This window comes from Rosa rugosa, chromosome 4 (assembly GCF_958449725.1).
Source record: "Rosa rugosa chromosome 4, drRosRugo1.1, whole genome shotgun sequence".
Taxonomy (NCBI): Eukaryota; Viridiplantae; Streptophyta; class Magnoliopsida; order Rosales; family Rosaceae; genus Rosa; species Rosa rugosa.
Genome location: NC_084823.1, coordinates 53,041,940 through 53,102,887, shown reverse-complemented (window position 1 = coordinate 53,102,887; position 60,948 = coordinate 53,041,940). Strand labels below are relative to the sequence as shown.

At 39.2% G+C, this 60,948-nt stretch overlaps 5 protein-coding genes across 5 annotated transcripts; 3 read left to right on the top strand and 2 right to left on the bottom strand.

The window, feature by feature from the left end:
• The first annotated feature begins 3,124 nt into the window (after positions 1-3,124).
• LOC133745439 (AMSH-like ubiquitin thioesterase 1) lies at positions 3,125-8,516 on the top strand. Its single transcript, XM_062173513.1, has 14 exons — positions 3,125-3,441; positions 4,112-4,176; positions 4,329-4,404; positions 4,491-4,658; positions 4,862-4,953; positions 5,503-5,608; positions 5,682-5,728; positions 5,958-6,279; positions 6,427-6,516; positions 6,604-6,666; positions 6,766-6,840; positions 7,584-7,646; positions 7,926-7,978; positions 8,109-8,516. Exons 1-14 carry the CDS (start codon positions 3,313-3,315, stop codon positions 8,281-8,283), a joined length of 1,524 nt encoding a protein of 507 aa, XP_062029497.1. The 5' UTR covers positions 3,125-3,312; the 3' UTR covers positions 8,284-8,516.
• Positions 8,517-17,860: 9,344 nt separating this feature from the next.
• On the top strand, positions 17,861-19,385 carry LOC133707492 (uncharacterized). Its single transcript, XM_062133067.1, has one exon. It carries the CDS (start codon positions 18,342-18,344, stop codon positions 19,125-19,127), a length of 786 nt encoding a protein of 261 aa, XP_061989051.1. The 5' UTR covers positions 17,861-18,341; the 3' UTR covers positions 19,128-19,385.
• A 1,174-nt stretch (positions 19,386-20,559) lies between these two features.
• LOC133707491 (zinc finger protein BRUTUS) lies at positions 20,560-28,842 on the bottom strand. Its single transcript, XM_062133066.1, has 14 exons — positions 28,382-28,842; positions 27,550-27,759; positions 27,122-27,316; positions 26,671-27,035; positions 25,976-26,201; positions 25,197-25,365; positions 23,884-25,095; positions 23,294-23,465; positions 22,929-23,150; positions 22,666-22,803; positions 21,575-21,809; positions 21,410-21,469; positions 21,254-21,325; positions 20,560-21,010 (listed from the first exon to the last, which is right to left on the bottom strand). The coding sequence occupies exons 1-14, from the start codon at positions 28,676-28,678 to the stop codon at positions 20,870-20,872; spliced, it is 3,714 nt and encodes a 1,237-aa protein (XP_061989050.1). The 5' UTR covers positions 28,679-28,842; the 3' UTR covers positions 20,560-20,869.
• Positions 28,843-53,069: 24,227 nt separating this feature from the next.
• Positions 53,070-56,364, top strand: LOC133743273 (AP-3 complex subunit delta). Its single transcript, XM_062171140.1, has one exon. It carries the CDS (start codon positions 53,299-53,301, stop codon positions 56,188-56,190), a length of 2,892 nt encoding a protein of 963 aa, XP_062027124.1. The 5' UTR covers positions 53,070-53,298; the 3' UTR covers positions 56,191-56,364.
• A 785-nt stretch (positions 56,365-57,149) lies between these two features.
• Positions 57,150-58,367, bottom strand: LOC133745016 (F-box/kelch-repeat protein At3g23880-like). Its single transcript, XM_062173021.1, has one exon. The coding sequence runs from the start codon at positions 58,365-58,367 to the stop codon at positions 57,150-57,152; it is 1,218 nt and encodes a 405-aa protein (XP_062029005.1).
• Between the last annotated feature and the right edge of the window lie 2,581 nt (positions 58,368-60,948).

Here is a 60,948-nt window from a genome sequence, read left to right as displayed (position 1 = left end):
CCCTTTGCTCCCAGCAGTTAACAGAAACTTCTTTCCACCATTGATCGTAATCTTCAGCGGTCCCATCCACGGGGACGATAGTATTAGCCCAGTTTGGGAGGTCGACCAATGCGAGCATACTTTGCTCTGGCGGAGCCCCATCAGAGGGACCAATTCGTCGCCAAGAGGTATAAAAATTCCAGGCATCATATAGGGGAAAAGGCACCAGCTGAATAAGACCAAACTGGCGGGCAAAATGGTTGGGGGCGTAGAGCTCATAACTGAGTTCATCAACAGCGAGCCTAATGTCTGAACAAGAGATCGCGCGGCGAAAAGCCAAGCGCGCGCGATCATTATAGTTGGGAGCCCCATGAAGAAATCCGTTTTGAAGAGGAGCAGGGTATCTCCTACTGAGTATTAAATCACAGTATGGCATTTCGTACAGGAGATACAAGTATGAGAAGCATTCAGAATAGGGGGGAGATGTGTACCTCGCATCGCGACAAAACCAATGACCAAGAAGGGCATTAGTCCGTGGTAGGAGTGGAATATCGTCGCGGCGGAAGAATGAAAAATAAGTTTGAATCCAGAAATCAAGGATCCAAAAAGGGCCAGAAATGCTGGTCTCAAAAGGATGCATAGTGGCCTGATATAGAGTACGGTAGAGGGCGCCCAACACTGGTTGTCCTAATCCCACGCGGCGGCCATTGTTGAGGGCTGTCGCTAGAAAAGTCCAAGCACCAGTGGGCTTACAGGAGGAAGTACAGAATATGAATTTACAGAGCCAATACTCCAGAAAAGCGATGCCGCCAGTAGCATTGCGCTCCTCGCGATAGAAAAGCAACCACCGCGGGTAAGAGCCGCTATGAACACTGCGACCAGTTTGGTTCATGGTTGATGCGAAGGTGTCAGAATCGAATTGGCCATGCAGATAGGGCTCGCCATCGATGGGCAGTCCAGTAATGGTGAGGATGTCGAACAAGGTTATACTCATTTGACCAAATCGGAAATCGAAAGTATTGGTAGCAGTATGCCAGAAGCAAAGGAAGGCAGCGAGTGGTGAGCGATTCCCACCGCGAGGAAGGCGAAAGCATAAATCGATAGTGTGGGTAATACCTGCTTCGTTCCAGCGAGCCAAATCTGGTGCTCTTACTTCATGATACCAGGAGATCTCCTCTTCGCTAATTTTGGATGGCCAGTGCCCTATTTTTGCTCTATGATTCTGCGCACCCCAACTGCTGAAATCCGCAGGGGTCCTCCGGAGGACTTGAGTGGGTCTACGAATGGGCAGGCTATAGAGAGGGAGAGCGTCAGCAGGAATAGAGTCTCGCGGTGTTGGACCCAGTCCGGCGTGATGATCTGAAAGCCTGAGAAGCAGAGGCCTCTGGACAGAGGTTTGGATACGACAACGGGCACCGATGTTGTCTCCCCAGGTGCGAGCGACATTCTCAGTGAGCTCTTCTTCCTGATCAATAATCACCTTCTTTGGGGGAGCCATTTCTGGGTTTCTGTAAAGCGGGTATGGAGCGAGAGATTTCTGGGTTTAGGAGACTGGAAGGGTTTCTGATGTGACAGGTCTCTATTCGGCTGCGGTATTTAAATAAAAGATTTTGTGAGGGAAACGATGCGACGAAAAGACGTTTTGCCAAGCGAATAGACGCTACCTTCATTAATGACATCGTTTCGATCACCAGGCATGTCGTTTTAACCCCCTTCTATCAGTTACATCTTAGTGGGCCTGATATCGGGGCTTGGGGGGCAATGTTTGAGCCCAAAAGTAATTTTGGCAAGATCCTTTAGTGGATTCAGTACAGCGGGCCGATACCTGCGGCCCAAAAATAAGCCTATTCGGGTTTGGGTTACAGCTTCACCCATTCCGTGATCCATAAGGAAAACGAAACCTTATTGGAGTCGGGTAGCGAGGATTGAATAGGAAACTTCAACCAATAATCCTTTTGTGGCAAGGAGCAGTCGAAACCCTAGGTATATATACCAGGTTTCAAGGACGAATAAAGGACCTCTCTCATATCAATCAATCCTAGCGATTACAAAGCCTCCCCGGAGCAAACCTTCAACCTCGTTGAAACCCGGTGACCGCCCGCCAGTCCTAGTCTCTCTAAGAGCCGACTGTCAGCATCACCAGATCAACCCGGCGACCGTACTTCCAGTCCCAGTCTCCCCAGGAGCCGACTGCAAGCGCAACCGCCACCGTTACTACCAGCGAAGCAAGGGTAACGCCCTCGCAACCCAGCGAAGCTAAAGTCACGCTTTAGCGCAACCCGTGCTTTCTCCAAACTTCCCAGTGATTGCTCTACTTAGTCTACAACACTAAGTATCGATTCGGTGACGCGAAGAGATCACACCCAAAGTCCTTATCCGTAAGGCAGAAAGTCATTTCCCGAAAGGCTAGAGAAGAACCTTGTGGCGAGGTTGGTGCTCTCCTCGTCCACAACGCTTGAAGAAGAAGTCAGGTCAAGGGACTACCCCGACGACTGCACCCCACGGTGCTGGCACGCCTGCGCACACGCTCAAAAGAGACAGTTTGCAAGCCAACTGGTTTTTGCGCCAAACAGTAACAACCAAAAAGTACACTTGATGTTTTCCAATCATTCATTTATGTTAATACAAACGGATGTCCGTACTCTAAATTCTTTCCTCATAGTTAGTAGTAGTTTGTTGTCATATTGAACAAATTAAGTGGGAGACAGCTATACATTTTATTGGGTTTGATAAAAAGTATGTTGACTTTATAATATAATTGTAGACGAAAATGGGTGACCACAACATACAATGTGAGATATTATTTTTACAGTTGTAATATTATACCAGAGAATATAATATTTTGATAGTTGATGGTAAAGCGATATACCGTTGGATCTATATAGTAAGGACTATGACCTTAAATTTCAAGCCACCAATAAATTGACGTCTTGTTTTGGCTATTTCAAAAAAAAAAAAAAAAAAAAAAAAAAAAAAAAAAACAATGGGTAAGCCCAGCCACAGATTTCTTTCGGTCCACATTTGGCTCAATGTGAACAGAGGCCCAGTTCTTCTCCCATGAGCTCACGAGCCCATGAGCCCGTTCTCTTCTGCCATCCAAGTCCAAGACATAATAATGAATATATCTATCAAAATTTTCTTTTCTTCCATTTTTTCCCACGTCAGATATCCAGAACTACCTCCTTGTTCTCACCGCACCATCCCCCACCCTCTTTTTCTCTGATCACAAGCCGCCGTTGAGGACCGACCTCACCTAAGCTAGGTCTCCGGCCGAGCGTACCTCAATTTCTCTCGATTCCGGAGAAGAATGGTGCTCGTCTAGAAACGACAAAGATGAGGTCGTCGTCGTCGTCGTCTTGCTCGGATAGAATAGACATTGCCGCCAACGCTCAGAGGCTCGATGTCGACCATCGGATTTCGCTGCGTATCTACTTTCGGATCGCTAACACTCTTCTGAAACAGGTTTCGCTTCACTCTCTCTAGTTTCTTAGGCAATTTTGTTTTGAGTAATTTCGCGGAATTTTTGATTGTTCTAAAGCTTTGTTGATCAGCTTGTTGCAATTCTGTTAAGTAAGTTTAGCGGAATTTGATTTGTTGTGGATTGCTTGATCATCTTGTTTTGGAATTTGATTGAGGGAAGTAACTGAAAAATGTGAGATATGAACACAGAGCACATTTGATCAGTTCTAGGGGATCTTGCTTCCGAACTAGAGCCGAGTAGTTTCTAGCTTTGTAGAGCTAAAACTTGACACTAGGAAATAAGTTCAGAAAGGAAAGTGATATTCAATGTTCTCGGAATTTTCCATATTTTACACACTACAATAATGAGGACCTGTATCAGTTGTTTACTGAATTATAGCTAAATTGCTGGTCATAAACTTCAGAACGATAGTTCCTAGTCGATTATCTACTGCGTGGTTTACAGTGGAAATGCTTGCCATCCCGTGGTGAAGCTAAAATGTAGACCAGAAATGATTTTTTTTTTGGTCTCTGAATGTTACAGCTTGTGCTTTGTTCTTTGATTGAGATATTGAGGTTTTGTTGTTTCTTAACATTCTTGCTGTGTTATATTTTCTTATCCTCCGCTTTTAGTTTGTTTTGCTGAACTCCTAAAAATGATGTTGCATTGTAGGCTGATATATTTCGACAAGAGAGGAATATTATAGACCTTTATGTCATGCTCCTAAGATTTTCGAGGTAAGGAACAAGAGCCAACCAATTAATTATACAAGGCTGTGAGGTTCTATTAATTAGGGAAAGAATATATAGCAAATGTGTGTCTACGTGTTTGGACATGTAAAAGTTAACTAAATATAACACTGAAATTATTTTGTGTTTTTCTGCTTCAGTTTGGCCTCCGAGACGATACCGTGTCATCGAGACTATAGAGCATCTGTTCAAAGAGAAAAGGATATTTTGAAAATGGTAATGTTGTCATCTCATATTCAATATATATTAGTTTTTATTTTTATGGTTACTGTTCACAGTATGATTTTTGTTTCATGCTCTAGAAATTGTTGAATGCTCTCTGTGAACTGGAGAAATTAAAGCCAGCAGTGAAACAGAAGAATGATGAGTTTAACAGGAGAAATGCATATCAAAACAACGGGTGGGGCCATAATCATCAAATTCAAGCTCCTCCGAAGAAGCAAAATTTGATTAGTTATGACATAAACAAGGTACTGTTGGTACTTCATCATATTGAATCTACTTATACAATGTTTATGTGCTTTATTGATTGCTTTTTGGAACTGCAACCTCAAAATTTTAGTCAAATTGTGCCACTCTGTTGTGAGCCAGTGTTATTTCCTCCTTATTTCTGTTTCCCGCTGCTGCAATATGTTTCTCACTGACACAATTACTGCTGTTCTAAATCTGATAGGCAGCAAATCCAGCTTCAAAAGCACAGTTCTATCAAAATCCAGGGACTCAGTTTTCATATGCCAGGCCCATGGAGGAGCAATTTCGCAAACTGTGAGTATTTACGTAGGTAGAAACGAGTATTCATTATATTTGTTCCACCAAAACCAAGAATCGTATATGCTTGACTCACAATTTCAGTTTAATTTCTTGAAAGGTTAAGTTGATAAACTTATTGATATGATAACGTAATATTTTTGTTTTCCATGCTGCAAAAACATTTTCATTTATGTGCTTGGTATGTGGTTAGAACTTTTATTGTGTTGTATATAAGTCTGAGGTGTACTGTTAGATAAGTCATCAGTATATGCCAAAGAATCTCCCTCAATATCTGAACTCTGATCGGTCTACTTTGTGCATATAATACTGCTTTCCTGAGTTTATGTATACAGAATGGATTTTAAATGGATATCCACCTGGGCAATTTGTGTGAACTCAAATATAGTTTGCGAGCCAACTTATCTGAAGTAAAGATATGCTGCATGTGATCTAATATGTCATGCATTTGGATATTTAATTTTACTGTTTTGTATTTGCCATCTTGTTCCATATTTACCTCGCATGGACCAGGTTTGACCATCCTGGCTTGTTGGCCTCTTACAGATCCATAAATCTTCAGCCTCCAAAGGAGGATACTCTTTCCAAACATTCAATTTTGGGCCCGAATGGGCTTTATGGGCAGTGGCAGCCACCTAAAATTGATATAGGGGTATGTTGGTTTCTGGCTATATTTGTTTTGGTTCAAGGAAGAAAAATATGTTAACTTTTCTCTTAAATTGTAGGTTCAATATCCAAGCATTGTAGACTTGACTCCTCTTGAAATCCCAAGGTCTGTCTCCTGCTTCACTTAGTAAAGCTTTTTCCCCATAGTTCAGTACCTTGGTTAGTTTGGGTCTGAGTAATGGGAGATTCATTCTTATGTGATTGTTAGTATTGAAATGGGTTTTCCAAAGTAAAACATTCCAGGCTATTTACTGTCCATGATATATAAATTTTATCTTTGTTTGGGAAGAGTTATAGCTATATTTATGCATCTGGTTGTTTTTCTGGGCAAACAGTCTGGAACAGTCCATAGAAGGCAAAAATGCGACTTTAAGCAATTCGGAACATGAAAGACCAAGTTTAGAACCGATTCCGACCCAGAGTAGTAACGATGGTCAGATACCTCATACTGAGGAACCTTCCCTTATTTCCTTCGAATCAATAGAACCTCCTGAACATACACAACTTATCAGACAGCCTTCTCCTCCACCTGTACTTGCTGAAGTGCAAGATTTGATCCCAGCAATTTCACCCCAAGTCTCTGCGGTAGAAAGTGAATTGGAGACTCTCTCATCAGATGAATTTCTTCGTGCTGAATCTCCCCTGCAATTGCACATTGTGAGATTCATGAGAATTGTTCTTTTATTGTTTGCTATTTGTTCTTTCTTCTTTTTTGGTATTTAGCTTTGTTTGTCAGAAATGGTGTATTGGAATATGTACGATTTCTCTGATGGTCCTTGCTGAATCATTTGTTGCTCTTTGCAGTCAACAACGATGATGGATCACTTCTTGAAGTTAGCAAAGTCAAATACTAAAAAGGACTTAGAAACTTGTGGGATTCTAGCTGGTTCACTTGTAAGTCTGCAGAACTTGGTCACTATTTTTTGTATTTAACTCCTGAGGTATCTAAATATCTAATGGTTTAATACTTTTATTCTCCAGAAAAACAGGAAGTTTTATGTTACAGCTCTCATCATACCAAAGCAAGAGTCAACGGCAAATTCTGTATGTCAGCTTTATTTAGTTATTTCTTTCCTGAATGATATATATATATATATATTGCTTCTACATGTGACTCATATTGAATGTACATTTTCTTGTCAGTGCCAAGCCACGCATGAAGAGGAGATATTTGAAGTTCAGGACAAACGATCTCTCTTCCCTCTTGGCTGGATACATGTGAGTATCTTGGGTTTCAATCAGTGAGCAATTCTTATTTGCTGCATTCACTATAAGTGTACAATTAGTATCAATTTTTTTTTTGGGCGGGATCTATTCTAAGGGGTGCACTTCTTTCGTTAATAAGATAGGAAGCGTATTGATAGAACATGACTGAGATATTATGATATCAATTTGGTAATATGCTGCTCATTAACTTTTCTAAAGCTTCTAGCTCTGACTGCCCCCAAGAAAAGAACCTTACTAGAGGCTATATATGCTTTTATTGCTGCATAATACAATCTCCAAGACCCAGAGGCTATATATGCTTTTATTGCTGCGTAATACAATCTCCAAGACCCTTGTGTGAAGTTCAGGCTTTGCTTTTAGGCAGAATATTTGTTGTTACAAGGGAAATGTTCGAGGAGATGTGGGTAAGTGCTTCAAAAGATAGTGTACTTAAGAACATGTCTACATGAACCAAGATTTAGTAGCAAACCAACATAAAATGGTCATGCCTTTTGGTAACGCAGTGGTTATAATATATACTTGATGGATGAGCTATATCTTCATGTGTTCCTACTAGAAATGTTTATGCAATAGCTACAAGAGTAACACGTCTTTATCTACTTGTTTCCTTTAAGATTTATAGCATGATGTAATTGCATCTGTTTTAGTGCCTAGTTTATATTATGCTTATTACTGACGCATTCTTTTATTTAAATTCATTATGCTGACCGTTCCATGTGTCGTGCAACTTTCAGACTCATCCTACACAGTCTTGTTTCATGTCGTCGATTGATGTTCACACGCATTATTCTTATCAGGTCTGTGCCTTTTATTGGTATCAAAAATATTTGTTCAGAGATAATTCATTCTACAATTGATCCTGTGTTCCAATGAGGTTTTGCCTTTTTCTTTTATTACAAATGTTAGTAAGAAATGAGGGTTGGTAAAAGAACATCTTTTGTTCATTCACTGTATGATTGAAATTCGTTTAAGTCTATTGGCAGTAGTTCTGCAATGTAGGACCTGAACCCAAATTGTCTTCACTCAATTCAAAACATTATTTCTACCTAGTGACACAATGCTCATGCCTTATTCAGATTATGTTGCCCGAAGCTGTTGCAATTGTCATGGCACCAAGAGATAGTGCAAGGTATAGATAACATTTCCATCAATTTATGTTATTGTCGCCAGTCACTGCCTTTGTAGCAGAATAGAAGAGTCTTTTTGCTTACCACATATTTATATTTGGTAGATCATCTTTTGTGTTTTCATGTTTACAGAACCCATGGCATTTTCCGATTGACAACCCCGGGTGGCATGTCAGTCATTAGAAAGTGCCCGCAGCGTGGTTTTCATTCACATGATCAGCCACCAGATGGTGGGCCAATTTACAACACCTGTACAGATGTTTATATGAGCCCTAATCTTAAATTTGACGTCATCGATCTTCGATAATGATACACATGATATTCAGATGGTTAAACATTCATTGATGCAATTGTTCATATACACACCAGTGCAATATTGGATTTATAATCAGACTTGGCCCTTCATATGTAGAAGTGTCTGTAAAGAATGAAATGTTTGCTAGTTGGCTGTACATTTGATTGCCTATGTACCAATCTGTAGCCATTCAGTTAAAACTAGAATGGCTTCAATGAGTGAAGAAGCGTTCTTGCATTACTGGATTTATTGTGATTGGAGGGCCTTTCAAGTATGTTCTCTTGGAGCTACAAATATCTGCTTGTAGTGGACAAGTTCATCTCAAAAATTAGTTTTCCCACCTAAACCTCTAAATTGTTGGTATAAAGATTTTTGTAGAATGTTTAGTGCTTAAGCCCCAAAGCGCGCGCTCATAGTGTGTTTGTGTTTATAAAAAAACGATTGAGATTTTTGAGTTCCCTGAGAATTTTTTTAAATTCATGTAGTAGGGTGAAAAAATTTTGGTGAGAAAATAATAACATTTGATTTTGACTACACTATAATGAAAGATTACAGAAATTGTAGTCTTGGAGAAGTTTTTTTTTTTTTTTTCGGGAGAAAATTCTGTGGTCAATTTCCATGGGGGTTGGGACAACTTTTCATTGGGTGAAGCCCATACACAAAGTTGAACCCAGTTAATGTGAAGCCCAGAAAACGTAAAGCCCAAAAGAAGACAGCTATGGTTGGGCACATTTACTACGGCAAGATGAAGCCCAGAAGCTGTTTCTACATTATCGATGTGGGATTGGGCCTCACGAAATTGGTTCTTAAGTGTGAAACCGGTGTTGATGGGGGTCAAGCATTTGAGCAGCTGACTCTCGCCAACTTTGTTGGAGGAATCACTGATGTTGGAGCTATGGCAATCTCTGCAATTTGAAGTTTCAAAAAAATGAAACTGATTGAAGTTCTGTTCGTGTCGAACCGTACCATTGCTGCTCTTGCTTTTTGCCCCAGAATGAAATTGTGTTGCCTGGAGTTGTAGAGCTATTTTAGCCTTGAACATCATCAGTTTTCTATGAATATATAACACTGAGTATTGTTGAAGAGGAATGATCTCTCCTTCTTGATTTTGTATGAAGTGGAACATCTTTTATGCCGGAATCAGCATTTTGTCTGAAGCTCTTGAAAGGGTTGGTCTTTGTTTAGTTTATGTATGATAGTTGATAAGAACTAGGGGAATGAGATGCCATTATTGACACTGTGTGCTGTTATGTGAAAATGGTGGTTGTGATGATATGCCTTGGGCCTGGCGGTCTGCATTCTAAAGTTTGGTCCACTTCCGACCATTATGAGAAACTGGTTTTCTGAGATTACTGGTATGATTTATTTTCAGTAATTAAAAGTGTTTGGTATGGTGTTTTGAGATTTGAGAGACTAGTCACTCTATACTATATCATGTCAAGAAACTACAAAGTTCTACCAAGTATTGAAGGACAGAAAAAAGAATCGAACTTATCTGAGTAGTAAGAACAAATGAACTAGGCAACTAGCAACTACATTTTACCTCTTCAAGTTCGACCAACATTAGCATGATCAATCCTAACTAACCAGAACAATGGAATTGAACCTATAATATCTTATCATTTACTGATCAGGTGATCAATGGACGACTTAGGTCCTCGGCTAGCTGCTTAACCCCATCAGACTTAATATCATTGGGCTGAACATCTGTCAATCATCATCATCTTCCATCGGCCACTGGCACCTCCATATGTTATAAATGACAATAGTAATGAATGAATTTATTCATGTCGAGAAAGTTGAAAGTTCTGCATCACCAACTAGAAAGCACAAATAAACAATCCAAGCGCACTTGAGGAACAACAAATGAACTATTATTAACATTTACATGTCACTTTTAAGTTTTAACTACGCAGTAAAATTTCTCTGAAGAGTGGAAATGGACAGTAGTGACTGTGTCTCAGCCATAATCATCATCGATCATCATCAGACTGAACATCGGTCTCATCATCAGTCACCGGCATCTCAAACTGGCAATTCGGACAATAGTGATTCAGTGTCAGCCACGCTGCTATGCACTGACTATGAAACGAATGGAAACATGGCATTCGAGTAACATACTCTCCGACTGTACGTAAACTTGTCCAAACACGTACACACCACAACAACCACCACCTCTTCCACTGCTTGTCCTTCTTCTTTCTCTTCGAGGACCCTCACGATCCTCCTCCTCCTCTACCATGTCACACTTGGCGGCCAGGGCGACAAAGAAAATGTCATTCTGAATTCTATTGTGCACATCAGTGCCTGGTACTATGAGGTTAGAGTCTAATGCAGCCGGCTTCCCAGAAAGAATCTCTTGTCCTTTTATCTCGTCAGTATACCCAATAATATTAATGTAGCTAGGTTCCAGGCAACAACGGAACCGATCAACCTCGCAAAATTCCATGGCAGCAGGTAGGAGAGACTAACTAGTAAAGAGAGAATTAGAGGAAATATGATCGAGTGCTTGGTTTAAGGCGCGCCTAAGAATGAAATACACACACACACATACTGGGAGTTTCCTAATTGCAGTGGAGTATGAGTCGGTGGAGTAATTCCACCTAATAATAGGAAAAGCAAACGAGCGTAGGGTTGTGATTTCCAAGTTTAAACCTGGAAACTTTCCTATATATAGGTGGACTCCTTTTCCTAATACAGCTAGGATACCTAGCTAGTGCTAACTGGTGAAATCATGTCCTATGACCATCACCATGACTATGGTGTCCGCTGAGACTAAGCACACCACATGACTTGGTATGCTATCCCAACTCCATAAGAACCAAGACACAAAATTTCTCCCAAAAAAAAAAAATTCCAAAAACCATGATTTCTACCAAAACTGTGGACTACTACACAACTTTTTAGCCAAATCACATGTTCTTATTTTCTCACCAAAACCTTCCAACCCCCAAATCATGATTTATAAGAAATCTAGATCCAATTTATTTTTATTTTTTTTTACGATTTTTCAAAATCAGAAACCAAAGAAAATCATTTTAAAATCATGTCAAGATTTTTGAGGTCTGTCAATTGGAGCAATTCCTGAAATTTGGTAAAATTATGGCATAAGAGAATTTCAAGAAAAAGAGGGTTGATATGTTTCGATATGCCATGAGTGCCCTCCTCATACAAAAAAAAAAAACAAAAACAAAAAAACACAAAGGGCACATTCTCTTTTTACGAATTATGATGGAACGAGTGATAACAAGTTTCATGCAAGGGAATAACTTCCCTTTTATTTTGTAATATGTAACATATATGCTACAGAATACAAAAGAGCCACAGACTACATGTTTTCTTTTTAACAGGGCCTGCGTTCCGGATCTATTTCAGCTTTTCATCAACCCCTATCTTGATGAAGCTTTTTTCATGCTTTGGCGGTTTAGCCATAGCCATAGAAACTTACAATGTACATCATTCTTTTCCAGCAGTCATCTTTGCCATAGAAAAGAGAGAACCCTCTCTCTTTCTCTTCCTCACGTCTTCCTCTTCTTTCTTTTTCATGAAGCAGCACGCAGCTCCCTTAAAAAGCATCGTAACTCTTAGACTGCATGGGTACCACCACCCATATGAATGTCGGTCCCGGCCCTTTGATAATTTCATGTACTTGAATGAAGACTTTGATAGCTAGTTAGGCTGAGATATAAGTGACTTTCGTAACAGTTGTGGTCCAGAACACACAAAACAAGCATGTACCAAAACACCATTTATTGATCACCAACACAAAGCAAAGGATCAATTGCTAGAGTCGTGACAACAGCACATCCCGCATGTATACCTACCTCACTGTACCCACTAGCATACGGAGTAGTATTATTTCTGAAATGCGAGAAAGTCTTTAGAGATGTGGTCGTGTCTCGTGGGAGGTCCGCCTCACCAATTTCAATACAGGAGTATATAGACTTATATCCAAAATACTTCAGATTTGTAAAGAAAAAGTCGAAAATACATCGATTTTTTTTTAAATTGTACACGCAACCGGAAATGTTTTTTTTTTTTTTTTTTTTGACTTTGTCAAGGGAAACCCAAAGGCTTCCTAGATCCAAGATAAACCCCTTTGGCGCATGTGAAATACTCCTACTATGCATTGCAACACAGTGCCTGGCCACTTTGACAACTTCGGGGTTCGAACCTAAGTTGTGGAGCACACCCAACTAGGCAAGAACCACTATGTCACTTGCAGTGGTTCCGTGGTTCGCAACGGGAAATGTTACCCCAACGCTATACAGAAGACTCTCTCTTGAAATGCTGATGCAAGAAGATACCCAATCTGTGTCTGTGTGGGTTCCATCACATACACAGTGAGTGGTTTCCATGTTCTGCCTAGGGCTAAAAGCAAAGCATTTGCAAGCTAGCTAAGCTAAGATAGAGCCTCGTGCCATTGGGAAAGGGGGGTCTCATCAGTCTCTTTGTATCTCAAAAATCATCCACAAAACAAAAAGATCGAGTCAGGTCACATGGCCAGTTGCCCAAAATGGAGTATGTGTCTCGTACAAAGGTAGGAAGAGTTGCAGTCTTTTGGGTCCATATGCTTTGCTTCCATGCCTCACTGTTGTCTGCCCATCATGTTGGTGATGAAGCTCGGCACACCTGCCTAATTCTAATCCTAATCCTAATCCGACAAGAACAAAACCTTCGTTCAGCTCCGGATTAGTTTTTAACCTTCAGACTGACGGGTTATTCCTTTTGTTTACACTTGAAGGTTTGATCTATATGTCAAGACAGTCTTCCATAGGGCGTGGAACTATTAACTTTATCAGATCGTTCAATCACAACTTGCCACTTATTTAAAATGAAGCGTATTTTTGAATGACATATAGAGATTGTTTTTTATATGAGGATTCCTCTTTGTTTAGTTTCATAAGTAGAGAGAATATGTCACATGACAAGACCATTTCACTAAAGACTTTCTCATATATAATTTGTTTTCACCATCGAGTTTAATCTACTTGTTCGAATTGTTAGTATGGTAGAAGAGCAGATGCTTACAGCCCTTAACATTAAATTTTGAACCACCAATACTTAAATTTTAGTTTGAACCTTCGCCGTGCAAAAGTCTAGTACTGTTTAAGGAAAAAAAAAAAAAACTCATAATGGATACTCATAATACTGATAATAGGGCCTACAATGTACAGTGATGGGTTTAAGACTTTAAAGCTTACCAGGCATTCCTATCCATAATACATTGCTCTTGGTTAACGACACCTTTCTGGAATATTTAAGTCCTTAATTAATTATCATTAATGGAGTCAAATGTCAACAATGCTGAACAAGTTACTATAAAAAACCTTAGAGAGGTTCAACAATCTGACTTTTTTTAAGGAGGACAAAAAGTGTTTTCTTGAATCTGGGTTTTTCTCAAATTTAACTCTTGCATCAATGAAATTTTATGAAAATGTCAAAACACATCCCCAGAAGCAAAGTTAAAGTTTCAATAATCTATATGTTCTTTTTGAGAAGATGAATTACATGTTTCTGCAAAGACAGACTGCATGAATATGTTTGCTGTAATACTATGCACCCAGTCAAGTGGATCAATATAATCTTGATTGATCTTTCATGATAATATGATATACTCATAGCATCACCATCTAATAATTCAAAGTATCTTTCCAAGTTTCAACTAACCCTACTCTTTATTCTCCATTTTTATTTATGTTTACTCAGTCATGTTTACCAAGTCTTCCTCTATACCACACACCCAAAATGATCATACCTGTCCTGTTCATAGACAATCACATATTCTTTATAAAAAGTATCTTATCTTTAGGGATAAAATGCTGCAGTTTTTAATTTATCATTCAGAGATTGAATGAAGTATATACTTAGATGAACTGATCGATGAGTATTATCACCAAAAATGCTTAAATATCAATTAAAATGATTGCTAAATTTGTTGTTTTAATATTGCCAAACCAGTTGGTACCGGTTGGAAGCATCTATTAAATTTTTTTTTTGGTCATAGATTAGATTTGGTTGGTTGGTCAGCCCTTCATTTGATGTAACCTGACATTGGATCAATCATTAAGCTTTTTATCACATGAAAGGATTTATATTTTGGAAATCTCTTGTCAGTACCACAGTGCTTAAATACCTTGGAGCAAATTTCATGTTGTTATATATATGACGCTACATTCCATCTTACAATAATTTCCCAATTGAAAAGCCATCCACTGATCTTGAATTCTTGATTAAGCAATGATCAGACTTGAGGGTAAGGACTACAGTTAATTAGTTGAGACTAATAATTGGTCTGAGGTTTGACAAAATATTGTAAATGGTAGAGGTCTGTGTCTTTGGTGGTAAGCAACTTTCTTAATGCGTAATTTGCATAATTTAAGATTCCCATCAAGGCAAAAGAAAAATACATATTAATTATCCTAAAATCACAAAGATAGGGTATTGACTAAGCTAGCAAGTAGCAAGCAATTTATCTTCAACTCATCAGCTTGGCTTTAGTTAGTAAAATGAAGAAGACAATGCAATCCCTTTTGGTTCTCATCAAAGGGGATTATCTATAATGGAGAAATTACCTTTTCTCTATATGAATGATGAAATAGTTTCCCCTCCCCTGATCTGATTTTCTACTTTGCTTAAATTCCAAGGTGCAGGCAAAAAGTGCGGGTTCATTTTGATTTGCACCAACAAGCAGGGTGTTCCCAGGAAACATGATAATTCAGAAAGAGAAAGATGTGATTAGGAGAGAAATTTCAAAATCAGAGAAAGTTCTTGCACATTGTTTATAATAATTAATTTCCTTCTAAAGATATGAATTAGAGAAATTTTGAAAATGAAGGAAAGGTTAAGTGGTTAGGATGGCAATTCCAAAAGTCTAACATATGGTAAGATGTCCCATATCCTCATCCTTTTTAAATAGACTTCCCATTATTTCCCTAATTCACAAAGCAAGATAGTCACCCACTTTCAGTTTGTCTCAAGCTTTGCCTTAAACTTTAACTACTACAAAGCTTAGCAATTAAAGGAAGAGAAAAATTCAGTAACCGTCCCCAAACTATTGTGTCGATGCCAATTTGATAAAAAGTGCGTAATATGTGCTTGCCACGTCATTAATTTGACGGAGCCGTCACGGAAATTGGACTGAGGCACCTCGTTGATATCAATATAAGACTTTGGGTATTACATTGGCGAGAATTATTCTACGCACCGACGGTGCAAGTGACCCGACAGTCATATTGAATCTGAGCCATTCATTTGATCTAGCCATCCATGTGACACTAACATCAATACTAACACCGTTAACGGAATTGAAACCCAAAAACAAACTGGTCAAACCATGGTAGAAACACATGAGATGAGTAAATATTTATCTAATTAAACCAGGGTAAACTCTGGAAGTACGAAGCTGGAAAAGTCGGGCATGGAGGTTCTCTGATTACGGGCCGCCGACGATGACGAAGAAGAGATTGAGGATGCTCCTAAAGCTCCTCGTGGCTAGGCCCTTGATTGTTCCGTCTCCGATTGCTTCATCTAAAGTTGCCCAAAAGGTGTTTGATGCCAGCGATCCAGACCCACCACCAACCGAAGAAGACGAGGTGATTATCAAGGCTGTGGTGGCCAACTGAATCAAATCTAGCGCTGTTAGGTATATAACCATTCCTGTTGGGATTGCTTGAACCTGATCATTATGCTTGACGGAAGAGATTTCTCAGTCCCTCTGGCTATGGCCACAACTGAAGGTTGATAGGTGCCCAGTTCCAACAGTGGCTGCAAAGCTTCAAGATAAGGAGGTCGAAGATGAACAGAAGAAAAAGCAAATCTGGGATTCTAGATTCTGGGTATAAATGCTCGTTCTTATATGAAGATGGAGGAAGGGTTAACACCAGCGATGGTTGGAACAGTGGCTAAGGCGCAAGGCTATCATCTATCCCATCTAGTTTCGAACCGTACCATTGTTTGGTTGTTTGTTTTTTTTTTTTTTTTTTTTCTTTCTAGTTGTCTTTTCCTTTCTTTAATAAGACTACAACATAAATATGTTTATTTATAAGTTGAAATAAAAATATTTTCATGGACATTATATTTATATGATTTTCAGCTTTTCACTGTTCGACCCACCTCAATTTTAGCTCTATAGTTATTTTTTTCTTTAACAAATTACATTAATATTCTACTTATTAAAAAAAATATAGCTGCATTACTTAGAGAAAGCTCGACCTCATTTTTTTTTCCTTAAAAAACTTACATTCCTTAAATAAAACTTTGGTTACAAGCATTATAGAACACAATTTTTTTTTTGGGTGAATTTTTTTATAGAACACAGTTAATCATGTGGATCGAAACCTAATCGAATATCAAAGAGGATAAATTTTTTAGCATAGCCATTTTACACCATAATGATCACATCCAACGGTCAGATTAGCAAATTTCTTTTTCTTCCACATTGTTGGTCTTGGAAGATATACATTTGTAGATAACCAATGAAAAAGTTTGACCACACAGTAGTAGCCATGTAGAGATTTGGTGCAATTTGATCATCAATTCAGGCTACAGCAATTCAATTCATCAACCCATCAATGAGACTTTGACAAAGAACAGAGCAAAAAGGACACACTTTCTTGAAAGCCCCCTTGCCTAAAGTCCTCTATGTACTGAGATTCTGCGAAGTGCAAATCACCAAAAACACAATATCAGCACAAATCAACTCATATTCATCAGCCCAAATCAGTACTTGATGAAAAGAATAAGACTTGCAAGAGTAGAACAGCTAAATCAAATAAAAAACCGAAACCATAGTGTACAATCGAAATTACGCAATAATTGAATTAAAGCCAGAGATTAAGTTCGAACAACTGAACCGTCCGTAACGACCAGTGAGATCAACCTTAGTGAACTCAGCTTCGGCATCGTCCGCTTCCTAGTCCAACGGCAAATCTTGAGGCATTGATTCTCGCAAAGCCTTTTGCTTTCGATCAAATCAGACTACGATCGGATTCAGATCGAATCCAAAACCCTCAAATTCAATTTGGGTGGGAACCAATTGTGATTTGTGAAGAGGACCGGTTAAAAATAGAAACGCAGCAGAGTCGGCGATGTGGTTTGGATTTCTGGGTTTTGAGAGAAAGCGAGGAAGACGGTCGAGATGCCCAGCGCCCAGACCACCTGCTGCCTCGGGTAAATTTGGCTTTTACTGCACTACAATTTTTTCGGTCTTCGTTTGACTATGGTTAGTGAACAAACGACCAACTAACGTTGGTATTCAACTGTTAGCACACGTGACTTGCACCCTGCTGGTGCAAGTGACCCGACGGTGCATGGAATCCTCTCCGTTACATTGGTATTTTTAAGAGTTTGGATATCAAATTGGCCTTGACACAATAATTTGGGGACGGTTGCTGTATTTTTCTTTTAAAGAAATTGGGCAATTTTTTCTCAATTTTTTGGGATCATTTGATTTTCTTGAGTTTCATAGTCTCATATTTAATATGCAATTTGCCAGCTTCTAGTTATCCAAAGCTGTCGCAGAAGAAAACACTTCTTTTTTCTTTTTTGACAAATAAGAAACACTTTTTTTATTCATCTAAAATAAAAAAAGAAAACATTCTGCCTTGAAATACAATATAACTGTCTCCCCTTCTTGTTTCTACTCTCAACTGCAGAAAGTTTCGTCTGCTCCATTTCCAGAGGAAGAGGAGGGGAGGGCATTCAGGTTCTGGTTTATCGTAGAATTACTCACTGTTCTTGAATATTGTGCAGAAAAGGCTGCCATTAAATCTTTTGTCCTCTTTGTTCCTGCACCCAAAATAAATTCAAAATCTTCTCTGTTCGTCTTCTTTGACTCTAAAAGTCCAACCAAGCCTCCCAAAATTCAAGCCCTCATTGTTGAAACTCAAAAAACTTCTAGTACTACATCTTCTCATCCTTTCCACATTCTTCACACCATTCCAGGAACTCTTCTTGATTCCAAATATTAATTACCTCCTTCAAAGTTTCTAATTTACTTCTTGATTCTTGATTTTATTGTAAGCTAGGCAGGTGGTTTGACCGTAGCGCTGAAAAATTTCTCGAAGAGGATGATGTGTTCGGAGACTAGTCCTCCTCGAATATCATTTTCTCATGATCTTGGCCAAGCAGATATGATACCCAGGAGGGATTCCTCGCTCCTGGACTTGAATGGTGATTTTGAGTTCAGCATTAGCAGAAGCTTCAGGCAAGATGAGCCTTCTTCAGCAGATGAGCTTTTCTCCCATGGAGTCATCAAACCTATGCAACCGAAAGACAGATCATCAGTTGAGGATGCACCAAAAGCCAGACACCTTTATTCTCTTCCTCCTCTTCAAGGTCATCAGAATCCAAAGAAAAAGACCACCAGCAAGGACAACAATGATAATTCACAGTTCGTGGATGTGAATAGTCCTGAAGAGGTGGACCAGCAAAACACGAAGCCTCAGTCCAAGTCCTTCTGGGGGTTCAAGAGAAGCAGCAGCCTTAATCAAGAGAACAGGAAGAGTCTACTTTGCTCATTACCAGAGTTTTTGAGAAGAAGCAATTCAACAGGGTCTGCCCCAAACCCAAAGAGGTCAACAATATACAAGGATGCTCATGCTCAACAGAAAAGGCAGTCCTCATCATCAGGTTTTATGTCAAAGTCATCATCAACATCCTCATCTTCATCTTCAAATCAATACCGAATGCTACCGAGGCCGCCATCAAAGAAGGGTCATGGAGGAGCATCAAACTACGGCAATGGCGTTGTGTTAAATGTACCATCACCTCACATTTCTAGAGGAACTGCAAAGCTCTTTTGTTTGACTTCTTTTCTATATCCTGAAGGAAAGGAGAAGAAGCAAAAGAAATGACTTTGGTTTTTTCACTTGCTCCATCTTTAACCAAATCATCTGAGTTTTCTGGGGTAAATGGTATTATTGTATAGAAAAGATTGGATATTTGCAACAGTTGCATTAACTAAGGAGACCCCAACAGCAACAGGTATCCTTTTTTTAAGGACTTGTCCCCATTGGTTTTGTTTAATCATAACTCTCAAGGTGGTTTTGGTTCATGTCTCTGAACTAGCTGTTCATCATTGTTTGTTTCTTCATGAGAAGACCATTTGCTTAGCTAGCTGACCTTTTCTTTTGCTTGTAATTATGAGTGAGTTGAGATTTTCTCAAGGATTGTGATTGAAGAAAAGGGGGGGAGTTGGTTAGTTTCATGTGGTGGGTTTGAAATTAAGCAAATCTAGAATGAAAAAGCCTTAAGCTTTAGATTTCTTGTCTGGATGAACTTTTAGCTGTTGAGCTTAATTTAATCACGGAGCCATGTGTGGGTTTGTCATGAAACTGGCTTTTTTTTTTTTTTTAATAATATTGAGGTGAAGCAAGCTTGGCTAGATGCTTTATCCCCTATAATGTGCCTGATACGCTTTTATGCTCCTATCAGTGCCAAAGATATGTACTCTGGTGGAGACTTGTGTCACTGATGAATGTGATGGTGATGATGATCAACAGTACCCTGATTTTAAATGTTACTGTGGAGTGAAGGGTAAAGACACAAGTACATAACCCAAAAATTTACTGTCCCCATTCCATCTGAATTTCTTGTTCCCAGGTCCAATTGACAGTTCGGTAGGCACTGGACAGATTTGATTCCTCCTCGAATTTATTTACTTTCTTCTCTATGAGCAATGAAACCTTCGCATTTGTGTGCATTTAGATGAGAGCTAGACATGGTCATTAGATCAGTTACTACTTGCCATACGCCTCACTCATTGAAGAACAACTCTCTCCGGAGTCCGGAGCACAATAGAACACCCCTTCATTTGGCGGCTTGGATAAGCATCTGACATATTGTTGCATATGGATTACCTCTATTTTCCTTCTTCTTTTTCTTTTACTGTAGAAAAATTAATGTCATGACTCATGACCTGGTTAAACACATGAAGTCCACTTTGAAAACATGATCATAGAGTCCCCCACGATCTCATTATAAATAATGGATCTCACAAACTTGATTCATACGCAAGTACAATACCATGTTGATGGGCAAGATTTTATGTCTCTGACGAGTGTGCAATTTCATTAGCGTGCTTGACTTTCTCCAAGCCAGTGACTACATAGGGCATTGTCGTGATGATAGACTGGTCAAGTCTTTCAGGAACATTTCCAGCTCAATTTTTTTGGTGAATGAAAGCATTAAGCAAATCGAAAGCAAACCCACCTTTGAAGAGAACATGGAATTGACAGCATAACAATTTTTCAAGGCAAGGTAATCAAAATTAAACAAAAGCGGAAAGAGGGGAAGCTAATATTTATAGATGTCTGTAAAAAGTTCGACTAGCAATTTTCTGTACAGAGGGCATTTGAATATGCTATACCCTGTCACTTCCCCTGTCTAAATGCTTGTAAATGAATCTTGACACCAAGGCAAGATGATATTTACCAGGATTCTACAAAATTGATGTATAAGGGGCTACAAGGGCTCATCAGCTTTTGAAAAAGAAGTAGGGAAAAACCAATTTTCTGGTTGTTGGAAAATTGAATTGCCTATACAAGTATCTACAAACTAATATGTATACATCTGTCAAAGAAAGTAAACCTGTTTGTTAGTTTGACATAGGACAGTCGGTATTTGTTGCCTCACCCTTGATCACCCGGGTATTGTATGATCCACAGTTACCGCACTTGTGATACAGCCAGTGAAAGCGTGAGGTACCCTTTCGATCACAATCATTACAAAGGATGTCCTAAATTGGAAAAGTACATTATTGTTATGATATATTGATAATTATAACATTGCTATATTTTGGACAAATTGATGGTTATGCACATATTAGGAACTAAAGCATGCTATGTCTAGGGAAATGACAAATAAACTATATCAAGATTACAGCATCCTCCATTCGCATAGAAATTAGGCAACCAAGGTTTTACGTAAAACTGATATGGCAATGCATTAACCATTATAATAGAATATATAAGCATGGTACCTGCCGACGGTTCTGGTATTCCTCTGGAAGCTGCTCAGCAGCCAACAAGGCATCAAGCATGCCAAAGTAAACCTAAGAGGGTATAACGATTCAGAAAGATTCAACTAGGTACAGAAAATAAGGTGCAAAAAAAGAAAGTAAGGGATATCCTCTTACCGCCATATCTCCCAGAGACTTGCTACAAATTGGGCAAGTATAGTGACTGCAAGTGTAGGCCTAACGAAAAAAGAGATGGGAGTTCAGACTTACTCTCTTCCAGAAAAAGTTTTCAGGAGAAAGATTACGTAAAAAAAAAATTGTTTAAAAAGTTCAAGAAGAGACCTGAAAGCAAGCTGAATGCATGTAATGGCCACATGGCAAAGCCCTAACTGTTGCACTGGATGTGAACAAGAAATCACAGCAGATAGGGCAATTTGTTTCTAAACTTTTCTCCAGGCATTTGTGATTCACCAACTTTATCCCCAGGCAACAATTGCATGTCATGCAATGAAAAAAGTCGATGCCAAGACCCTTCCCAAGGCGGCATAAATTGCAAAACGGGCAATGGTATACAGTCCTGGAAGACAAATGCCATAAGTCAAAAGTTGTCTATAGGCATCAGTAGACGTGTGCTTAGTTAGCAACTTACAATGTGAAAGTTAAAACCCCGTTGAATATTAGGCAAACATATTGCTAACAATGGGGGCAATTTATGTGAATGTCAAAAGAAGCTTGATCTACCTATCTATACAATCTATCCCATCTCATGTCAAAAACCATCATTTACTATTTTGCAACATCTTTGGTACTATCAAATGACAAATATGCCTTCGTTCTATCAAGTCAGCTTCTGACATGGCATTAGAAAGCTTAAACAGATTGGTAGGCATATGACCTAAATAAATATTCCCCATTTACCAGGGAAACAGGAAGTAGGAAGTACGGTCACCCATTTCCATCATTGGATAATGTAAATTAAGACATGAAAAATAAAGGGAAAGACATTCCTCAGAATCATTTGATCTCCGAAACTCAATAGTAAGAGGCTATTACAAAATGTGAGTCCTACTAACATGGATCGAATTAACAAAATCAAAAATTTTCATCATTCTAGATAACATTAGAGGTTCAGTAAATTGTAGTGAATAAGAATTTAAACCAACAGAATATGCTTCAACAATTTCAAGCTTCAAGTTTTTCAAGAGTTTTTTTTGTAGCAAATAACTGAGTTTAAATCCACTCTCTCCTTTTAGAGGGAAGGGGCGGCACTTGGGTAATTTATGGAGTTCAAGTCAAACATGGATAATGGAGAATGTGAAAAAAGAAAACTAGCATATACCTTTCATCAAAAAAAAAAAATCAATAAAAAAAAAACACTAATTATTGGCATTAATAATTGTTACATAATATTGAAAAATAAGAAGTTTATGTACCTTTCATCATCGAAAAATTTGCAGATATTGCAATAATACTTTGCCATAGATAGTTCATTGCATGAAGGTGTAGTACATATGGGCCCAACTGGCTGAATGTATAGGCAGCGCATGCACATCATTTCCGATGTTGCTTTCCTTTAAAAAAAAAAAAAAAAAAAATCATCAGAGATCTTAACAGCAAGAAAAGAAAGGGAAACACTAAGAACATCAGATGCATGATAACCCAACTTGAAATGCAAGTGTCAATAGTGGAAAATTACCTATCCATTGAATGGTCGCTCACATTGTCATGGCAAAATCTACATGCAAATAACTTGCCACAACAAGCAGCTCGGAGTTTACAGTTTCTTTTGTAGTGTTCACACCCAAATACTTTTTTCTCCACATCACGGTATGAAGGTGAGCGTCCAAATACATCTTCACCATTAGAAGACTCTCCACCTGTTGCTTGAGGTAACTTCTGCTGAGTAGCTATCCAGCGGCTAAAAAAAAAACAGTACTCATTAACAATTTAGCAAATGGTTACGAATAGTTAGGTATTTTTAAATGTCATGATCTCGTTATATATGTCATAATGAAAGATAAAGTAGTGATCTAAAGGTTCAAGCTACTTTTAGATATTAACCTAGTCATAAGATTTTGCACAAGATATGCCTTTCTCCTTGGATCAAGAGTCGCATCACGATAAACCTTTCTGATCTCTGACTCTAGTTCATTTTGATTCATACGGAATATGTCCTTCCAACCAGGCTTGAACATCTGGTCCGTCTGGTCCAAGCTTTCTTGAAATTCAACACCTGGAAGAAAATTCAGTAAAATGAACCACTGTTGCAATAAACAAATTTTGTCATAATACCAAACAATTATTTGATTGCCATATTTGGACTTGCACAACTCAAGAGAAGAAACCTTAATTTGACACCAAAAAAAAAAAAAAAAAAAGATAAAAGAAACAGAGATGCTACAAGACTACAACCAATGAATTAAAAATAGTGCCAAGAACAACTAGAGGTTGGGCTCAAGGTAATCACTGGGGTGCGGTAGATGTAATCCTTTGGGTTCCCAAAATCAAGTTGGTGCAAATCTGAAAGACCCTTTCCCCGATAAACAGAACGAAGGCAAGCCACAGACCTCATTAAACCAGGTGAATTGACTGGCTTAGACTGTGCTTATTATTCAATATTACAAAAAGATTTGGATATTCATAATACCGACCTTTTTGAGAAATGTTACTTTCCCTTGTCTCTGTTCGTGAAGTTGATTCTGAAGATCCTTTCATGCATTCATTAAGCCACTCATTAAACATAGTATTTTTAGTTGCTTGCTTCCATGTGTCCATCAATTTATTCTGTTCATCCTGGGTAAGTGCAGAAGTTACCCAAGGTAACATTGATTGGAGCACCTCAGCACCCGTGGTCCCAATAATCCGGCCGACTATTTTGTCTTGCTCCTCAACAGTGAAGTGTTTGCCAAATAATGGCCACAACTCAAGTTCTTCCCTGAAAATGTGATGATCTAGTGTCACTTTTATAGACTTGCACATCCCTTGAAGCTTTGTAGCCAGCTCATTGTAATTTCTAGTATAGTTCACACCATTTGCGGCAGAAAAACTCATGCTACTTCCTGCTAAATCCTCATCCATATGAGTCTTTTCCATGATTTCATGAAGGTGAGAAAGTTCAGAAAGAACATGAGAGATGTCTTTGAATAATTTTTCCTCCTGTTTATGGTCCAGTGTGTATGAATGGCTCACATTATGAAGTGCCTCTTTGGATTCCAATGCAGGAAACACTATATCATCCTCAGCATTACTGTGTGCTCTGTATAAGCCCCATAGCAAACGGAATCTTCCTATAAACTGCCGAAGTGTGGCTTCATCACCATTACCAAGCTTTCCAGATTCAATATCCAAATACTCCAAGTCTTTGCGAATGGCTTTATGAAACTTAAAAATAGTATCAATAGGTCGTTCTCCACAACCAATATCAAAGGAAGAATTATCTGTTTCCCAGGCAAAAAGACTGGAATTAAGAGATGGGGCAGAAGAGCTGAAAGACAAGGACCGCAAAGACTTGGCCACAAATTGAGAACTTGATCCAAGATTAGTGTTGTTTACTCCTAAACCCGGGACACGGCAAGATTGATCGGTACAACATTGATCAGGGGTATCACTGTTTTTGCGCGGCACTGAAACATTTCGTTTGACCAGCCTTTTCACATTATTTACTTGAGCTGATACCAGTCTCTCTCTAGCAGACAATCCAGAAGCACAAGCACATGCGGGTCGAACAAAATCTTCTTCAATATCAGTAAAACTTTTAACAGGACAGCAACCAAGTTCACTTGAAGACAAGCATGAACCCTGATTACGAGCCTTGCATGCCCATCCAGAAAAAAGTGTTACCAGAGCTGAATCAGGGACTGGAGCTGAATCATCAAACTACTTGTTGTCAGAACAGATACTGGTAAATTTTGTTGATTAATAGTTTTCTACTAAAAGGTAAACATACAAACGATAATCACAGAACCTGCTAACTGCATGTTTTTGAGAATATTCTTCATTTCATCTTCAGTCAACAATCTGACTAGCCATGGAAAAACACGCTCGATCAATTTCAAGGGCATCATGCATAAACTCTGATACAATAATTCCCGCTGTCTTTTGAAGCTGAAGTGCTTTCGAGCAAGTGGAAGAACCTATGACATGCAAGGAATGGAGCAGGAGCTTTCAGGAACAAGATAGGATTTATTTATTTATTTATTTTTATTTTTTTGAGAAGAAGGAACTAGATAGGAAGTTGGTTACACAGTTTCTAGTAATCTAAGACTCGTAGAGTTTGAGGCCCATAGAGTTTCTGAATTGGTTTCATTTAAGGCAGAGGATATGAGGTAATGTACCAACTCCTAGACATCTTGTATGACCAGTTGACAACTCTCCTCATAAAAGAAATTAGAAGAAAATAACAGATAAATAGATAAACAAACAAATGAATAATAGATTTAAGGATTAACATCAATTTCAATTTGGGGTCTAATTGAATTCTCAATAGTCAATAGGCTAGTAGAGCTGCCACTAAGTCTGACTTTCATGTTTCTTGACATTAGTAACACGCTAGTTTCTTATCAAGTTTTCTCCCTGTTTCACCCAATACCATCAAGTCTCAAGGGCCTTCCCAAAAGCGCCTAAAGTAAGACCTCTTGCTGTCCTACATCATTACTAACCAATAATCTAAGAAAAGTATTACATTTTTTTATACCAGATACTGAAAGTTCCTAAAGAATTATTGCAGCAATAAGGAAATTATACCTGCACTTCTTCATTGCTGAAGTGCTTCTGTATAGTTTCTATTATTTGATCAGCGTGCGAGCACAGCTCGGCATAAAAATCAGCTGAAGTAGAGATAGCTCCTGCACTTTGAATGTTTTCAATCAGACACCTGAACTCATTGAACTGACTTTCTTCTTCAGCATGCTCTTGGAAAAAGGATATCTTTCCATCTACTGCAGGAAATATGACCTTGTCCTCGGCAATACTGAAATAAGCAAATAAGTAACGTTCATATGAAAAATGAAGGAAATAAGAAATTCAGTACTCTACCATAACTCGTGTTAACAGTTCTCCCACACCAAAGTAATATAGAAAAGTACACCTATATGTTATTAAATCCAGAATGATCACCAAAAAGAAACTCTACAAAAATATGAAACAAAAATAGAAAGCAATTCATGGGGATCATAGTGTAATTTCTACAATTAAAAGATAATAAAGTAAGTGATCCATACAAGGTCATGTTTGGCAACTGGAAAAAACTTGGAATTCACATTATCAAAAAGAATTAAACTCTATAACATATTAACATACAGATAAATCAACTTTCACTGCTCACACATCTTCCAATAAAGAAGAAAAAAAGAAATAACATAAAGCAGATGCTAAATGGTAAGTCACAGAAAAAAAAAAAATTAGCATTCCATAGAAACATAGTAGATATGAATGGATACCTGTGGAAAATGCAAACTTCAGCAACAAATTGCAACCTCTCATTGAAAGCTGATAGATTAGTAAAATCTCCAGACAGTTGTATCTTCCTAGCCTCCTCGGCTATCTCATTTAACTCCTTTTTAATGGCATTATGCCAAAGCAGTATTTCATTAATTGGATGGCCCCCAGTGGTATCAGAAACATCAGTACTTGACTCTAAACACTTCCTTTTCCCAGTCCTACACTCACATGGACAATTTATCTTCTCTATATGTAGACTTGATGTGCTAGCACCAGATTCCACACAACATTGGAACTGAGGAGAATCATGACAACTTTTAACCACGTTATTGCTCCTTCTACCTTCCATCCAGGTGAAAATGACCTTAAATAAGAAAGAGTTTTCAGTTATTCACTTGAAAAAGCAGTAATAAAAAGTACTCGATCCATTGATTAAATCTGAAATATTACTTGTTGAAGAAGCTTTTCCTCTGGAACAATCTTGCTTAAGCATTTCCGCAAATCCTGATATTCATCAGGTGAAACTGATGATGAAAGCCACGGAAGAAACTCGGCCATCATATTCACAGGAATACTGCATAGAAACTGCCAGACTAGAGATGCCTGCTCCTCAACTGAAAACTTCTCAATCAGCAAGGGTAAGACCTGGCCAAAACAACAAATTTTCGGTTATGAGTTGATTGTTTAATTCGGCATATGAATACAATATGAAAGATCTCCCAAGAGATGCTTTAGATGTAAATACAATACCAATCACGACTTTTGTATAAATTTCCATCTTTGATTTTTCAAATTATAAAATGCAATTGCAACATATTGCCCAACTGGTAGAATGAATAACTAAATACGGATGCAGAGACAGGAAAATGAAACAGCACCTGTTCCTCCTCCTTTGCCATGTGTTGGCTAACTGATGTTTGTAAGGCTCCTGTACAAGATGCTAACTCCCTTGTGAAACTTTCATCACTTTGTGCATTAGAACTTAGCAGCTCAAATAGATGATCAAAAAGATTGGTTTCGCCCTTGTGTTCAAGCGAGTATGTTTGTGCTACATTCTTCACACGTATATCAAGCGCTGGAAAGATTACCTGCAATTCCAAGGATAATGTTGTCACAACTCAAGACACGACAAAGAAAAATCATGATAAGCAAACTTCAATTGCAAAATAAGCTCATTGTGCCCGCGAAAGCTAAACTTCATACTAAGACCGACAAAAAACAGGTTTTTTTTCCTGGCTTTTATTTACTTACTTTATGTTTCGCGGCACTAAACATGTTCAAAAAATCATAAATAGTAAGAGAAAATCCCAAAGAAAACAAAACCGCCACATTAAAAATGATACTCATATTAGTCATATGGCATCACATTTCCCAGCTGATACATAACTTAAACACGAAGAAATTTTTGAAAGTGCAAGCACTAAATTTGAACTCCAATCTTGATGAGAAACACAATAACATCCAGGCTCACAAATGTTACAGAGCCACATTTACAATCTTTACCGATACGCAATTACAGCAAAAATCTTCACTAACATTCAAGATTAAGCAACCGAAAACATACGATTGTATAGCAGCACCAGATTCTTCTAATCAAGAAACCAAAACTAATTCCAGAACAATTTCATTTCCATGAACAAATTCCAAAGCCTCAACAGAAATTCGAAATCTCTACGAAAAATGAAAAAGAAAGAAGAAAAGAATTAGGACCTCGTCTTCGGCATTGGAGTGGTGCTTGTAAATCGATCTCAAGAAATGGTACCGCTCCAGCAAGGGCCTGATATCCGTCTGCTTTCCGGTGGCGAAAGCCATGGCCAATCGGTGAAGCGCATCGAGCTCCTTCCGAATTGCCTTGTGAAAGAACAAGAATATCAGAATCGGCGACCTCTCCTCCTCCTCCTCCGACGAGCTCGTCAAGCGCCCCTTACTCGTAGAATCGACTTTGTTGACGGAGCTTGACAGCACCGCCAGCCCTCCGCCTCCGTCCACCGTTAACGGCGTCGCCATCTAGGAAAACTTTCTCTCTCTATATTCAAACTTTCTCTCTCTTCTCCCTCCTCGCTCGCTTTAAATCTTTAAATGTTTGTTGAATTTTGTATTATATATATTTTTTCGGTTTTCGTCTGCTATATAAAGCTCGGGATTGTTCAACGGAGACGAACAAGGTTTATAGTGATGAGGTTGATAAAGAAGACGGGAGATTTATATAGTCGGTTTCCTGCCACGTGGCCTGTTGTTCCACGTGGATGCTGACTTCAATAACGGCCAGTCACTTGCAAAACATGTGACATCAATAACTCGAAAGTTTTAAAGAAAACCAATCAATTTAGAAGAGTAGATATGGGTCATGTCGCTCATACGTATCGTGTTAATGTAGTATCTTTTCGGAATAGCTTTCAAGTCTCTTCAATGTTTAGAAAATGAAATCAGACAGGAGACAGGAGGTGTGAAAAATTTAGAGTATCCGTAAAATACAATAATTGATAGAGTTGAAAATGTTAATTTTTATATTTGTCGAGGTGGAAGTTTGTAAGTAATAACCATATCGAGCCAACCAATCCGCACATAGCTGTTAAGAATAACTACTTGTTTATATTGGATTTTTTTCCCGCAAGTTTTTTTCATGTATACTATTGGATCAACTTTTTTTTATCAACACGTAATCCTAACTTTCTTGAATATGATGAGTTATACATGGTTTAATTTTTAATTCAAAAAAAAATCTTACTGAGTTTGTTAAACTCATTTTATTACTCATAAATTTAAAGAAGTTAGTATATTTGTGTGTTCCACCTACTTTTTACAATCTAAAAATCTAGTAAAGCAATGAACAATTACTAACACATACTTAAATATTAGTTCAAGATTATTCTTCTTTTTCATCATAAGTTCATAACTATTTGGTTGGTGCTAAAGTTGGTGGCTCATCAACTCTTTGCTATTGAAAACTAATAAAGCATTGCCATTAGATTCTTGTGCATAAAATAAGCTTGCCAACATCATACTTGCCTATGCTTGGTCGTTTGGTCTGATACGCCCACCGATTTTATTAAATTTTTTATGGGTGGTTTTAGTTGGACCTCCAGATTTGTTATTTGGACCTCCCATACTTAGTACACCTCTAATTTACTTTTTAGAATACCTAAAAGGCTAAGTAGATCTTCTTATTTTTACCAAAACACCCTTGAATATAAGATACAACAATATGTTACTCCACTTTTTATCTCTATCTTCAACATGAGAAAAAGAATAAATCAAAATCACATGATATTGCTCTCTTATGAGTAGGTCTCTCCTCCACCAAAATTAATCAGAGGTTCTCGATCTTGATATGTTGCTGGAATCCTTTTGAATTTGCTAAAAGAAGGAATTTCAAGGGCTTTGGGTTGGAAGATCGAGTAAATAAAAAATCAATTTAATTGAATGTTATATTTAGGGAGGTAATTTAAGAAGAGTATTTTTTTTTTTCTTTTCAGTTTTCTCTCTTTGTCCTTATTTGTCTTTTCATATGACTTGACAAAGTATATTAATAATTGAAAAAAGTTGGAGGTCCAAATATCAAATTTGAAGGTCCAACTAGAATCACCCATTTTTTTAATTTTTTTTTTTTTTTTTGAAGTAAAGGTTCATTGCATTAGATGACCAGCCAACAAGCCAGAGTCTAACATATACTTAAAAGACAAAAAAAATGGCCGATTTTTTATTATCAAAGCTTGAAAGAAAAAAAAAGAGTTGAAGGAGTTAATCTCATGCTATCAATTATTCTCTAGAGTCGTTGAAAAAACAAAATTTGCAACTAATATGTATATAGTCTTGTTATGCATGCACGCTGAATCATATTTATTATTTTCGACACTATCTATGAATTTGTTTTTAATTTGTGATGTTAAAAATTAGAATGAGTCATTTTCGAAATGGTTGGGGGAATTAGATAAGAAAGGGAATGAGATGATGACCTTAATTAAGGTTAAGGGCACACAATGTGCGCGTGCTGATTGTGCCATGGTTGAGTAGACACGTGCCAGCTCATGCCCTCATTAAGACACCTCATTTTTGTCTTTGGAACACCACATTCTTGGCAATTCTCTCCCCATGTTTTAAGAATTGACATTATTCTTGGACCCAAATGAATATTGTTCTATACTCATTCATAGTTCTTTGCTATTTTCCTCAGTATATACAGGACCACACTCCCCCAACAAAAGAATATTCTCCATATTTTTTTTGTTTTAAATTGGAAATTTCATATTCCCAGTGCCAGCTGAATATTTTTCCTTTATTTGCTTCAAGAACATAATACATACATGCTATATATATGCCCTTAGCCCCTTAGTGTTTTTTTTTTGCCATTTTAAGGGATCACTCACTAGATCCACTTTTTTTTTTTTTTAATCATATTTCGGCATTTCAACCGTTAGTTTTTAGGTCCTAATGTATAGATCATTTCTGCAAACTTTCAACCTAATTGATGATCGTTAAGGTATCGAACTAGATTGAATCAAGATTGAATCAATGGACGAACCGAATCTGTCCAATCTGAACTGTTCGTGTTCATAATTGTAAATCGCAGGTATGAATGTCTTAATGATTATCAATTTGGCTGAAAATTTGCAGAGATGATCTACTTATATATACCTAAAACTGAACTGTTGAGATGTGAATATGTGATCGAAAAGTGGGTCTAATGAAAGATCCCTTAAAATGGCCAAAAAAATGAATCCCTCACTATATATATAGGGCACTTCCACTAAGGGATACTTTTTTTTTGTTTTTCTAGGGATAGGGCATTAGACCAACTTTTCGATCACATTTCGGCATCTCAACCGTTTAGCTTTTAGGTCCTAATGTATAGATCATTTCTGCAAATTTTCAGCGAAATCGGTGATCGTTAAGGTATAAAACTAGATTAAATCGACGGACGAACCAAATCTGTCAAACTTGAACCGTTTATACTTATAATCTTAAATCGCCATTTTTGAATGCCTTAACGATAATCAATTTGGCTGCAAATTTGCAGAAGTGATCTACACATTAGGACCTAAAAACTGAACGGTTAAGATGCAAAAATATGATAGGAAAGTTGGTCTGATTCCCTATCCCTAGAAAAGACAAAAAAAAAAGGATCCCTTAGTGGAAGAGCCCTATATATATATATATATATATATATATATATATATATATATATATATATATATATTATTTTGGTCTAGTGAGAATAAGAGGTAGGGCTGGGACTTTCGGACCGAAAACTAGAAGAACCGAACCGAAATGGCCTGTTCGGTGCGGTTCCTGGCTGTCTACATTTGGTTTATTTTCATAACCGAACCGTTTAGTAAGGTCTCGGTTCGGTTTCGGTTCTTAGTTTCGAAAGAGGGTCAAACCCGATGGAACCGATACCCGTAGTCAAACACACGTGCTGCCAGTCCTAGGTATATAACATAAACAGCAGAGAATTCCCTCTTTTCGATCAAAACCCTTACTTCTTATCTGTTCTTCCCCAAATCACCAAAAACCCTAACCCCAAACCCTCGAATCATAACGCAATCTGTTCCCACACCCTCAAATCATATTTCAATCACCCGATCTTGATTCCCAAATCCTCTTATCAAGTATAAACACAAATCATTCAAACCATTGAAACAGAAATCATCGAAGAATGGAAATTTTGAAGCCATGTCCGAAACAACTGCTAGCTCCATTGACCCATCCGCTTCCAATTCTGAACCATCCGCTTGCAATGAAATTGTGGTTGCAAGCAACAACCCTGAATCATCTCAACAAGCATGCCATTGATTATCTTAGGAAGAAAATGTGCAATTGGGACATAAAACCGATATGTGGAGGTAAGTTTATGCATGTGAGATGTTTGACTCACATTGTAAACCTCATTGTGAGGTCTGGACTGAATATGATGGAAAGGTCTGTGGCTAGCATAAGGAATGTTGTGAGATATGTTAGAAGTTCGGGTGCAAGGTTAGATGAATTTAAAATCTAGAGAAGGAGAAAGTTGAATGCAATAAGATTTGCATCTTAGATGTTCCAACAAGGTGGAATTCCACCTTTCTTATGTTGGACACAGCTTTGGAGTTGAAAAAAGGATTTAATAGATTGGCTGATGAGGATTATTCAAGGTACAAAAGCTACTTTGATGAAGAGGAGGAAGTTGAGGAGGATGATGAAACTGAAAATCAGAGTAAGAAGAAAGTGCCTGTGAAAAGGGTAGGGCCACCAAGTGATGCGGATTGGGACAATGCAGTAGTTTTTGTGAAGTTTTTGAAAGTCTTCTACGATGTGACCCTTAATGTTAGTGCTTCACTTACCCCAACTGCACACAAGGCATTCCATGACATTGTTACTATTGAAGCAGAGCTTGAAGATCTCAGTTCTATTGGGGTAGGGCCTGATTCAAATGAAGCAGACAAAGTCTTGTACAACATGGCAGTCAAGATGAAGGCCAAGTATTCCAAGTATTTTGGGAACTTAGATGACATGAACCAACTCTTCCTAGTGGCATTGGTCTTAGATCCTAGGAATAAATTGAGAAACATTAGTTGGTTGTGTGAAACAATGTTGAATTTGTGTGATTGGGAGATCAAGAAGAGATGTGATGAAGTGAAGCAGCTTGTGGTAGACTTGTGTGACTTGTATGGGCAGTCTAATGGTCCATACAGTGGACAGACCAATACTAAAGGTAAAGGTCCAAGTGGTAGACAGCAACTAGTAAGACTAAAACCAGATCAAGGATTCCTGGTGGCAAGAAGACTGGAATAGGCAGCTTGAACAGAATAATGAAGTTGTGGTGGGACATGAAGTTGATAGATATTTGCTGGACCCTATAGAAAAACCTGCAGAACAGATGATTGGAAGATTTTAGATTGGTGGAAGCTAAATGGAGGTAAATATCCCAACTTGCAATCATTGGCCAGAGATATATCAGCCATACAAGTGTCTACGGTTACAAGTGAGTCAAGTTTCAGCACTGGAAGAAGGGTAATAGATATGGAAGCTCTTTAAACCCAAAAACAGTTGAAAAGCTTATATGTCTTCAAAATTGGTTGAGGTTTGATGCCATTATGGGGTTGGAGTACATTCCAACTATAGAGGAAATGGAGTCATATGAACAGATTGAAGCAGGTATGTGTTTTTGATGTTTTTAGTTTACTGTTTTTAAATCTTGTACAAGAAATTAGTTTGAAATCTATTTGTGATTTACTGTTTTGAGTTTTGACATTGTGCAGACCATGAAAAAGAGGATAGAGAGAAAGGTGAGAAGGCCAAGAATAGTGTTGGTGCTGCATCTGCATCTACACCAAGTGCCAGAGCAACCAAGCGTTCTAAGGCTTCAGCTTCAGCCCCTACAACCAAGAAGAAAAAGCAAAAAAAATGATCCAATTCACTCAACAATCAAGGCTGCATAAAGGTCTGAACATTTTTGCTTCAATTCCCTCCTCAAATTTTTTTTATGCGGATTTCTATTAGTTTAGTTGTATAGTCCACTAGATGATCTATATGTAATTTTCTGTGCATATTTAGTTTTGAACTAGTGATGGAAGCCTCGTTGCATTGATCATTGAATAAGACTGTAAGAGGAACCCATGCTGGAAAATGGGGATGTGTTTGCAGTTGTGCACTTTGATGAAATGTTGATGAACTATTTCAATTTTACGTTATTTGTTTCAATTTGAGACTTTGAATTGCTCAGTTTCTCTATTTTAGTTTGCTGCAAATTGTTGCAGCTAGGCCTCATCATGGGCTGGGCTAGGGCCAGCCCTACCCTAAATTTTAGGCCGTAGGGTAGGGCCGGGCTGGGCTTTGACCAAGTTAACGAAACTTAGGGCCGGGTTGGGCCTGGCCGAAGCTTCAATATGTAAGCCATTACCCGCCCTTAAGGCCCATTCCGCAAGGGCCGGGCTTTACTTAAAATGAACTCAAACTGGAAAAATAAAATTCTTCAATAAATGCAATTAAATAGAAGTCCCTTAAAACTTAAGAAAGTAGTATAAATACTATGAAGTCTAATGATATCAATTACATCAAGGGAAACTGAAACTTTCAATCACTTCTGGAGAAGAACAGAGATACGAAGAGCAGTCTGATACTTTGATGATATCAATTACTTCTTCAAAAACAAAAAAAAATGCAAAATAAAATTTTTTTTTTTTTTTTTAATAATGGGGTTTGGAACCCAGTCAAGCTGGGAGGCTCATCCCCACAAAATAAATCATTCTTGTGGACTTGAAGATTCCTGCAATTATGTCAATGAACTTCCACCATGCTCTATTGTACTCAGAATTTCCTGCAATTATGAATAAAGATTTCTAATTGATCAGTACTCATTCAATTAGACTGAACACACCTAGACAACAATTCCTTCACATTTGTATACAAAATTGGTTTCTTAATCACTTTCTAACTGTATTACTCTCAACGAGTGATCAGTCTCTGACAAAATCCAAACAAAACAACGTTCATTCACAACATTTATTCGCCCGAATATATTTACAAAACACTCAAATGCATAACAATATTTCAGGTTTCAGAGCTTCTTCCTACTTACTTATCCTATTATCAATGGGCTCTCCGATAACATTCATAAAGATTCCTACCCAGTACCCACTGTTCCACTCCATACCTTGAATCATAACAAGGTAAAGACACAAGGATATGAATATGAATCATCCAAACAGAGTTCATGGTTTTGATTGCCTAGACATTTTAATCCAAGGCATTGGATAGCATATACGTCATAGTATCATAAGCTATTTTTTGTTCTGCAACACTGCTGCCTTGTATTATGATAATATAAGAAAGAACAAAAATAGATTGAAATAAAAAGTTTAGAACTCACCCCAGAGACGAGGCTATTTGAAGGGAAAGCCAATGAGGATGTGGAAAATGGAGATCGCCTAGGTTTGTTACCCTTCTGGCCATTTGTAGTACCATCCTGATCTAGAATTAATAGCATCATCTTCATCAGACAAGACCATTTCCTCGAGCTGGAGGCGGAGGCGACATCGATGCTGGAAGGAAGGCAGCATCGATGCTGGAGGCGGAGCCGGATTAGGGTTTTGGAAGAGAATGGGGAAGTGGAGAGCGGCGGCTTGGTCGTCTTCGACTCCTAAGCTGCTAAGGCTGCTATGATTAAGAGTATAGGATATTAGGTCGAAGTTTGATGACCTAGACGGCTAGGTAAGGATAAAGAGTCTTGGACTTGGCCTGATCTGGGCAAAAATGGGCCATTGGGCCTCAGACATTAATTGGATTTATCAAGCACATACCCATTTTCTAAAACAAATACATATTTTATTTTTTAATTTCTATGTAATAGAAAATAATAAAAATAAAATATAAATTTTAGGGTCGGGTCGGGCCGGACTTCATTTGCTTGACCCTTACCCTACCTTATTTGAGAAAGGGTCGGGCCAACCCGCCCTAATGGAAGGGCCGGGCCGGGCTTAGGGCCCAAGGGCCATATGATGAGGCCTAGTTGCAGCCGCATTGTTTCAATAGAGTTATGTTCTATGCTGCAAATTGATGTAGCTGCTTATTGTTATTTGCTGCAGTTTGCTGGAAATAAGTGTATTGTTGCAGACTTGCAGCTTATTTGCATTGTTCTGTAATTCTGCTGATCGTTCTGCAGTTTGTTGCTTTGTTAACAATTCTTAATTTACTTGGTTCTATTGAAGTGTTGAACTGCAGTTTGTTACTTTACTTGGTTCTGCAGTGTTGATTGTTGAAATGTTAAATGCAGTTTGTTGCTTATGTCAAGTTTTGTTGTTTGTAGTTTGTACTTTATATGGGCTAAATATTAATTACTACCCTGTAGTTTTGGTCCAAAATCAATTCAGTCATTGTACTTCTAATTTCATCAAAAACACCCTTGCACTTTCAATTTTGATCTAATAGGTCCAATCTGTTAGTTTTCCATTAATTGAGTCCGTTAACTTGCTGACGTGACTCATATGAGGCCTATGTTTTATGATGTGGTGTTGAGGTGGTATGCATAGTTAGTTTAGGAGCGGGTCTCACTATTAGAAATCTATCAAATAAAAAGTTTTTAAACAAATAACTCAACTATAATTGGAACCCACAACAGAAAATTAACGAATTGGACCTATTAGATTAAAATTAAAAGTACAGGGGTGTTTTTGATGAAAATAGAAGTCCAGAGACTGAATTGATTTTGGACCCAAACTACAGGGTTGTAACCATTATTTAGCCCACTTTATATTTATAGTAGTATTGCTGGTGATAATTTGCAGGAAATTGCAGTGGTGATAATTTGCAGGAAATTGCTGATTTGCTATAATGATGTTGATTGTTGAATGTGTAGATAATGTTGAGTTTGAATTAGTGAATAGATTGTGCAATATTGAATGTTTGTCAACTAGAAACTGTCCAAATTTGCAGGAAAACTGGAAACTGGCAACTAGAAAAAGGCTGAAAAGCAGTGTTTCTTGCCAAACTGCCGGTACTGTTATTGGAATCGAAAACCTGAGAAACCGACCCGAGCATGGTCGGTTCGGTTCTTGATGTGAAAAACAGCCAACCCGAACCGATAAGCACTAGTCGGTTTGGGTTCCGGGTTCAGTACTTCAAACTGCAGAACCGACCCGAGGCCAGCCCTAATAAGAGGTATTGGGATGATAGTTGCCTAGCTCTAAGCTGAAAAAATAACCAACTCAATTGAGCCAATAGATTTCTTTAAATAAATTTAGAACGGATATTGTGACAAATAAATTTTAGAAAAAAATTTAGCAACCATCCCCAAACTATTGTGTCAGAGCCAATTTGATACCTAAACTCTCAATTATACCAATGTGATACCTGAAGTCTTATTTTGATAACGACGTGATATCTCCGTCCAATTTCCGTGACGGTCCGTCAAATTGATGAAGTGGCAAGCACGTGGGGATATAAAAAAGTCAAAAGACCAAAATAACCTTCTTCTTTTTTATTCTATCTTTTTTTTTTTTTTTGAGAAATTTTTAATTCTATCTTCTTCTTCCTTATTTCTTCATCCAATTTAGCCATTGATGAACACCTCTATAGCTCCACCTCAACCAAACCCACTGCAATTCGATCTTCAAATGCATAAGAAAACTATGGCAGCTCGTTTCGAAGATCAACAAGAAGCGATGGGTTCTTGGATTCAACTCTTTAACTATACAAATCCAATTGGACAACACAACAACCTAGTTACTGTACATTGAAACAACAAAAACCAGAGACAACAATTCATATCGAAACAAACAGAACTGAACCCCTTCAATCAAGCCTAAAAGCCTTGTCAATGGAATTAACAATCTTCCGCTGCGATTGAAGAATCATATCAATCCGTTTATTCTCCATCTCTAATCTACACCTCTCTGTCTCCCTCATGATCTCCATCCTCATATTCTCCAAATAAAACCAAATTACCTGGCCCGCCTCTCACTTTGCTCTGCTCTGCTCTGCTGCTCCCTTTATTTATGAGAATCCAAACAAACGGCGGGAAGAGGCAAAATGTAATGGGTCACTCACATTTTGATCGTTGGACTCACATGTGGGTTCATTTTGGTTCGGGTAGTTGTTATTCTTCTGTAAAGGTTGGGTCTTGTAGACAGGTTTGGAGTGAGGCATGGTGGTTTGCTGCAGAGAGGAGCGGTCGTAGCGACGACAATTGATGCTAGGATTGCTGACTGCAAAAGAGCGAAATGGTTTGGATGGGGTGGGGTTGACTTAGATTTCTGTTTGGGTCCACTGCTCCAACTGTTCTCTTTTGGGAGCTGTGACGCAGACACCGTCATTGGCGATTATGAAACTGAGAAGCATCTGAGCCAAGACCACACAGGGTTCCAGCGAGGTTTTGTTGAGAGGTCAAGTCAAGACCCTGTTGCAACAAGTGGAGGAAGAGGCCGAGGTCTCTAAGTTCTCTTTCGAAAACCGACCTTTTTCAAGGCCTTATTGGGAACTCGCCGACCAAACTTCTTGCCCCAACTCCGACGAACACGCCGCAGGTGAATGATCTCTCAGTTGATGGAAGTGGGAGTAACATTGAGAGACCCTCTCCTCTGGTCCAAGAACAATTGTTCTTGATAACGCCACAAATTCATTCCCAGAAAATAACCAACATTTCATTTTATTGGAAGAACAAGACATAGATTATACCAAAAAAGAAGAAGAACAAGACGTAGATTTAGGCCTCATCATGGGCTGGGCTAGGGCCAGCCCTACCCTAAATTTTAGGGCTTAGGGTAGGGTCGGGCTGGGCTTTGACCAAGTCAACGAAGCTTAGGGCCGGACCGAGGCTTCAAAATGCAAGCCCTTACCCACCCTTAAGGCCCATTCCGCAAGGGCCGAAAGGGCAGGGCCGGGCCACCCTTTCCGAACAGGGTCGGGCCGGGCTTTTGTTTAACTCACATAAAACTAAATTTTGCTGAGTAAAACTGTAAAAGATAAAAAAAAAAAATGAAACTGAATAGATTTCAGAACCTGACTGGCTGAGTTGATTACAAATAATTACAACATATACTCACTTTCTCAGTGATCAAGTCCTCTAATTGAAATTGAAATTGCACAGCCATTGAGGCACTAAGCCACTAACTCACTGAGGGTACAAAAAGTGAAGCAGTGTTTGATACAAAAATTGATGAACTGATCAAGTCTTCATCAATTCACAAAAAGTTGTTATCTTTGATATAAAAACTGAAGCATGGCTTGATTTAACCCTAGCAAACTTTCCTTCATCTCTTACTGATATCCATATTCATGGCAACCAAACAAAGAACCTGCACAAAACCAAGTAGATAATTTAGCTACTGGACATATATTTCATTTCAGCAACATAAGCATACAAATACAACTAGATAAATATCTGACTTTAGTTCGGCAACACACACACACACACACACACACACACACACACACACACACATATATATATATATATATATATACAGGGCCCTTCTAGTGAGGGATCCATTTTTTTGGTATTTTCTAGGGATAGGGCATTAGACCAACTTTTCGATCATATTTTCACATCTCAACCGTTCAGTTTTTAGGTCCTAATGTATAAATCACTTCTGCAAATTTTCAACCAATTTGATGATCATTAAGCATCCAAAAATGCAATTTACCATTATAAATACGAATGGTTCCGGTTCGACAGATTCGGTCCGTTCGTGTAAATTGCAGTTTTGGATGCCTTAACGATCACCGATTTGGCTGAAAATTTGCAGAAGTGATCTACACATTAGGACCTAAAAAATGAACGGTTGAGATGCCGAAATATAATTAAAAAGTTTGTCTAATGCCTATCCCCCTTATTGGAAGGGCCATATATATATATATATATATATATATATAGAGCTTCAATCCAACTGGACAATTTAATAATTAAAAACTATATCAATTGTAGCCATGAAGGATATAAGAAATGAAATATATATCCAAAGCCCCCAACCATTGTCATCAAATACTACAAATAAATATGAAGGATCAGACCCAATAACACACAAGGAACAAGATTACTAGACAATGTACAATTTCAGGTTGATTTTGCAGCAGTCACACACCTTTCGAACCAAAAGCATTTTAACACAAACAAAACATACCACAAACAAAAAAAAAAAAAAAAACAAAACCTACCATTGCCGCATCTTCATGAAAGTTGGGAATCTTCTTCTTCCTTCTCTCTCTCAACCCAACCAGAAAACCAAAAAACCACAAACATCACTCAATAATTCTAATTTAATTCAACCGTAACTATGCTAGACCGTGCATGCTGACCAATAAAAACAGAAGACTTTGCTTTGTTAATAGTTTGGCCAGAGTTAAGTGCATACTCATCTAGAAACCGCATTAAGGCACGAATATCATGGGAACTCCCCTGCATGAAAATCATAACATCATCTGCAAACAGAACATGCGAGGGGGGAGTTACTTTACCTGGGCAAGCCAATCGAGTAATTTTTCCTCTGATCGAGTAAGTAAGTTTATTGTTGATAACGAATGGGTGTTACCTCCTATCTTCTCTTCTTTTTTCAAGGAAGCATCGACAATGGTCCTGGACACTGCTATCCCCTTAGATGACCTACCAGATAAAGCAGTCTGGCTTCATAGTACCTCTGGAACGTTAACTGCTAAAGAGGCTTACATGTTTTTATCTCCACATGGTGGGACTGTTGATTGGGGAAAACTAATCTGGCACGAGTCAATTCAGCCAAGGAAGAGCCTGGTTGCATGGCATGTTTTTAATAGGCGAGCAAAGACTGACAGTTTTCTGCAAAAAATTGGAGTGCATCTTTGCTCACAGTGTTCCTTTTGCCTAGTAAGCACTGAAACCCTTGCGCATTTATTCTTGGAATGTGCTGTTATCAAAGAGATTTGGGCTTGGGTTTTCTCTCTTTTTCGTCTCCCTCCTTGGCAGGAACCAGACCTGGACTTCTTGTTTTCGGATGATTTGCTTAAGCGCCTGTCTCCTGCTTCGAAGCTGTTGTGGAGGATGGTTGTCTGCAGCCTGCTTTGGTTTATTTGGACTGAACGAAATAGCATCAGACATAATGGTAGTATTTTTAGTTTGGGGCGCTTTACACAGCGTTTCATTTTGGTTCTCAAGGAAGCTACCCACCTAGTTTTTAAACCTTATACAAATTCTGCTTCTGCTCTTCCAATTTTTCTATTGCTGGAAATATCACATTTGAGGTGCAGTGCGCAGTCTTTTAAACCTGTGACATGGTTGGCTCCACCGGATCATTGGCTGAAAGTGAACACATATGGGTCCTTTAGAGGCACTACTAGGGCTGGATATGGAGGTATTTTTAGGAATGCAGCTGGAGCTTTTATTGGTGCTTTCTCAGCTAGAGTTGATGTTCCTAGTGCTGTTGATGCTGAGGTGCTTACTGTTATTGAAGCCATTCAGGTGGCTGGGGTTCGGCGTTGGACTCATATATGGTTGGAAACAGACTCAATGCTTGTACTACATTATTTCCGTGCCCCAAGTCTTATCCCTTGGAGACTTAGAACTCGATGGTACAATTGTTTGCTTCGAGCTAGCCAACTTACTTTTCATGTTTCCCATATATATAGAGAAGGCAATAGTGTTGCAGATGTGCTAGCTAACTATGGCGCTCTAAATGAAGGATCTGTCTGGTGGGCTTCTCTTCCTTCGTTCATCAGTACTCAGTATAGTCATGATTATAATTCACGTACTACTTATCGAGTCTCTTAGATCAATCTTTTTGTTTGGGCTCTTTTTGAGAGTTCCAAGTTGTACAAACTGTTCTTTCTATTTTTGTTTTGGGCTCTTCATTGAACCTCCCATTCCTTTGCTATCTTTGTATGGCTCGGGGTCAGGTTTTATGTCCCCTCCGTTGCCTAATTTATCTATAATAAATGGAACCGGGCGTGGGGCTGAGCCTCCCAGCTAGGCTGGGTTCCAAACCCTTAAAAAAAAAAAAAAAAAAACCGTAACTATGTAAAAAAAGCAGTACCACATCTTACCATGTATCGAAGAAGCGATGTCAGCGAAGGGTTCAGACTGGAGGCGGAGGCTAAGTGTTGGCTGTGAGGCTAAGAGAGAGAGGGAGAGAGATCCAAACCCGAAGTATTGGCTGTGTTGACCGAGGACGCAGCCGTCCACCACGCCTCGCAGATCGAGACCTCGCCGACAGAGGACGAAGCCGTCCACCACGCCTCCCAGATAGAGACCTGGCCGACCAAGCCCTCGCCGACAGAGGACGGAGCCGTCCACCAAGCCTCCCAGATCGAGACAGAGCCGTCCACCAAGCCCTCGTCGACCGTCTGATTGACTCATTGGGAATCAGAGGTGGAGGTGGTGGTGGTGATTGTACAGGCGACGGAGGAGTGTGGGTTGGGACGTTGGGTGTCTGAAGGAAGAGAGCATTTTGAGTCTTTAAGAGAGAGGTGGAAGTGGTCTTTGTTTTTCAGTTTTTCTCTGAAGACCTCAATTACTCGATACTTCGATGGCGTCTAGGTTTTGCTCGAGTTGGACTTGGATGGTTGGACTTTTGGAGTTGGGCTTTATACCTTTGGGCCTCAGACGAATAGACACAACTTAAAAGACCCATTTTCTAATATGACAGATTGAAATAATTCAATACAAGTTCTAATGCTCTATACTTCTATTGTTTTATACACATATAATAGAAAATAACAAAAAAAAAAATTTAAATTTTAGGGCCTGGTTAGGGTCGGGCCGGGCCGTAGGGTAGGGCCGGCCCGCCCTAATGGAAGGGCCAGGTCGGGCTTTGGCCCTATGGGCCGGGCGGGCTTTGGGCCCAAGGGCCATATGATGAGGCCTACGTAGATTGATAGAATGATCCAGATTGGGAAAGGGAAGAGGAAAAGGAAGAGAGAGAGAATTTGATCTGTTGGTTTTTTTTTTTTCAATTAATTAGTAAAGAAAGACAATTTTACCATTGATAAAAAGATTGGGTCTTTCTAAATGTACCCAGCAAATATCTAAGTATACCCAACAAATTTTTTACACCCAATAAATTTATAAAATCTCTAAATACATCCAACAAGTTTTCCTATTATACCCTTTTGTTTTTTTTAAACCTACCAAAACTCATACACAGAAAACCCATGACGAAGAATACCAAACACTCAGTAGAGAAGAAATTTGCCATCAGACATTGATCAAGGAAAAACTTCATAAAGACGAAGAGTACGTAGTTAGCCTATTGAATCCGTCAAAATCGGTTGTAGGAGGTCTTAGAGTACATGTCTCCAGTGACAAATGTTTTAGATTTAAGATTGAGCCAACAAATAAACGGTGAAAGAAAACATAATGATCTCCTCGAATCATCCATAAACCAAGTTGACAATGAAGCTATTCAACCCCTTTAGTAAGTGCCCATTGAGTCCATTCATCAAGGTTGACAAGAGATTGTGCATCAAGTTCGAATTGCAATTTGAAAGGGTCGACCTTGTTACCTTGATATTGCTGCAAATATATACTCACTAATCTCATAAATTCATGGATCTCCTGCTCGGCTACTCTACGTCTCGTTTTGGGTATTTGCTCCCGAAAACGTTGAAATAATCGAATTCCAGATTGCATCTTAGGTTTAAGGTTGTGCTGGAAGAAACAACATAACAACATAAATACAGTGAACTGCTGGGTACAAATAGAAAAAAGCGTTTCAAATTTTATGGTTTTTTTTGTCATTATCTTAATTTATCATGACTTTTAATGTCATTTTTATGAGGCCACAATTGTTTTTTTATACAAAATTAATTTGCTGGGTGTACATAGATTTTTGCTGGGTACATTTAGAAAGACCCAAAAGATTACGTGCGTAACATGTGCTTGTCACATCATCAATTTGAAGGAGCCGTCACGGAAATTGAACGGAGGTATCACGTCGATATCAAAATTTGACTTCAGGTATCACATTGTTATGGTTAGGGCTGTCAATTTCGACACGACCCGATAACACGATTCGAAACCCTCACGAAATAAAGCGGGTTGAATCCGCATGATTAAAAAGCGGGTCGGCCGTGGGTCAACCCGCCATGACCCATTTAATAAATGGGTCGGCCACGGGTCAACCCGCCAACACGAAGTGAACCCGTATAACCCAATTATGCTATACTTCTTCTTAAAATTTTGGACGTTGGGAGTATTTGATCATAGGATTAAACAATTTGAAATATTTTGCTTTATAATTATTGGATTTAATTATTTATGAATTATATATAATTATTTATATTCTTCGTCTTGTGGAGTTTTTAGCAAATTTTATCAATTCATACATTTTTTTAGTTAAATGGGTCGTATTATTAACCTTTAAATGAGTCATTTTGTCTAACACTACACGTCCTATTTATTAAATGGGTTAGAAACGGGTAACCTGTTTAATAAATAGGTTGAGTTTGGATTTAAATTTTTGACACGATTATTAAATGGGTTGGGTTTGGGTTTGTCTCTTGCAACACGACAAATACCTTGACCCGACATGACCCATTGACAGCCCTTGGTATGGTTGAGAGTTTGAGTATCAAATTAGTCTTGACACAATAGCTTAGAAACAATTGCTGAATTTTTCTCTAAATTTTAAGTTCAAATAACCTCTTTAGCTCAAGTAGTAATTAGAAAGAGAGGTTCGGTCATCTTCAATGAGAAAAGACATTCATTTATTTTGAGGTCATTGTAAACAAAAAATCTTCTTTTGAAGGTCCATAACTACTATTCCATTTGGTCAAATTTTATTCCTCCCTTAATTACATGCCAACATGCAATATAATAGGCTTAGTCTCTAGCCGTTTGTGCTTCTCACGGGTGGTAGCAGGGTTTTATTGTTGTTAAGGCACAAATTAAGTAAAGAATCCCCGCAAGTCAACTAATGTAAAATCAATTAGTATATAGATGAGACAAAGTGCACTGATAGTCATGCATGGACGCAAAATGTTCTTGAACTTCATAAGAAACAGTTTGAAGCGTCGCAGGAAAGAAAAATGCAACTTGGACAATTTGGGGATTCGAATGAGGTACAATGGAGGTGCTGGTACCATGAAGAACTGCTCGAGTTTCGCCCTAGAGAGAAACGTCATAGAGTTAGATATCTGCGTAAGGAGAGTACCTAGGGAAGTAATAAGCAGAGTCTGCTACTTACCACCTATAGTTTTTAACAGTGCATAATCTTTAACCATTCTAGCGTTGGAGGGTGTGAACCTGGAGGAGAGCATCCTTCCTGTAAACCTATTGTCTTTGAAAATCATGTCCCTCAAACGTGTGAATTTCAAGAGTACCTTGGATTTTTTTTATTTTTTTTAATATTTTTTTTTATTACAAGGATGTTCGAAGAAGAAATCTAATCACAACTAATCTTGACTAATAAAAGACGGTACACCCCCAATTGTGCTAAAACAGTAAACGTACCAAAAGGGCACAATTGTCATTACAATTAAAAAAAGGTCTACATATCTCTCTTCAATATATTAGGGAATTCGGGTTCTAACCAGAAAAGCTAATCTAGGAATCTAGGATTGGAGACCAAGGCAGATCATTCAGTACTCAATCGTACTTTAGGAGTTTAGGTAATCTCGCTTTTCCTCTGTTGCTTAAAACCATGGCTCAGAAGAGAAAAACTTCATGCTGCAGTTACCAAGACGCAAAGACAAAAAAGCAGAAAGACGATGAACAGGACCAAAACCCTAGCACGGTCGTCGACACATACACACCCGAATTTCCTGAACTTGTCATCCATCAAATTCTCTTTATCCTCAATCTCCATTCCCCCAAGCTCGCCGCTCGGGCCAGCCTTGTTTCCAAGCAATGGGCACGCATATGGTTTTCGCTTCCGGTACTAGCTTTCGACGAGTATGAGGACGATCCGGAGCCGTACACTGATCACAAGGCTCGGCGCAAGATGTTCATGAACTTCTTGCAAATCCGTTTGAAGAACCGAGAGAAAGATAAGTACGACTTAGACAAGTTCGGGCTTCGTATGAAATACTTGGGAGGTTGTAGTACCATAGAAAAGTGCTTGAGATTTGCTACTGAGAGAAACGTTAAAGAGTTAGACATAAGTTTTATAAAACAAAGAATAGCGGGAGTGAGATGCAAACCCTTCCACTTATCACCAGTGCTTCTCAATAGTGCAAAATCTTTAACCATTTTAAAGTTGGAGAATTTGAAACTCCGAGGGGATGGCACTATAATAAGCCTTCCGTCTTTGAAAACTATGTTCCTCAACCATTTGCGAAGTAATTTGACATTCTTGCAATTACTTTCGGGGTGTCCTTTGGTTGAGAATTTGTTGTTAAATTCATGTGTTGGCTTCTGTGGTGTACTTTCAAGTTCGAGCCTCAAATCTTTGGAAGTTATGCAATGCAAGTCATTGCGAGTTCAAGCTGAGAATCTTGAATCTATTAAGCTGGATGGCAATGAACCCTTTGATATCACCTCTTGTGAAAAAATTAGACGTCTAGAGCTCATTAGGAAAAGCTTTTCATCCGAATATTTTGAAGGCTTCAATTCAAAATTTCCCCTCCTTGAGAGTTTGATATTAAATAGATGCCAGGGAAAGTATCAATGTCATATATATATCTAGTCTGCATCTGAAGTGTTTTGTTTCTTTTGGATCGGCATTGTTTAGAACCAAACTTTCTTGAGCTGTCCAAATTTATTGGAGGCTAAAATCATAGTTCAGGATTGGATACCCAAATACGGGCAATGGAGGCATTCTAATCTAATAACTTTTCTTCGAAGTTTTAATCGCTCCAGAAAATTAAGTCTATACTTTAGTAATGCGGAGGTATGTATTTATGTATACGCACATGCTTGATTATAGTGACCTTTTGTTTTTGTTTTTGTTTTAGTTTTAGTTTTATCACAAGTTCTTTCATCCTTAATCATTAACTATTGTTTATGTTGTGAATGGTTTAGGCTCTTATATTTCCAGAAAAGATGAGAAGCAAGTGCTCTCCACCATTACCAACTCTCGAGCATCTTCAGGTAGGGATAAGTGGTAAATCTACAATAGCAGTGACAGATTCTGTCTTGAGGGACTCCTTGCAATGGATGGCACCGTCTTCTGAAGTTTCTATCCACAAAAAGTAATTATTTAGAGATACTGTAGAGAGATCCTGTAGCTTAATTGCTGCTAGCTACCAACCTGGAAGTTTGCTTTATGAGTTACTTAATTTTTTGGTTTGTAAAATGATAGATATTACATCTTCTATAAGCCTTGTATAGTCACTTTCAAAACCAAAACAGGATTCATATATCTTCTGTATGAAGTGGCCATGGAATGATGATAATTAAAGGATACATAATTGATATCCCTGGAACAGTTCAGAGTTCATGCTCTAAATAGAGTGGTGATGTTGAAGTAGCTACTTTATAGTTTGTTGGGAAGAAAAGGGACTAAAAAGAGGTTACAGCAAGCTACTTTATGTTTAGGCTAGCTTTGTATTTTGCTGTTGTTGTGCCAGATCACTAGGTGTCTGTTCAACTTGTATGCACTACATACGGATCCCAGTACGTACTAGTTTCTGACTTTCTGGTTATAGAAAAGTATCAAATTTACCTTTCAAAAAAAAAAAAGTATCAAATTTCAACCACAAAAGGGTAAAGATACGTCTATCTCTATGACTCTATCTCTTAAATATGAATTCTTGAATTAAAACTTTGGAAAACTAGGGTTTCTGTTTCTAATATAAAGAAGCTAAGCTAGGGTTTCTGGTTATATATACTTGGGAGTTGGGAATTGGGAATTGTTTTTGTCTCAATCGCTCTTCCTTCATCGTCGTTCATATTCTCCATCCTATGATTTGTAAAGCCATGGCTAAGAAGAGAAAAACGTCAGGCAGCAGCTACCACGACTCAAAGACAAACAAAAAGAAAGACGATGAACAAAACAAAAGCCCTAGCAGGCTAGCACGGTCTTCGAAGTCGACAGATACGTACCCGAATTGCCTGACCTTGTTATCCACCAAATCCTCTTATTTCTCACTCTCCTTTCCCCCAAGCACGCCGCTCGGGCCAGCCTTGTTTCCAAGCAATGGGCAAGCATATGGTTTTCGCTTCCGGTACTAGCTTTCGAGGAGTACGATCAGGATCCTAAGCCATACACTGATGATAAGGCTCGGCGAAAACAGTTCATCAACTTCGTGAATACCAATTTGAAGCGCTGGGAGAAAGATAAGCGCTACTTAGATAAGTTGGGGCTTCGTATGAAATACTCGGCAAGTCGTGGCACCATACAAAAGTGCTTGAGTTTTGCTGTTGATAGAAACGTTAAAGAGATAGACATAAGTTTTACAAGAGAAAGCATAGCTGGGCAGAGATGCAAAACCTTCTCCTTATCACCAATGCTTCTCAACAGTGCAAAATCTCTAACCATTCTAAAGTTGGAGAATGTAAATCTCCTAAGGGACGTCACTAGTGCTATGATAAGCCTTCCGTCTTTGAAAACTATGTCCCTCAACCATTTGCGAAGTAATTTGACATTCTTGCAATTACTTTCGGGGTGTCCTTTGCTTGAGAATTTGTTGTTAAATTCATGTGTTGGCTTCCACGGTGTACTTTCAAGTTCGAGCCTCAAATCCCTGGACGTTGTGCAATGCAAGTCATTGCAAGTTCAAGCCGAGAATCTTGAATCTATTAAGCTGGGTGGCAATGAATCCTTTGATATCACCTCTTGTGAAAGAGTGGCCATTAGGAATTTTTTTATCCGAATATTTTGGAGGCTTCAATTCAAAACTCCACCTCCTTGAGAGTATGATATTAAATAGATACCCGGGGAAGTATCAATGTAATAGTCATCATCTGAAATCTTTTGTTTCTTTTGGATCGGCATTGTTTGGGACCAAACTTACTATGAACTGTCCAAATTTGGAGGAGGCTAAAATCATAGTTCGGGATTTGATACCCGGAGACGGGAAATGGTGGCATTCTTGTCTGATACTCGTTCTTGGAAGTTTTGATTGCTGCAAAAAATTAAGTCTAAATTTTAATAAAGCCGAGGTATGTATATTAAAAAAAAAAAAAAAAGCATGCTCGATTTTAATCACTTTCTGGTTCATACATGTGTTATTACAAGTTCTGTCATCCTTATTATTTGATCATTAACTAGCTCTTATGTTATGAATGGTTTAGGCTCTTATATTTCGAGAAGAAATGAGAAGCAAATGCTCTCCACCATTACCAACTCTGGATTATCTTGAAGTAGAGATAAGTAATACTTCTACAACAGCAGTGCCAGATTCTGTCTTGTTGGACTCGTTGCATTGGATGGCACCCTCTTCTCAAGTTTCGATCTGCAAGATGATCATGCAGTGCGTCACTACAGTCCGGTATTCTTTCTTGGTTAATGGGCAGCCCCGTGGCTATGTCACTCCAACTAGGGGTCTTCGGCAAGGAGACCCTTTGTCCCCTTACTTGTTTGTTCTCTGTGCTGAGGGGTTTACAGCGTTATTGGATAGAAAAGTTCAACAAGGCCATCTTTCTGGTATTTCTATTTGTCCTGGAGCTCCTAGTATTCATCATTTACTCTTTGCGGATGATAGTCTGTTGTTTGGGAATGCTACCCTGGAGGAGTGTGGTCATCTTCAATCTGTTTTGAGTGATTATGAAGGTGCCTCTGGTCAAAAAATTAACTACTCAAAGAGTAGTATTGTGTTCAGTAAGAATGTCAGTGAGGATTCTAAGATTTTGTTGGCCGGCTTTTTGGGTGTGTCTATTGTAGCGAAGCATGATAAGTATCTGGGTCTACCAACCTATGTGGGTAGACAGAAAACTGAAACGTTTGCTTACATTACCGAGAGTCTAAGCAAGAAACTTGAAGGTTGGCAGGGGAAGCTCCTCAGTGGTGCAGGGAAGGACTTGCTTATTAGAGTTGTGGCGCAGGCACTGCCCACGTACACTATGAGTTGTTTCTTATTGCCCAAGTCTTTCTGTGATAATCTTCATCAGAAGTGTGCCAAGTTCTGGTGGGGTAGCAGAGGTGAAGACAGGAAGATTCATTGGCTCTCTTGGGACAAACTCTGCCAGCCAAAAGAGAATGGAGGTATGGGTTTCCGTGATTTGTATGCCCATAACCTGGCTTTGTTAGCACAGCAGGGGTGGAGGTTGTTACGTCAACCTCATTCTCTTCTTGCTCGTTTGTATAGAGCTAAGTATTTTCCTAATGGTGAACTGTGGGATGCTGAACTGACCTCTTCTCCTTCAGTGTGTTGGAGAGGGATTTTTGAGGCTTTGAAGGTTTTACGAAAAGGTGTTAGATGGCAAGTTGGAGATGGAAGATCGATTCATATTTGGGATTCTCCTTGGCTACCTAGACCTTGCTCTTTTAGGCCTATTGTTCGCAGTCCTAATTCTCCTGAGTGGGTCCATGAACTCTTACTTCCCTCAGGTTCTTGGAATTGTGATTTTATATCGGCACATTTTTATCCAGTAGATGCTGCTCTTATTCTTTCCATTCCACTTAGTAATCGACAAGTCCATGATAGGTTGATATGGCATTATGATGTTAAGGGCAGGTTTACTACTCAAAGTGCCTACAAAGTTGCTTATGGGATAGTTCATGATTCTGATCCGGGTGCTACTACTTCAGAGGTTACTACTTCATTTTGGAAGAGCATTTGGTTTGCTAAGGTTCCAGGTAAAGTCAAGGTACACATTTGGAAGGCTTGTGCCGGTATTCTTCCTACGATATCTCAACTTCTCTCTCGTCGAGTTTATTTGCAAGATGGTTGCATTTTCTGTAATGACGAAGATGAATCCATTACACATGTTCAGCGGGATTGTCACTTTGTGCGGTCAGTGCTGCTCTCTTTCCAGGCTTTTACTCCTGTTATGCATCTACCTTCTTCTCCTACCTCGGTCATGGACTGGTTAATAGCGTGCTCTGACATCCTGCCTAAGAATGATTTTGCTTTACTCCTCTTTACACTTTGGATGCTTTGGAAAGAGCGCAATAAGAGGGTATGGACTGGTAAGGCTGTGAGTGCACAACATGTTGGTTTTCAAGCCTCCCATAATTTTCTCCTGTTCCAACAAGTTACAAAGTTAGCTTCTACATCTTCCAGGCCGAGACGAAATTTGGCACAATGGCAGTTACCCTCTGAGGGTTGGCTAAAAGCCAACTTTGATGGTGCTTTTGATGTTAATTCTCGTAAGGGTGGCATTGGTGTGGTGGTGAGGGATTCCACTGGTGCTGGCGTTGGGGGGGTTTGCATGCATGTTAATATGGCTTTTTCACCAGTAGAAATTGAGGCCAAAGCTGCTAGGGCAGCTTGTGAGTTGGCTGTGCAGTTTCAGCTTACTCCGATCAGTTTTGAAGGGGATTGCCTACAGGTCATTCAAGCTGTTAATGCCGGTGAGGAGGACACATCTCCTTGGGGTCGGTTAATTGATGATTCCATTTTCTTTTTGAGCCAGTTACCTGGAGCGTCATTTTCCCATGTCTTCAGGGAGTCCAATTCTGCTGCTGATAAGTTAGCTAGATTAGCCCTCTATAGTCAAGTTACTGTTTCTTGGTTTGGCTGTATTCCTGCAGAGCTTAGGGGTTTTGTTACCTCGCATTGTACTCTTTAACTTTCTTCAAGTTAATAAAGTTTGACGTCGTTCCTTTCAAAAAAAAAAAGTTTCGATCTGCAAAAAATAATTTGGTAGATATATATGGCCTGTAGCTATCTAATTGTTGCCAGCTATCTGATTGTAAACTTTCAGTTTTTAAATCCTGTTTCGCTTTATGTGTTGCTTTAATAATTTTCTGGTATCTGAAATGATACATGTTACTTCTATCTTATGTTTTGATAATTAATTAGTTGGTACCACTTCTGGTGATGTTGAAATAGCTCCTTTATAAAGATTGACAAGAAGCAACTTTATGTTTTGTCTGCTCACTGTTTTTGCTGTTATTGTGCCAACTTTTAGCTTGATCACTTGGTCTCTATTCAAGTTATTTTTGTTTGTGGAATCTCAGTATACAAGCACTACTACCAGCAGGTAATTGTTGGAGAGGAACAGAAAAGGAGCAAGTTTCTCTCTTTAGTTCTGATGGGCCACTGAAAATATCAATTTTTCCAAGAATATGCATAACTAGCTGTTTCTGAATGCATATGAGTAAACAATATGCAATGTATGAACCCTAGTGATCATATTCATACTTTGGGAAGTGCCTGTCATTTGATTCACTATGAATGTGTAGGTGAGTCTGATTTAACTCCACTCATATGATCCAAAGGCAAACATTCAACATATCTCCCTTTTACTTTCACCACAAGTCACTTTGGCTCTTTTCACGTAGTGGTTTGAATTTGCTGTGGTAGCTAGCCATTGGTTGGGCTCATAAAGTGCTTTCATTTCATGTGCAAAGATAGAATCCCATTATCTTTGTAGTGATTCTTTGGCTGAACATATATGGGCTATCAAAAAGCTAAAACCAAATTAAATTGACTAAAACTAAAAGATTGTTGGTTTTTTGTCTCGTTACAATAATTGATCACTTTCTGGGCATGAAATTTACTGAATCAATTATTATGAGGTGGAGCGATCACAATGATTCGATCACTGAAAATATTATCCAATTTCAATTAGATACGGCACATTAGTGCCTTAAACCAAATTTAACCGTTCAGTATTTGAGTCTATATAATTGGTGGTGAACTCATGATAGATAAAATGACCCGAACTTTTCTGTATTTTCATTAACAGACGATCACAAGTGTGATCTCCCACTTACAAAAAAACGAGTTGTATCACTAAACTAAACGCTTCTAGCCTGTTAGACCGCGGATTCGAGTTAGTAACAACAGTCTGAAATCCCTCTTTGGGTTTCATAAACTCCTTAAACTTGGCTTAAACGGTTAAACCCCAAACAATTGGGCTTCATTAACATTGCCTAAATCCCATACATTGGGCTCTCTCCAGCCCATTTCATAGTCCACAAACTCCAAACACCGCACATAACGACGCCGCGGGAAGCAGTAACAAGATTCAGGTGGGTAAAACCCGAAACGAAATTTCTCAGTAACATTCTTCTCCTTCCCAATTCCAATTCCAATTGCCAAGATCCCAATTCCCAATCCAATCCTTCATCTTCACTAATCACTTGAATTTGATCAAATCCAATCGAAACTCATAGAATATCGGAATCCAAATTCCGGCGATGGCGGGGTTCTCGGTGATGGACACTCTGTTCCAGCGCACACTGGACGACCTAATCAAGGGGCTCCGCCTCCAGCTGATCGGCGAGTCGGCGTTCCTCTCCAAAGCCCTAGACGAAATCCGCCGCGAGGCCAAGTCCACGGACCCCGACACCAAATCCGCCGCCCTCCTCAAGCTCACCTACCTCTCCTCCCTCCACTTCCACGACATGTCGTTCGCCGCCTTCCACGTCGTCGAGCTCCTCTCCTCCACCCGCTTCTCCCACAAGAAGATCGCCTACCACGCCGCCTCCCACTCCTTCGACGACTCCACGCCGGTGCTCGTCCTCATCACCAACCAGCTCCGCAAGGACCTCACCAGCACCAACGAGTTCGAGGTAAGCTTAGCGCTTGAATGCCTTTCCAGAATTGCCACTGTAGATCTCGCTAGGGATTTGACGCCTGAGATATTCACATTGCTGGCTAGCAGCAAAGTTCTCGTGAGAAAGAAGGCAGTTGGTGTGGTTCTGAGAGTGTTTGATAAGTATCCGGATTCGGTGAGGGTATGTTTTAAGCGTTTGGTTGAGAATCTAGACAGTTCGGATTCACAGGTTGTGTCTGTGGCGGTGGGGGTGTTTTGTGAGCTGGCTCTCAGAGATCCCAGGTCTTATCTTCCGCTGGCGCCCGAGTTTTATAAGATTCTGGTGGATTCCAAGAACAATTGGGTTTTGATTAAGGTGTTGAAGATATTTGCAAAGTTGGTTCCCTTAGAGCCGAGGTTGGCTAAGAGGGTTGTTGAGCCGGTTTGTGAGCATATCAGGAGGACTGGGGCTAAGTCGTTGTTGTTTGAGTGCATTAGGACTGTGGTGAGCAGTTTGAGTGATTATGAACACGCGGTGAAGCTTGCTGTTGTCAAGATTCGGGAAATGTTGGTGGATGATGATTCGAATCTGAAGTATCTTGGGTTGCAAGCGCTTTCGGTTGTTGCCCCAAAGCACTTGTGGGCGGTGTTGGAGAATAAGGAGGTTGTGATTAAGTCTTTGAGTGATGTGGATCCAAATATTAAGCTGGAGTCGTTGCGTCTTGTTATGGCAATGGTGTCTGAGAGTAATGTGGCTGAAATTTCACGGGTTTTGGTCAACTATGCCCTTAAGTCTGATCCGGAGTTCTGCAATTTGATACTGGGTTCCATTTTGTCGACATGTTGTAGAAATGTGTATGAGATTATTATGGACTTTGATTGGTATGTATCACTTCTGGGAGAAATGTCAAGGATACCACATTGCCAGAAAGGAGAAGAAATTGAAAAGCAGCTTATTGATATTGGTATGAGGGTCAAGGATGTTAGACCAGAGCTTGTTCGAGTCAGTCGTGATTTGTTGATTGATCCGGCATTACTTGGTAATCCTTTCTTACACAGGATATTATCGGCCGCTGCTTGGTTGTCAGGGGAATATGTTGAGTTCTCGGTAAACCCATTTGAACTCATGGAAGCACTATTACAGCCTCGTACAAGTCTCTTACCACCGTTCATAAAAGCAATATATATACAGTCTGCGTTCAAAGTCTTAATCTTTTGTCTGAATTCTTATCTTTTGCGGAGGGGAAATGCTGCGTCCTCCTCATATTCTGATCAATTGGTGCCAGATGTCCCAGGATTGTTCTCTGAACAGGATAGCGTAGGGTGTTCGGACTTGGCATCATGTGATGCTCCTGTTGAGGCCAAACTGGATGAAGGATTCAACCCAAGGGATTTAAATCAATCATTTGGAGGTCTTTCTGTAGAATATGGTGGGGAGGAAACTTCTACTTGTGGGCAGGCATCGGCATCTGCTTCATTCAAGGACAGTTTCACGCATGAATCTATCACAAACCTTTTAAATAGAGTTGAATTGGCTGTGGTTCCACTTACAAGAAGCTATGATGTAGAAATAGTAGAGAGAGCACGAAATGTACTTTGTTTCATTGAGTTGATTAAGCCACAAACGCCTGATTGTCTAGTTCAGAAAGAGGAGAGCTCAGATACGGAAGAAGCAGAAGCATCCAAAATCATTAAATTGATGCATGATGCCTTCTCAAATGATCTGGGTCCTATCTCAGTAAGTTCTCAGGAAAGAGTTTCTGTACCAGATGGTTTAGTGCTTGTGGAGAATCTTGAGGACTTGGAAACAATCTGTGGTGATGTTCAACTACCTTCATTAAATTCATTTTCCCATGGAAGTTCTCATTTTGAGGAAATGGCTGGTGTTTCTATCCCTATCTTTCAAAGCAAAGAAGAGCCAGGGCCATCAAATGAATCCACATCTCTGCTTGCAGAACACCGTAAGCAGCATGGCTTATATTATCTTCCTTCAGAAAAAAAGGATGGTGATTATCCACCTGCCAATGACCCTCAGTTACAGGCTAACTCAAATGACGATGAAGATCTTGCCAAGCTTACAGAGCAGTTACTGGTTTCAAAGAAAAAGCCAAACCATACAAAGCCTAGGCCTGTCGTGGTGAAATTAGATGGAGATCAAGTACCTATTGCAGCTGGTCCACATTCACAGGAAGATTTGTTGTCTGGTACAGTGCGGGATGTTCTTCTAGGAAGTGAGACAAAACCCACCACTAGGTCATCTACTAAGAGAAAAGGGAAGGAGAAGCTAAACGTTGATTCTACCACCGAATCCAAGGAAAATTTGGGTGATGTAGAAAAGCAAGATCAAGGAAACTCGAGTACGAGAAAAAGCAAGCCTAATACTCATAGTAAAGGGAGAAGGCACAGAAGCCCGGGGAAGAAGGGAGACGAAGGAGAAGAAAACTGTCAGAAAGCAAAGCCAAAAAGTAGTGGTAGGCACAAAGCTCGGCAACGAGCAGATGCGCCATTGAATGTGGTTTCACAAACACCAGTAATTCCAGATTTTCTCTTGTAGTGTTACAAGGTTTGGATTTGTTTGTTTGTCATCAACTGTTACAGAACTTCTTGGCATTTGGCTGCTAAGGCTAGTTCGGCTGTAGATTTTATACATTTTGGTTTGTGCCTACACACCCCCTGGTTTTATTTATTCCTTTTATTGAATCTGAACAATGTGAGATTTCGAGGTTGATATTTTGAAAGAACAACCACACGAGTTTGAGCTCAATTCTGGAGTTTCTCTAGCCTAGAAACCAAAAATTCTTGAATTTCTTTTCAGTTATGTTCATATTGAGCAATTTGAAATAGACCATATGATACAAAGAGATCATTATAACTTCTTATGCGGGAGTTTAACCTTGTTACCTTTGATCACCTATTTACTACACTTCTATTGTTAAAAGTTTATAGGATCACTGATTTGATCAAAAAATAAGTACATTTTACCATTTTGATGAGGGAACATATAGTTTGTAAGATCAATTCAAGAGCTAATTTAACAAGCACATAATCATTTTTTCTTCATTGTTATGTCAATTGAATCGTTTTTTTAGTAGTCAATTAATATATCTTCAGATGCGCACAAATGCAACGAATTTAAATTCAAGGGTGAAGAATAATGAGTATTCATCTGTCTTATTATTTTTGACTTTCCTAGGAGACCGAATAGTCCGACTTTCCTAGGAGAGAGAGAATACCTCTTCTCTTCTCTGCAACTGTGCTAGGGTTTCCATGGCGAAGATGACCGCAGCTGAGTCCGCCATTGCTTGGGGTTGGACGTAACCGTATTGCTTCTACATGATTTGATCGTCAAAATCCCGCCAACTTACCCGACGATTTGCGAAACAGCGTCAACGAAAGAGTTGTTCTGCGATGCTTGGAGGACTTATTCGGCGCTCACGGTGCTCCTCTTGTCCGGCGGTCGAAACTCAGCTTGGATTTATCGGAGATTAGCGAAGATGCCGAATTGTTACTTCTTTAGTAAGGAATAGCATTGGTTTGATCTAGTAAGACAATGCTATCTACAAAAGAATCGATCCCCATGTATTTTCGTCCATTTATTCTAAATTTTTCAACTTGTTTGGTCTTATAATTCACCCTGTTTAATTCTCGACGACCAGTTTCTATTTTTCCGAATACCAATTCACCACTGCTTCTACAATCAAAAAGTGACAGATAACAAAACTTTAGACTTGATATCCCTAATATTTTAGTCCAAGATTGCACCACACCATACTCTTTCATAACCCATATGTCAAAACCCCTCATCTTGATATCAATCAAGGCAAGGGACTCTCCATATCTTGCTACTGAAATGACCTTGCGTTCATCCGAGAAAGCTTCAGGCATCTCTATCTGGCTAAATAGTTCACTGGCCATATCAAAGAAGACAATGATGTTCTTGTCCTTGTCGAAATCTTGGCATTGAGGCCAATGCAGAGCATTATTGACAAAAACGTATTTACGTGTAAACCATACAATAGATCGCAAGGAAGCCGGAAAAGTAGTACTACTGAGACGCTTCCAAGAATTACGGGCTAATGAGTAGACCTCAACCTCACATAGTTTTGTCTCTAATAATCTATCTTCAGACAGTAGAATTCTTAAAACCTTACAATCATCACTCTCAGCATCATAGCCAAAAGCGTGAGTTTGTAGATAACTACTTGTAGACTGACTGATAATAGGCGTAGGCAAAATCACAATCTTTCTAACGGAAGGGTTCCAAATTATTGTGGGTACTTCGGAAGTCATGGGCATGTCGTCATATGCGAGGCATATGAGGCCGTTACAAGTTCCGATCAGACTACAGAAATCCACATCTAAATGTTCCGATGAAGGATATTTAAACTTGGTATAGCACTCATCTCCATCCAATATTGCAGGGTCGTCTTTCATCACATACGACGTGCAACTACTCGCAGTGGTGTGCTCGCTTAGTAGAAGGTGAACAATGTCGTTTCGGTTGTTGTATTGACCTCTGCGCTTGAGATGGGTATCAATGAAAGTGGAGTGTTGGATCATAGAGCTCCATGACTTGCACACCGTGCTGAATCTGCATAAAGATTTGGCCGGCAACCACAACAGGATTTCGCGAATGATTTCTTCAGGAACAAGGTAGTGTGATATTGCTGCAGCTTTTGATGTTCCATTAATCCTTGTACGAGTGGTTTCTTTAGGAAGGTAGTCGGACATCCCTGAAACCGAAAATGGTTTTTGGTGTGGTCTTATTTTCCTTGAACCAAGGTGGGGTTTTTATAAGAACTCTAGTTCGATTGCGGGACAAATTCAATTGCTAAGGTGTTTCGGCTTTTGCACTAGTAGGTTGAAATACCAATTCCCAAAATAATATTGATTTTGTTGAAGGAAATTGACTTATGTGTGCCTATTCAAATTAGGATTAGTTTCATGATTGTAATAGGAGAGAATGTTCTAGAATTCCTAGTCTTATTCGGAATAGTTTTCCTTGTAATATTAGAACATGTACTTTGTAATCCCTATATATAGGGCTCCTATTCTCAATATTGAATATACAATTCTCTCATCAATCTCTCTCAAAACTCTCATTCTTAAACACGTTATCAGCACGAGTTCTAACCACAAACCAAAAACCAAAACCCGAAAACCTTCTCCATTGTTGCACCTAGCCCGAGCTAGCCGAGCCGCTACTGCCACCTACCGCGCCCGTGCGCTTGCAGCCCTCTCGGCCCAGCCTCCTCATGCGTCTTCGCTGCCCCTGCAGCCTTCTCGGATCACCACACACCACGGCTGCCAAACAGCCACCAAACCGGCCACTAAAACCGGACCAGCAGCAGCAGTTTTCGGCCTACATTCCTGCAACTAGGGCTGGGCACGGGCCGGGTTCAATAAGAATTTTGCTGGGCCCGAGACCGACCCGTTTTGCACTCAACAGGGACCGGCCCGTTTTATTTAGGGCCGTGCTTCTGGGTTTACAGGCCCAAACAACCTTAAAAAAAAAAAAAAAAAAAAAAGAAATTGACATCAGTTGCATTTTTTGGCCAACATCAGTTGAATCATGAATCTGGGCTCACATGCTTTTATCCTCCCAGTAGAGCAAAATACTAAAACCCCCCAAGACTCTTCTACTTTGCTTTGTGCCGACCCCAGCAAGCATCTTCCTTGCCCCAATGTTGATCTCGCCGTCCAAGACGCAAAGCAAAACCCCAAGTTCCAAATCCTGCAGTCAAAGCAAGGTAAGGAGGTTTAGCTGTTAATCACCACAGATCTTAAATCAAAGCCAGAGAAATCTGAGATTTAGGATTCTTCTAACTTAAAAATATGTTAATAAATTCAAATCAATTTCTGGTTTACTTTTGCTTCATACCGTGCAGGTGAAGTGAAGAGGGAATGAGGGAGGGAGGGAGAGGGGAGGGAAAGAGAGAGTGAGAGAAAGCAGTCTCGGCGTTCGGCTATGGGGGATATGGGGGAGGAGACTTGGACCGCAGAGGCGCAGACTTAAGACTCGGAGAAGAGGGAGAACGAAGGAGGCGGCCTCGTCCAGGTCGGGAAGAATTAAAGACTGAAGACTAGTCAATTAGGTTTGGGTATTTGACTGAAGAGTCTAATTGAGTGTGTTCGATGCTATGATAAGGATTTTGAGCCTTATGTTAGGACTAATAATACATGGACATCTGTCTCTTTTTATTAAAACGGGCCTGACGGGTTTATGCAACTTTGAAAGTTAAGGCCCGGCCCGAACCGTTTGTTTGAAAGTCAAGGCCCGGGCCCGAACCGTTTTGATGGGGAAAAAAATGGGCCCGGCCCGTTCAGGTCGGGCTTTGACGGGCCGGTCCGGGTTTGAGGGTTTTCGGGCTTAAATGCCCAGCCCTACCTGCAACCTTCGGCAACAACTAAAACCCATTGCTGCCATCACCACCGAGACATCCAAAGTCCCCTCCATCGATCAACAATAATCCAAGCTTCCATAAGTTCAAGAATTCAAGATTTCAAGTTTTCAAGCTCCAAACAAGCAAGTAAGTTTTTAAATTAAAGTTACCGCTTTTTGAAATTTAATTTCTCCTTCTTTTTCTTCGGGGACTTGCAACCTCCCTTCTTCTTCATCCCACCTTTCTTATAACGTGGGTTCGATTCTTGAAAAGTGGAATCATGGGGATTCACGCTATTAACGAACTAAGAGCGTTCGTAAGACTTCGAACTAAGAGCGTCCGTAAGCATCGATTTATGACCATATAAACATTATTGTTTCGGTCTAATCCAATCATTCTTGGAAATCGATTTCTTGGTAGCATAGCTCGGAAATCTTATTATGTAGTTGTCGTGGAAGTTTTTAACTCCGAAACTAATATATTTCTTCTTCTTATTTCAGGATGTCGAAGCCGAAGCTTGACTTTCCTATACTTGACTCAACTGGCTCGGAATATCATAGTTGGGTCACGGATGTTGAGAACCACCTCACTTCAAAAGGGATCCTACCCGTAATTCAGGCACCAAACCCTGCACTTATTTTTGAGCGTACGGCTACAAATAATGCCACCGCTCTCATCTTGATGAGACACCACATGGATAAATCACTTTGATTGGAGTACATGGCAATCAAGGATGCTAGAGAATTATGGGTTGCGCTAGAAGAGTGTTTTGGCTATGTCAAGGACTCCCTCCGACTTGAAAGTTCAATGGAGCAATCTACGATTCGCCGACTTCAAGTCGGTAGTTGAATTTAATTCAGAAGCTCTACACCTCAAAACCATGTTGGGGTTCTGTGGACAACCCGTCACAGAGCAAGAGCTAATTGAGA

What these genes read in the sequence shown, in the direction of transcription:
- LOC133707491 (XM_062133066.1), bottom strand. Translation starts at nt 28,678, where the DNA reads ATGGCGACGCCGTTAACGGTGGACGGAGGCGGAGGGCTGGCGGTGCTG. An exon ending in TGGCAAAGGAGGAGGAACAG is followed by an intron (nt 27,317 to 27,549) that starts GTGCTGTTTCAT and finishes TGTTTTGGCCAG; the next exon opens with GTCTTACCCTTGCTGATTGA. An exon ending in AAATTTTTCGATGATGAAAG is followed by an intron (nt 21,810 to 22,665) that starts GTACATAAACTT and finishes TTTGTCTTCCAG; the next exon opens with GACTGTATACCATTGCCCGT.
- LOC133743273 (XM_062171140.1), top strand. Translation starts at nt 53,299, where the DNA reads ATGGCGGGGTTCTCGGTGATGGACACTCTGTTCCAGCGCACACTGGAC.
- LOC133745439 (XM_062173513.1), top strand. Translation starts at nt 3,313, where the DNA reads ATGAGGTCGTCGTCGTCGTCGTCTTGCTCGGATAGAATAGACATTGCC. An exon ending in TTAGTTATGACATAAACAAG is followed by an intron (nt 4,659 to 4,861) that starts GTACTGTTGGTA and finishes TAAATCTGATAG; the next exon opens with GCAGCAAATCCAGCTTCAAA. An exon ending in CACCTAAAATTGATATAGGG is followed by an intron (nt 5,609 to 5,681) that starts GTATGTTGGTTT and finishes CTTAAATTGTAG; the next exon opens with GTTCAATATCCAAGCATTGT.
- LOC133745016 (XM_062173021.1), bottom strand. Translation starts at nt 58,367, where the DNA reads ATGTCCGACTACCTTCCTAAAGAAACCACTCGTACAAGGATTAATGGA.
- LOC133707492 (XM_062133067.1), top strand. Translation starts at nt 18,342, where the DNA reads ATGATGTGTTCGGAGACTAGTCCTCCTCGAATATCATTTTCTCATGAT.